Source organism: Panicum virgatum, chromosome 1N, assembly GCF_016808335.1.
Source record: "Panicum virgatum strain AP13 chromosome 1N, P.virgatum_v5, whole genome shotgun sequence".
Taxonomy (NCBI): domain Eukaryota; kingdom Viridiplantae; phylum Streptophyta; class Magnoliopsida; order Poales; family Poaceae; genus Panicum; species Panicum virgatum.
This window is the reverse complement of record NC_053145.1, coordinates 19,452,100-19,505,075: the sequence shown is the minus strand read 5'-3', so window position 1 is coordinate 19,505,075 and position 52,976 is coordinate 19,452,100. Positions and strand designations below refer to the sequence as shown.

The window sequence follows — 52,976 nt, the reverse complement described above, 5'->3', positions numbered from 1 at the left end:
TAGAAAATAAAAAATGCAAGATAATATTAAAAAATTGTAGAAAATGTTAGAAAATTGTAGAGAATGTTAGAAATTTTTTTAGAAAATGTTAGAAAATTGTAGAGAATGTTAGAAAATTATAAAAAATTATAGAAACTATTTTGTTGAAACAGTAGATTAGCAATCATTTTAATTATTATTAGGACTGATTAGTGATACATTTAGGTGTAGTTAATTGTAGTGATTAGTGTTGATATAGTACATTAGCAATCTAATTAATTAATCTTAAAAATTGCAAGACAATATTAGAAAATTTCTAAAATGTTACAAAATATTAGAAATTATTATTAATGGTTAGAAAATCTTATAGATATTTTAGGAAATATTAGAAATATTTAGATGTGTGTGATTGTATTGTATTGTTTTGATCTTACGTGGTAGGTATGGCCGGGTTACTCCTGCGTTGCTGGACCCAACAATAGACTCGGGTCACCGGTCCTTCCTTGCGAAGGTTCAGCACCAAGAACTAAACGTGCTGCGTCCCCGTCCACCTGCAGAGTTGGTTGCTGTAGACCCACGATAGGTGCCCAAGTGATATGTCGTATATTTTCTGTTTTTATCCGTTATACATTTCATTATATAATGTATTAAAATTTGAGCACTGTATGATGTAGGCTGAGCGAGGCAGGTCTTCTCACTGTGGCTCGTCTTGCTGAGAGTGCTTTGGTGAAGCTAGACATGTCTCTACTTTCAGCTCTCGTTGACAGATGGAGACCTGAGACACACACGTTCCACCTCCCTTGTGGGGAGATGGCAACGACCCTGCAGGACGTTGCGATGCTGCTTGGTCTTCCTATCACCGGAGACGCTGTCGGGCCCCGCGTGGTACCTTCTACGTGGCTGGAGGATCTTTAGGAACGTTTTGCAGGTGTTGCCACCCCGATTGATCCTGAAGATTTCAATGAGCACCCACAGTCGAAAGGCCCTTCCAAGTCATGGCTCCTACAGTTTCAGGTACAATTTCGTACAAAACGATGTGTTGATGTATTTTATGGCTTTGAAATAACTCATGTGTTTCTTATTCTCAATGTTCGTACTTCATTGCAGCCGGATCTGTTGGCAGCCCATGCTGATGACTAGAGCGTGACTAGATCACTCAAGGCATATCTGCTGTGGTTATTTGGGTACATCCTGTTCCACAACTCACACGGGCACTGTGTGGATAGGGTGCTTCTGCCCTACGCACAGGAGATCGCCGATGCAGATGAGGATGCCATTCCCTTATATAGTTGGGGTTCAGCGGCTCTTGCATGCACATATCGTGGACTCTGCAAGGCATCACGACAGAATGATAGGAATGCTATTCTAACGGAGTGCCCAATTCTGCTACAGCTTTGGTCTTACGAGAGGATTGCTATCGGTCGTCCCATGATTGACCAGTCACCGTACACGCCGGATATGTACGGTGACATAGAGGACGACAGACCCACCATGGGGACTCTCTGGTACTCTCGACAGGTATGGACCCGATAAAAATTTATATTCTATGCGTACTATGGTTATACATTGTTCCCTCAATACCTTTCTTATGGACACATAATTTTTATTTTTGCAGAAAACATGGGCACATGTACAGACCCGGCGGTCTTATCCTGAGTTTGTTGCCGAATTTGATCGATTGACCCCAGAAGACATTGTGTGGGAGTCATACAATCCTTCGGCTATAGCCGCACGTGCACCGCTTGGGATATCTTCAGTGTGCACACAACACAGGACCAGGTCATATGGATGACTACTGTAGCTTTGGTGTACGACGTTGCAGTTGAGGCCCACTGCCCAGATAGAGTCATGAGGCAGTTCGGTCGACGCCAGTCTTTCCCTGTGTCTTCAGCGTTGGATCGTGTTCAGCGCCACGATCATAGATAACAAAAATGTATGAGAACACATGTACTAATAACGTGAAACTAATTTCTATTTAACGTGCAGTTTATCAAGGACTGGGCATCCTTTCTCGACAATGTGGGTCACTAGATTACAACCATGGGTGGCTGCGTGGGATGATGCAGACGAGCAGTTGGCTGAGAATACTGGTCCACACACTGAGCCTTCGTTTCGGGCGTACCTGACCTCGTACGAACCGAAGACTCATTGTCGTTTGACGTATGTTGACATGCAGCCACAGCTGCATGTTGCGACTTTGCAGGATCGCTATGCACGACACAGGGGTGAGGCATTAGTTGGGGCGGTGAGTAAATGTTGACGACATTTTTGATCTTTTAATATTTGTATACTAAGTTTTTTTGTTGCAGTTCGAGGCATGTAGGCTGCTTGAATTATATTGCTCACTGAATGTAATGAGGATTCATGGCGGGTCTACGATGAGCGTGCCGGCACAACTCGAGGCCTGGACCACTCAACGTGATAGAGCCCGAGGTATGCTTCAGGCCTTTGGTACGCGGACGGAGTACGAGGATTTCTATGGTTCGTCGCAAGCGTCGACGTCGGTTCCTTGTGGTCCCACATGGCAGCAGCCTCCCTTATACCACCGACAGGCAGAAGGTATGGTGTGATATTTACCGATCCGTATGTTTATATGCATTATTTAAATACGACTCCACACTGGGTACGGGTACCCCGGTTCTCAGCCCTATGGAGGCCCAGGTGCCTCGCAAGGGGCTCCATTTCATGGAACCCAGTTTACCTCTATGCCACATGCTGGAGGGACTTTAGATAAATATGTGGTGTATAATTTTATTTGCTTAAGTTTTATGGTCGAAGGCTCATACATTATTATTTATACTCAGGATCACAACAGTTCACCGGAGCGGGACCGTCTTCGTATCACCCTATATCGTCACCAGGAGGATATGAAAGAGCTTCTTCCTATCCATCACCACCTCCTCCAACACAGGGTACGTACAATAATTTGTACGGAATTGCATTCACCTTTTGAATGTTGCTTAAATTTTTTTTGTGATCTGTAGTGTGGTCTGAAGACAATGCCGCGGCCTCCTTGGACGAGTTTACACGGTTGTTTGCTACGCCTGCCCAGGACGATGATCCCAGCTTGCATACACCTCTGGCTCAGTTACGCCGTCCTGCCAGAAACGTGGGGCCACCGGAACGTCATAGCTACCCTACAGATCACGTACACGCACAACGTAAGAGAGGTCGGAATGGTAGGTGTGGTTAGTTGTTTGCACTTGTTTCTTCGGCGTCATTATGGACTGTTTCGACTGTTCGGATTATGGTTGTTTATTATTGTGGTAGTTTGCTTGTCATTTGTTTCTATAGATATTATTGATGTGAACTTGTTATGTTTGTGGGTTCCATAATGCTCGTGAAATAAGGGAAGCTCTTGCGAATTTTTTCTGTGATTTAATGAAGGACAAGTTAGTTGCGGGAGGAGTTAGCGGCCGAGATCCCGCCGCTGATGATGACAACTACCACATACAGAGTAAACTTCGTGACACGCTCGTATAGCTCAAAATAGGGACCATAGTGTATCTAGCTGCGAGTACGAGATCACAGGTTGCCACTGCACAACACGACGATCACGGGTTTCGCATATGTCGCATTGTTTGCCAGACAAACGTGACAAAAGACGACATCCCAATAGTAGTGCCCTTTCACCATTTCAAAAAGATGTGATAACACGGCAACCACACCAGCTCACATTCAAAGCAGTCTCTCGGGCGAGGACGACGGAACTGTCATTCTACAGCGAAGGTCTGTGGCGTGTAGTGGGGAAGGCGGCATCTAGGCACGATTGACCGAGCGGCAGCGATGCAGTGCTGTGAGTCTGCATGCACTTAGATGCTCTGCATGCACAGAGATGCATCGAGTAGTCAGTTCGATAATTGAATCTATCATTTTCAGTGTTCAGTCAGCTAGCCTCTTCACTGTGTTGTCATGTAGGCTTTTCAGGTCCATTTACACTCCACACTCCGGGTATCAGACCTTTGTGCGCCTATAAATACTCCGAAGTTTGTGAACTCCCAGCAGTACTCAAACAACAAATCTCATTGTATACCCAATGTCTGGAGGTGGGTCTAGCGGGAAGAATTACTACGGTTTTGGGAAAGGAAAAGGGGCAAGAAAGGGAGACCCCATAATATGGGAGGGGCCTCTTGGACCTGATTCCTTTCCAGAACCAGTGTTTGAGTTTCCGACACAGCACAAGAGTGAATTTACCAATGACGACAATACGATAACCGTAGAGAACCGTGGCCAAAATGCAGACATGGTGATGACTGCTTAGTGCACATGTGCACCGACGGGATGGATGGCGGTCGGCGTTTCTTCAAATGCCCACACGCATGGGTAATACTCGGTTGTTTTATTTCTTTATCTTCGTTGAGATAGCTTACATGAAATTTATTTTGCAGTCTTCAGATGCTCCAGAAAACTGTGGCTTTACCAGATGGGTCGATCCTGCACCAATTGATTCAGTTCAGGAGTTTATCGAGTACCTCCAGATAAAGATATTTGATCTGGAATGCAAGGTAAACCTTTACGAGGAAGTGAGCGAGTGTAACAAAAACGAAGAAGATGATGATACTAGCAATGCTGCCGCTTCACAGGATGAACCATGCCTTCTTTACTGCAACTGTCCTTGTCACAAGAAGAAGGGCCCTGCCCCTCCGGCACCACCGCCTGCACCACCTGCAATGGGTGGATACTGCGGAAAAGGCTCAACGCAGTTTGCTACGTGGGGGTACGGCTACTAGGACTACCTAGTGCTAGTCACATGCTACATCGTTGTGTTTGTTGTGTTTTTTCTAAATTACCTAAGGCATGTTAGCTTAGTTCAGAATCTGTTTACCGTAGTTGCAACGGTTTCTGCCATGCCACTGCATGTCTGATGTGTGTTTCATTAATGTTGTATTATGATGTAATGCCTATGGTTTATATTGTGTAATGCAGTTTTTAGTTCTAAATTCTTACCGTTATATTTGATGTGTGGTTCACAGTATTCTAGTCTCCTGAAAATGTCCGAAAATATTAAAGGCATGTTCGAAGATTCACTAGATTACTTGTGCGTGCGTGTCACCTCGGCGCCGTGATCTGTGGCGCCAAGACGTGTTATCTCGGCGCCACATATTACAACGCCGACCCCAGGGTCTATTTCTGCAAAAAGTTACAAAAAAGACATATATGTGAAATTATTTCGCGAAAAGGGCTAAACTGCAAACAAAAAAAGGCCGGCCGCCCCGCAGCCGGGCGGCCTGTCCCAGGGACCGGTCTGCAAATTTTTTTTCGTCTTTTGTTTGCAGGTAAGCCCCTGTCGGTCGGCCAGGTCCCGGCCGCCCGGCAACGGGGCGGCCGGGATATATTTCTGTAAATTTCTAAATCGAAAATATATTTTTTGTAAAAAACGGAAATAAAAAATAAAAAAATAAAAAAACCGCGGAGAGACGAGGGAGGGAGGAGCAGCCGCGCGATGGTAACAATTTCGGGCCGATGGGCCGTCTCTCTTTGCTTTGGACTCTATGGGCCCAAATACAACTGCCTGCCCGCAATCGAGTGAAATTTAATTTATTAGGGAAATTGCTAAAACACCCCCGGCATTTATATAGCACTCCCCTGCAAGTGAAGGGATTTTCAATTTTCCCTTTCATTTAGTTAGAATTAACATGCATGTACGGTGATATGTATGCATTTGTAAATACAAAATTTCCCTGGATAGCAATAAATATTGTCATTCTCTGCGGCTCACCGTAGCAAAAAACCATTGAGTGCAAGAGATAAAAAGGCTGAAAATAGTACTCCTTTCGTTCAAAAATATAAGAGTTTTTAGTTTTGTCCCAAACAGACGTATCTCATTTGACAACGTTTATAGTAAAAATTCTCCAAAATCTACAACGTCAAATTTAGTTTACTTAAATCCACCATGTAATATGTTTGATAATGTATTTATTTGTTATTATAGATGTTAATATATTTTTCTATAAACTTTGGTTAAAGTTGTAGAAGTTTTATTTAGGACAAACTGAAAACGTATAGCAATACTAGTTTGTCATAATACTGAAAAGCATCGGAATTTGTTGATTGACCATATTAGTACCATTTTTCTTGTCAGAGTTGTGATTTGGGAGACAAATGTATCAATATACATTTGTATATCCCAGTACTGAATGAATCATAGGCTGGTCAGTTCATATGCTGGTCAGTCAATGTCGTCAAACTGCTGTGAGAAAATCTAATTGCATCAATGGATCAGGAAATCTGTTCTACCAAGTCTTGCTCCATGACAAAATTGTAAAGATCTTAACATCAGAGTTGTTTGCTTCCTTACTCTTGAGAACTGTATTGCGCAATACGAAGTTCTCAAACATAGTGATTTCTTATTGTCTTTCCGCTAGAGCCTGGCAGCTTCCTATTCTAAGCAGCTGCATGGAGGCACAAATTTTGGTCTTTGCACGCCCTAATCCTTACATTACACATAGAAAGTATCTATAACAGAATAATAGCATATCTTGGAAATATAGCAATTAAGTCCTTAAGGTTCTATATCTCCATTTTATGGGTTTGATCATTTTTATAGGTTTGATCCATTTTGCTAAATTTTCACGATATGCTACTGTTTTATTATAGCAATTTAGATTTTTATAGGTCGCATTTTTATGGATGCGACCTTCAGCAAATGATCAAACTCATAAAAATTCTAGCCACAACTGTTATGGATAAACTGGATAAGACCTTCCCTTCCGATTATGCATCTCTGCTTGGACCGTAAAGCATAATAAAAATATAGGAACCATGTCACTTGGTGCTATATAACTAGGATATGCAAAGAACTTGTTACTCAGATCTCGTTCTAAATATTGGAAAGGAAAACAAGAACTCGAATACTCGTAATAGCGATCTCGATCCACCTACTTTTTTCTATTCTTTTATTCGAAACGTGCACAAGGAATTACCTAGTTTAATTATAGACATTTACAATGTTATCACCATCATCATCTCTACACCACCTTTGTCAGTTAAAAGCTTCCCAACAGTTTTTTTGCTCGAAGATGGGGCAAGATCTAGTACATATATAAATATATATGTTTAAGTTTTTATTTCTAATACACAGTGAACCTAACTTTTCCTCGTAACACTTTTCTTTGATTTATTCGTAGAATCATCAAATGCATCTACATTGATAGAAACATCAGTGCCTTATGGCAAAACACGCCAAAAAAGAAGCAATTAAGGTGACCACAACTCAGCTACTCAGACTGCATCAAAGCATAAATTAGTTGTAGGTTTTTATTTTTTCCATGTTGACTAAATACATCAAGGACAGGTCTAATCACATATGTTTTACTTTGTGTGCATATAAGAAAAAAAATTCATTGTACAATGCTCAAATGATGTGTTGGTGTTTCCTTTCATTAGTGCATTATCTAACCTTCTGGATAGGGTATAAGTATGTACAATTTTCTTTTAAGTATGACAAATGCTACATTATAAATATCAAGTTAATAGGAATGTGCAGTAGCTAACTTGAACTAGATACGCATGGTGACAGGCGCACATGGTCCGCATCCGAGTAGTAGCAGGGCCGAGCGAGGGGGAGTGCACTCATTTCACGGACTGAACACAGTTCAGTTGATAAGGTTCCTTGTGGTGGAACCCGCCGACCCGGGTTTAAAACGTAAATTTAACACATATGCTTATATTTTTCTAGATTGTTCCAGAATTTAGCCAATGCTATTATTTCAGTAGTAGACGACGTCCGTTAACAGTGAGATGCATATGATGACTTCATCAATTTCGAGGATTTGCTGACTCGGTTTTTTGGATGTGTTCAGAGAGATAGGATTGTGTATGTATATTTTTAGGAGTGAGTGTACGTTCGTGTATATAAAAATTTGTATCATTTTGAAAAAAATACACCGGTTCCATGTAGTAGACCTAGGGGTGGTAATGGGCCATGGCCCTAGTGGCCTCTTCACAGTCCAATAAAGCCCTTAAAATTTTTAGTTCAAAAATACATATGTTTAGAGCCCGGCCCTTTTAGGACCCGATCCTTAGATTTTCTAGTTCAAAATGTTGGGCCCTTTACCACCCCTAAGTAGACCATCTCGGTGAGTGGGACAGCATTGTGTACAGCTAGTCCACTGTACCTAACGCCATGCGGTTCTTGCATATAAGCATGCGGTTCCTATTTTTAAGGGATCGTGCAGTTCCTATGGGCTATTGGTTGCAGTGTTTCAGATGGCAGCGCTGGAAGCCGCCACGCGTTCAGTGAATCACGGAGGGAGCTCCAAAAGGCCGTATCTTTTAAGAAACCCATTAAGAACCTATACCCCGACACCAGTGATTTTTTATTCTTTCTCACCACCTCCATACATCCAAATTAAAATTCAATCAAACAATTATGTTCATTTTCACCAGAGCTTCAAAATAAGATCCCACATGATTATGTTTTGCTCAAAGTGGTGAAGTTACTTTTTCAAAAACAAACCTTACTTTCTCTGCCATATAAATTAGTCACAAGCTACTTCGTATTGTGTACACTAATGTTAGGCCTTGTTTGTTTCCTTCCATTCCATTCCATTCTACAAAAGAATCTCGCATGCATGGTGTACTAAATAAAGTCTATTTGCAAAACTTTTTCAAGGATGGGTGTAACTTTTTGCGACGAATCTAATGACGGTAATTAATTGATGATTTGCTACAGTGATGCTACAATAACCATTCTCTAATAGCGCGGTCAAAGGCCTCATTAGATTCTTCAGGGTCACTAACGCGGGGTTCTGAAGTTGGTTTTGTAAACTGGCTTTATTTGATACCGTAATTAGCGGTCAAAATGTCACTATTCACTAGCACAGCACAAACTAAATGGGCTTTCCTATCACAAACCAGAAAGTTACTTTTTCTGAAATTCATATACTACAATGTTATTTTTTCTTAACTTTTACGAATTATAAAAGTTACTTTTTCTAATAAATGCATGGATAAGAAAAAGTTACTTTTCTTACATTAATGTACTATGAAGTTACTTTTTCGTATTTTTCACGGAATACAAAACTACTTGCTTAGCGCTGGAGCCCTCAAATTATTTTTAAGTAAAATATGATGATTTTCCTTTTTTGAAAATCTAGTGGGTTAGACTTTCCATTTTAAGAAAGTTGGAGGGCTATCCTTTTAAAATCAAATGGAGAGGCCTCTACATTTAGATTTTGAAGATACGTTAGCTGAAAAATACATTCGCTTCTGCCAAAGGGATGTATTGCTGAACTGTAGAAGATACATTTTGCTTCAGTGAATGCTACTTCCATCCATTTTAGGGCCTGTTTATTTGAGCTGCAATTTTTGGAGCTCTTTTGAAAAGTTGTAGCCGGCTTTTTACTTCTGAAAAAGTTTTTAGATGATATTTTTAATTTTTTGGGCTAAAAAAGCTTAAAAAAAAGCTAAGAAAATTGAACTTCTTAGCTTTCTATAAAAAATTAGCTTTTAGAAGTTTGTTGTTTTTTAGCTACACAGAAGATCAAATAAACAGACCCTTGGCATCTACCACTTCAGAAAGCAATGTCAGCCTTGGCTAAATTAATATGTAACTGTCATGCACTAGAAAAAGCAAGGATATATATTAGTCAAGCACTTGAAAAACCTGTTGAAGCATGAGAAATTAATAAGTACTTCTCCAGTCCTAAATTATTAGTCGTTTTAACTTTTATGGGTGCATAGTTTTTGTTATACAATATTATGTATAGGTGCATAGCCGAATCTACGTATCTCGAAAAGCAGAAAATGACTAATAATTTGTGACGGGGGAGTGCACAACAGTTAGTTGACTGCAGTGGTGGAGTTTGTCAAGAATTTTAGGTGAGGCAGACCAATTGCTCTTTTGCACTCGCAAATGCTGAGAACATGGTACAAGGCTTATATCAATGTCTCTCCTAGGCAAAACCGCTAACACCTTGCGCGCATAGGAGATAAGAGTTAAATTCAACTAATTGCATGCCAATTCACATAAGAAACAAATCGTCCCTAGCCATTGGTATGCAACATCAAATCATGAATACTGTCAGATGCACACAACACACAGTGTCAGAGAGACCGAGAGAGATGAGAAAAGCATTTGGATCGGACCTTTAGGCTTCTTGCTTCAATTAGATCACGGTTGACGCACTCTGTTCATCTTCTTCCTCTTGGCCGCTCGACGCCACACGAACAGATCGCATTGGACCACAAAGGGGGAAAGGGTTCTTTGACATGGATCTGCTCGCAGCCGGCATCGTTGCGTTGCGTGCTAAGGGTTTTAGGACCGGCGCCGGGAGCCGTTGCGCTTTTTCTGGGGGAGCAGTTTCGGTGCAGGCAATCGGAATTGTTCCAGCGACGGTCTCGGAATCGGAATTCGGAAACGGGCCGGGGGACGACTCTTATACACGAACCGCATGGCAGTGGCAGGGCATCCGGCATCGTCAGCATTATAAAAGAGAACTCACACCAAGTAATCAATGCTTTCCCTTTCCATAGTTGGAGATCAAGCGCAGAAACTCTCCATCGCTACAACAGATTCCTAGCTCTCTCCCCTCCGACGATCTCTCCCGCTCCGTTCCAATTCAAGAACAACTTTCCCTTTCCATCGCTCCCGATCAAGCGCAGCCACTCTCCAATCCATCGCTCAACAGATTGATCCTCTCTTCCCTCCGACGATCCAAGAACAACTAACCAGACTATGTCGACCAAGGCCGCCAAGGCCATCGGGCTCCCGCCCGGCCTCAACTTCCACCCCGACGACGACGAGCTCGTCGAGTTCTTCCTCCTGCCGACCGTCCGCGGCGAGCCAGCCTGGTTCCCGGGCGTCATCGTCGTCGATGACGACACCGCCGCTAACACGGTGCCCTGGAAGCTCCTGGAGCGCCACGGCCTGGCCGGCGACGACGAGGCCTACTTCTTCGTGCGCACCAAGCAGGACGCCAAGGAAGCCGCCCGTCAGGATCGCTACTGCGCCGGCGGCGCGAGGTGGGTCTCGCAGAGGCCCGTGTTCGGCGCTCGTGCATCGGCGGCGAGAGGATCGAGTGGAAAAGGATCAACCTGAACCTGCAGATGGGCCGCGGCAAGAGCAGCGGCGGCGGCGGCAGCACGGGGTGGGTGATGCACGAGTACACGCTCACCGAGCCGGCGTGCCCGTTCATCAAGATCTGCCACGTCTCCTTCTCCGGCCACGGCAAGGGTCGCAAGCGTGTTCCCGACGAGGAGTACTCCGACTGCTGCCGGACGGCCGAGCCCGCATCTAAGCGCGCTCGCGTCGACGCCGCCGCCGCCAACAGTGGTTCATCGCCTTGTGTCTACGGATCCACAGCGCCCACGATCGGTGACCCCAGCCTGGCGCATGCTTCTGCAGGACTGCAAGAACACTCGCTGTCACCTTTTCCGATCGACTAAGGCATCTCAGTGATTTGTGGTTATGATTATGAACCGGCGCAAGTTACTGACGAGCAAATCCTGGAGTGGGCTAGTACTTTGCTAGTCGACGATGCAGAGCCAGCACCAGAGCAGCACAAGACCGACGAGCAGTTGATGATCCAGGAAACCGTCGCCGCCGTAGCAGCAGAAAGCTCCGATGGCATCTCACCGTGCAATAATCAGCAGCAGCAGCAGCAGCTTGACTCAGCGCTCTGCATGGAGGTCGAGGAACGACAAGAGATTCAAGAGGATCAGCTTCAGCTGGTGCAGAGCTCTGCCACCGGGAGCTTCTTCCCTTACACAGAATCAGCCGCTGACAGCAGCAGTTCAGGGATTTGTGGATATGATTGTGAACAGGCGCAAGTTACTGACGAGCAAATCCTCGAGTGGGGTAGTAGTTTGCTAGGGCGTGGATTCTCTAACGTTGTGAAGCAACTGCTAGCCGACGATGCAAAGCCAGCACGAGAGCAGCACCTGGAGCAAGGAGTGCCAACGACAGAGCAGCATCTGCCGGCTGAGTACCAGAATGGAGGAGACGACCAGCAGGAGAACCTGGAGTTTTGGTGATCCATAGGGTTTGATATCGAGAGCATGGTCTTCTGAGCCGTTTTGTTGGTTTATGTTTATCACATCTGGTCCGGGATGTACATACATCTCTAATATGAAGTTTTGAACTCTGTCATTCTTTCCACGAGTAGTTTAAGCTAAAGTGCTAATGTTGTAAAGTATATGCTCACTACTCCACAGTTATCAGTGAAAGCACTTGTGCGTGAACCAAGGTGATACTCTTGTATTGTCAGTAAAAGAAAACGATTGATTGTCCATCTTGTACTTGTGAACAATATGCATGCATGCCTGATATGCAAAATTATATTCTTTTCATCGATTCTTTCGTGTGTAGCAGCTGATGCATTTTTCTGTTGATTCTTTGTTTACTGGAGGCAATTTGTATCAAGCTCCTATTTAACTAATTTTGTCCTTAACGATGGCCAAAGAAAACGACTAAACCGTTGCTCTGCCTCTGTTGTTAGGATGGTACGTTTGGTTTAAAAAATATCAATTAAATTTCTAAAATACAGGTACAGAATATCACTTTGTTAGAGGCCAAGCATTGTCAGAACGTGTGTGCATTGACCATTGAGTAACTTGTGCATAACTTAACAGACCACAATACACTGTTCCAGTGTTAACTGAAAGAACCTCTAGCTCCTGTGTCGAGCAAAGCTCAGGCACAGATTAAATAGAACATGTTCAAGCAGGAGCTGCATCATAACTACAATTCTTGTGCATATAACCCTTCCAAACCACTCAACAGAGGAATGTCAACACACACTAGCTGGACTACTGGAAACCTTGCAACATCGTATGACCTGGATTTGGTAACCCGGGCCTATACATTAAAGCAGAGCTATATGAATATCAACACAGTACATTAGCTGGACTGGAAACACTAAAATCATAAACCAACTAGCGCATCATGAGCAGACCATGATGCAGAAGAGGCCATGAAGCACATTCGGACATACAAGATCAATCCTCTCCAGACGGGGCAGCATGGAGCCCGCACCAACAACAGCAGTTGGCGGACGCCATAATACACTCAAAGAGTCAAGATATAATATAAGCCATAATACTGTATACCCCCAAAAGGAAGCACAGTCCTAATCAAACCTTCCAATCCATAGTTCCAGAAGCACAAGCACAAGCTCTCCGCATCAGCTGATACTCCTCGATATGACCTTACATTAGCAAGAAAACTTAACCGACATTCAAAATGGTACAAGTTATATTCCCGTACACCTCAACTTCCTACATTGCCTTCAAATAAAGCTCACGTGCTCTAGATAGATAAAACATGAATAAGACAGCACATCATAATGTGATTTGTACAGCTGAACTAGTTAACGCCAGTAAGCACATCAGAGTACAGTACAGAATGCAGTTAATCTGATTACTGTACATAATCAATAGATTTCGCAGGTCAAGGTTGCAGTCTAGTGTCTGAAATAGTTTATCATATAAATGGAATGGACCACATGAATAAACTGAAAGAATAGAAGACCATAGCTAAGTTTCTGAGAACATCTTCCTTTTCCAGCAGTGTATACTATTCGTACCGATATTTACTGCACTGCAAGTTCAGCTCTGGCTGCCACCATTGGCTGATGCCATGAGCATATTTGAAATCAGGTGAAGGGCTCACATTGACGATCAAGTCAGCAGATGGGAGAAGGTGCAGTGGTTCGGATTCCCACCCTAATGCCTTGAACAACAGATCTCCGATGGAATTCTGGGTTGCAAGCTTCTCAATAAAACCAGCACCGAGATCCTCCATGTTCTTCCGGTGTTGGAAGTACCCGATGTACTCTGAACAGATGTGGTCTCCTGGGTTAACGTATAGATACGGCGTCCATGATGACAGAATGCTGAAAGATTCTTCAGCAACAGATCTCTGACTGTTCCCCTCAGTTTTACCTTTCATTGCAATAGTTAATCCAGCAGTAATTACACTTCTAGCAATGCGGAAACCGTGCTTTACCCTTTCATCCCTGATCCTTTCGATTGGAGCAGCGACAAAGGGTGGATTGAAGAGAAAGCTCTCCAAAAACACACCCTTCTTAACCATGTTTCTTCCAGTAAGGATAGCCATACCAGCACCCAATGAGTGCCCTGCTAGCCAAATTGTGGATCCAGGAAAAACCGAGGCAACATTTTGAACAGCTTGCATTGCAATGGTAAATCTTGAGGTCCTATGGAGACCATTTTGTACAAGGTGGAGGTCAAGGGAAAGATCCCTAGAGATGGTATCCCTTTCTGTTATGGTGCCTCTGAAAGCAACGACAAATCTTGGAGCATTCACAGCAGAAGCTTCTTCACTTGAAGGAGGTTTGAATTCAAATATTGCACCAAATATGGACATATCGGCATCATCAACGAGCTTGCGAATCAGCTCAAAATGGAAGAATTCCCACCAAGAAGGAGCAAGGGCTTCAACAGATTGGCGATTTAATTGTCTGTCTCTCTCCAACACATATACAGCCTGAACTAAGCTTGCAGCCACAGATCTCCGATTATGCTTGCAGTTCCTTTGGACAATTGAATGATTGATAATGAGAGAAAGTTAATTCCCCATGTCAATAAATTGTGAAAACTGTACTAGCAAAAGAATCACATGACCGCACTTATACGAATGATCAAATCAATCAAACTTCTGATAACTAAGGATTTAGCCTATGGTGATAAAGAGTTCAAACTGAGGATGCAGAAATATAGCCAAGAACAATCCATGACACAGATTAGAATCTTTGCGCTTTGCAGATAATAACCCTTAAGGTCATCCAAATAAATTGGTTCCAAGTATATTTCAATTGACGTGCTGTGCCTTCCTGAAAATGTGAACAAGATGGAAACTGCTAAATGCCATCTAAGATAGCAATGATTTTTTAACAATGTTGATAATACGACAAATGAGCTCGTTGCTGGGGAATTTAGAAGTATTTCTATTCAGAGTTTAGCAATACATAGTTACATACTGATGCATTCAGATCGCTTCTTCTCTCTATTTAAATCATTTCTGTTATACAATACTATTTCCTTATTTACAAATGAGTTTTTCTCAAATACACAGCAGCATATACAAATGATGCTACTTGGAATCGTATGAATTTTTTTTAAGAAAAAACATTAACTCCAAAGGGAAGTCTGTATTGCAGATTATAATGGGTTATTGTTAATGCATAAACATTCAAAGAGACACAACTCAACTCGTAGCGGTCACACTATGAAGAGTAGCTAGAGGATTGTGTGGTTAACCAGGAACATATATTGATCGAAAGGTATGCTCTATAGCCCATCAGTTTTGCAGTAGAAGTTGCAATAAGTATTCCTTTCCTGTATTCAGATAACCAGAAGAACCTAATTTTGGAAGCTGCTAAAGCACGAACCATGTAAGTTTCTTCATTACAAAATTAGTTCCCACTAAGAACATCAATGAGGATCAGGACTGAACTTGGATGGAGAGGACAATCCAAAGGTAATACATACTATTGACCCCAATTGTGTTTTTCTCCAACCATGGCAACTCCCCTGTGCCAATTTTATTTAAGGATCAACAAACAGTTTTGAGGTCTGAAACATTACAAGTTCATTCTGGCAATTGCAAGTAGCAATGCACATGTCCAAATGTAGTACCTGAGACACATGGAAAAAAAAATAAACATGGCAATGCAGCTTGCAGGGTTGCAGAATAAAAAAGGCAAGTGATGTGAAAACCAAATAAAGACAAACAATTTGAGCTCCCCTTAAAACTGAAACTCAGCTAGATAACTGAAACATAAGAATCAAGCACTAAGATCATCTCACATATCATTGTTGCCAGTGGTGAATGTTTCTGGTAAAGATTTAAAAAAAAAAGTAATGTCACTAGACAGATTTAACCTCGGTAGACAATGAGAGGTTCGGTATGCCTTAAACCAATTACAGTTAGACAATAATGCTCATAATGGGAGCGAGGTGGAGTAGGTGGGAATGGTTAGCAAGAGTTAAGGGTCATAATTATTTTCCAAGTCCGAAATGACAGTGACCAATAAGGGCAGACAGTGGGTCTAGCAGCTACATGACAGTGATGCCATGCCATGAACTAATTGGTGACTTAGCTTTAAAAGCAAACCACAAGCCCCATGCCTGCTATACAAAATTAACAACACACCTATTTCTTTTTAGTGCTTCTCTTTCTTCATCAGCCATGACATTGTACACATGGCTCATTAGAATGGATTAACTCTGTAATTCCCAGAAGGACTGGAATGCAACTAAAATCAACAGAAGAGAACTATATTATAATGAAGAATACTAGGATGCTTAGTGCGATATGATTGCATTGCCAAAGAACATGAGAACACCTTTTCATTTAAATGTAGCATTTCCTGCAAATCTAACCCTTTGATAACCTAAAAAAATTCTGCGAAATATCATGTAAAATCGATGTAGATGAGAGGAGGAGAAGCTATTAACTACGTACCAATCAACAGATTTCAGGTATGTCGGCCCGGAGATGCCAAAGACATCTCTTTCCACAGCCATTGCTCTACAAAAATCTGCTCTTCAGTTGAACAGCTGTGCCACTGGGGAGAAAGACATAACACTGGAACAAGTAGGGGGGAATCAGCATATAAAATATGATAATGGTGGCAGTAATAGATAGGAGCAGGACTCGAAAAAATAAAGAAAAGTCAAACTTAAGTCCCCCTATCTAGCATTCGATGAGCATAATGTCAATGACAAACGAAAGCAATGGTATGCTTAATTTGTGTCCCAGCGTTAAAGTGCCAACCAATAGGGTAAGAGGACGATAAAGTAGAGGGAAAAAAGAAAAGAGAAGGCATTTATCTCAAGTGAAAGACCGTCCATTAGCAGGGCCGGAGGAGGGTTCAAATTTGGGGGAAACAAACCGCTGAAATTAGTCAATTACCAGTTACCACCCCCACCACGCTTGCAGCGAGTAAATCCGCGAGAAGCTAAACGTCCAGGAGCAATCCCCACTCGAAAAAGAATGATTTTGATTCGACGGCTCACGGAGGGCGAAACAACCAACGATGCGACTCTGCGGCGAAACGAACAGCCCGTGCAAGAGAAGCCAAGGCAGCCTTACCGGAAGACGAAGAAACCGCCTCCACGCCGATCCCCGCTCGGGGGAAGAGGACGCCCGCCGGCCCGCCGATGCGGGAAGGAATGGAGAGAGGTGCCGCTGCAGCGGGAGCAGGCGAGGATGGCTGGATCTGGAGTTCTGGACGGAGGTGCTCGGCGCGGAGGCGGCGGGACGGGGCACAGATTTGGTGGAAATGGAGCGACGGCGAGCGGCCTTTGGGGATCCGACTATACGAGTCGGTGGCAGGGTTTTTTTTTTTCCGGACCGGTGGGCTCAAACCACCGCCACGGTTTACTGGACCGATTTGACCGGTTACCAGATAAAACCATCAAATACAAATAAATTCAAAATCAAATTTAAAATCGCATGTTCAACCGGTTTCGATCGGCTTACTGACCGGTTTGACTCGTTTACCGGTCCAGTTTGACTGGTAACCGGCCAAATTCAAATTTTTTTCTTTTTTAGTTTAAATTTAAATGTCCGTAAAATATACTAAATGAATGTTTGTATAACATGTTTTAGCCTAAATGAACTCTTCAACACTCTTTTGTACTATTTTTACATTGTATTTGTACATTTTTGTATGCACGCTTTTTTGTTTAACTTTAAATGCCCGCAAACTATACTAAATGAACGAATATTTGAGAAAATTTGACATCATTAGATTCGTCGCACTTTGAAGTATTTGTAGGAATTTTTTGAGAATTTTTCATTTTTTGGAATTCAAATTTAAATTTTGAATTGGGGCCGGTTTCAAAACGGCCGGAACCGGTCCGGACCAGTTCCGGTCGGGAAATTTAACCCTGGTCGGTGGTGGTTGCCAGCATGGTTTTAAATAGCGGTGGAGCTATAGCTTTTTCAGAGAGTCCCGCTACGCTATTTGTATTTATGCCGCTATGACAGCTATGAACGCTAAATTGCGCTATAACTACGCTAAACGGCGTAGCGTGAACGCTGCTATAGCCTTATACTTAGCTGAGTGCTACTGTTTTGGTCTTTTGGACAACTGAATATTTAATTGTATGAATTTTATTGTATTGTCAACTTAAGTAATGTTTCCGTAGCCCTAGAAATATATTTATGTTTATGAAATTCACTAATTACTATATTTTGTGCATCTATTATTTGTATTTTTCATGGTTTAATAGTAAACCGCTATTTGTTATAGCCCGCTATAGCTTTTTAGTCTTGGGAAAAAAATACGCCGCTATTTATCATAGCTCGCTATTTAAAACTTTGATTGCCAGGCTCGTAACTTCTATGGGACCCACCGACCGCACTGATCAGTTAACAGCAAGTATTATGTCGGGTTATAAGCATGCTCAATGTTGAGGTGAAGTAGAGAGAAGAGAAGTGAAGTAGCTCATTAGAGCATCTACAACAGATTACTCATCCCACTCTCTAATATCAAAAAATTGAGGTTTTGGTGATAGAGGTGCTCCAGCAGATTACCAATATGATCCCTATTATATATAAGTTTTTGGTAATTACCAAAACACACATCTCTCTCACCTAAATAAAGGGAATTTTTCCTTTACCATATTCTTGGTGATTGGATTTTGGTAATTTGCTGCAGCAACCATTACCTAAACAATAAAAATAGCTATTAGTAATGGAGAGAGAATATATAGGGTATGAGGTATGAGTAATCTGTTGGATAGCTTACAGGCAGTTTCGACACACTAAGAAATTTTGTAAGATAGACAAGTGAGTCATATATTAATAGTGGAGAGATCATTAACCTTGCTCTAATCATTTCGTTCCACCAAACATAAAATAAACTTTGAAACGTTAGCACGTTATTATACATAATATTTGATGCTTTAATTAATTTATTAATCTAAAAAACACCTATTTTATCCTTATGTGACCCTTTTGTCTTCTGCCAAAACCCTATCATCGATCATCATATCGTTTTATCTTCATTCAAAACCGACGTTTCTTCCACCGCTCTCCCATAAGCACCGATGGCTGACGCCGCCAATCCATCTTCCCCTCCTCCCGACGCCGCCCATGGATACCTCGCCGTCTGAAGAAAATGATGGTTGCCCGTACTCTATGGAGGGCCAAGTACCCGCAGCAATGGGCGGATCTTAGCAGGGCAAAATACAAGTATTTTAGGTTAACAAATTGATTAAAAACGTCAAATATTATGTATAACAATTGTTAAAGTTTTAAAGATCATTTTAACGAAGTCTACATTTGGTATCCATTAATTGTGAAGCGTATTTTTCGCGACTGTGTCTGAGTACGTTTTTCATTAAGAAGAAAGCAGTTACAGACACAACCTTAATACGGCCAAACAGAGCTTGGTCAGTACAAGAGCACAAAGAACTACAAACAGAGAAACACTGAAGAAATACACACACAAGCGAGAAAACACAACAACATAGAACAGCAGCAAGCAACACCCGGACCCACGAACCTAGCCAAAACCACACAACTGAACCTGCTACAAGAAACTACACCGCCAAAGGTGCGAAGATCTGCTACACAAACAAGGTGGCAAAGCATCCACCCGACCAACCAACAGCGGCGGCAAAAGCATCCGCCCGAAGAGAACTCCAACTAACAACGACAGCGGCAAAGCATCCGCCAGAGCAGAACAGCGGCAAAGTATCCGCTAACGAAGAGAGTGGCGGCAAAGCATCCGCCAACCGACGACCAATGCGACCTAGACGATGTAGAGTAAACTATGCAAAGGCAGGCACAGAAGTGTATCCTCTCCGAGAAGAGCAGCCGACCACCACCGGCCAGAGCTTCCAAGACAAAGCCTCCAGGGAGGAAGCGACGCAAAAAGCGTCGTCGTCGTCCGACCAATATGATCTAGGTTTTCACCAGGAAAGCTCACCGAAGAGGAGGGCATGGGAGAAAAGAGTGACGCCTTCAACAAGATAAGCGACGCCCTCGGGCATCACCGTCACCGGCCCGCAAGCGAACCAAGGCTTTCGCCTTCACCCCAATCCCAACCTAGAGCCGATGACAACAGACACCGCCGCGCAGGGAAGCCCGACGGCACCGCAACCAGGGCGGCAAGCGGGGACAGAAACCACCCAGCCGAACGGTTGACCGGAGGCCACCATCCCAAGCCGGAGGCCGGCGGCCGGCAACCAGCCCCCACAAGGGTGGCGCGAGAAGAGGCCCACCCAGGGTGAGCGGCGGCGCGGCCACAGCCCCCGAGCCACACGAGACGGCTGCGGCGTGGCCAGGAGCCCCCACCCACCCGAGGCAGCGGTCGGAGAGAAGGCTCGCCCAGGGCGAGCGGCACCGCGAACAGACGATGCGGCGGCGGCGGCGGCGCAGCCAGGGGCCCCCGGCCACCCAAGGTGGCGGCGCGGCCACGGGCCCCCGGCCACCCGAGGCGGCGGCGGCAGCGGCGCGGCCAAAGGCCCCATGCCACCAAAGGGTAAGGGCCCAAGGGCGGCAGAGGCAGCCGTAGCGCGCCCCCATCCGACCAGCGGTGGTGGCGCATCCGCACCGGAGCCGGCGGCGGAGGCGTGCCCAGACCCGAGCCCGATGGCAGATCCGGCTGCGGGGGGCCCGGATTCGGCGAGGAGGAGGCCGGATCCGGCCCCGACGGCTGGCGACGGCGAAGAATGACGGGGTTGGGGTAGTGCAAGGGGAGGAGGGAGGAAGGGAGGTGGACAAGGGAGAGGGGAGCGCGAACGCCGGCTTCGGCGTCGCCGCGGGCCGCCGCCGCCGGCCGGCCGGCCACGGGCAGCGGCGGCCGCCACAGAAGGGCCTGGGGCGGACCTTGGCGGCACAAGCGAAGAGCCCCAGAGTCGCCCCTAGGAGAGAGCGACGCGGGGGTGGGGAGGCACGGTTGGTTGCTTTTTCAATTGTGAAGCATATTGTTCCATGCTAATTGTAATTTTCTCAATACAAATTACATATTATCTGTTTTAAAAATTCAAAATCCACAATCTTGCTCCCGAAATCCTCGTTGGTCGTTGTGCTGCTCTCCTTTGGAATGCCAACCAATCTGTGCTCCTCCGGTACAGCGCACGTCTGGCTCCGGCACGCCTCCGATCCAGATTTCCTCGCGCGCTGGCTCATCCATTCCGCGCGAGTCATGGACTGCAAGAAACGGCAGAGGCTTCATCAGCTTGAAGCGGGGTGCACGCCGGCTTCACCCTGCGAGAGGCATGCTCATCTTTTCGCCCCTCACTGATGAAGCGAGAACACACTGTGTAGACATAGAATTCGTTCAAGGTCAACGCATTCGAATGCGTTAGAACACGTGAAAGATTATCAAAATGATCAACATCGACAAAATTTTGAGCTGAACCGGTCTGACTGGTCTAATCGGTGCAAGCAGGACGCCGCGTAAACCTACCACCTCAAACTCAGGAGGAACCCGTCAGAGCTCAAGGAATTAGGGTTGCTCTGAGATCAATCAAACCACTCAAAACATCTTCAAATGACGTCAAGACATAGGAAGAACAGCAAATTAGGGTTGAAAAAGGGCTTAGGGTTTGAGAGACAAAAAGTAGATGTAAATTGTGTTGAATCGATTGGGATTACCATCAATCGACCTTAGCCTTATATATACAGGACGGGAAAGACGTATCCCTTCCAAGTCGGTTTACATGAGGATTCCTAAAATAAATCTAAACCTACTCGGATTACAACTGGTCAGATCGATCTGACCGATCATCCCGATCGGTCGGACTGGTCGGTCAAGGCACTGTTGACACTCAGTAATGACCAATTTTAAGTGTTAATAATATCAAAATAAATGGATGAGCTTGCATTTCTTGCACTCATTTTGCTAATAAATTACCGAATTCCACATGTTCTTATAGAATTTCATGAGTGCTATTTTTTGGCCAAAAATAAAGGTCAATCATACCCTTTGACCCAAGGAGCAAAAGTGTCATCCAATTACGCGTCGCCACGCAGTCATCACATGGATTGAAGAGCCCGCCAATGAAGCAAACCAATGTATCAAACGCTTAGGAACATGAAAATACAAAAGGAAACTTCTTGGAAGCTTACTGGTCAAGGTCGTTGACCAGGGGTTGGGCCCACTGGTCGGCCAAACCTACTGACCAGCCCACCAGGGCACCCCTCCATCGACCTTCTTTCTTGGTGGGCAACTTTCTAGAGATTTCCTTATGACTGTTCAAGGTGCAACACGCGCAAAAATTAACCAGAATTGCTGGTGAACCCCTCTATAATATGAGGTGGGAACTTCTAATAGAGATGAGCCAAGTTGTATCCATTCCTCACTTGTAAAAATTTAGGGAGTAGAATTCAGGTGTGGAGTTGTAGTTTAAGGAGTTAGAGTATTCGTGGAGAGTTGATATATCTTGTATCTTCTCTTTATGTATGTCTTAACTTTGTGCTAGATGTTTGTTTTATTCAACTTGGCATATTTGGTTCATATACTTGGTTATGTTTATGATCCTATGTAACACCCTAAATTAAATTTCAGCATTTAATAATAAATTTAATTGGCTTTATTTAATTTTCTAAGGTTTAGATGCTTAGCCTTGCATTTAATTTAATTTTTCTTTCACAAGTAATTAAAATTTTTCTAGGTTTAAAGCTATTGCTGCATTCATGCTGGTGCATTATTTTATTTGTTTGAGTGCTAGGGTTGAATTCAAATTCAAGTTTGAATTCAAATAGTTTTAGTTTGAATTAGTTTGAAATAGAAAAAGAAAGGAAATAGGAAAACCAACCCAACCTGGAAACCAGCCCAACCCAGCTCGGCCCAGGTCTTCCTCTCGCGCCCCGGCCCAACTAACCCCGCGGTGGCCCACCTCCTTCGCTCGGCCCGCTCCAGCGACCTCAGCCCAAGTTCCTACCTCAGCCCAGCAGCCCGCGCTCTTTCTCTAGCCATTGATAGGGCGGGCCCACTTGTCAGCGCCTTCTTCTCCCCTTTCCTTTCTTCTTCCCCGCGCCGAACGCTCTCTGCTCCGCTCAGCTCGCCCGCCACTACACAGTGGACCTTCCCTGCACTGTGGACCGACCCCGACCCCCGCGACCCACCGGTCAGCCACGCCCGACCTTCTAGAAGCTCCACCTGAGCCTGGATCACGCCAGGCCATTGCGCGATCCGCTCCTCACACACACGGATCGCGGCCACAATCACCGCAACGCCCCTGCCCGGCACGGCCGCCCAAGATCCCTGGACCCCTCCTTAAGTGGCCCGTGATCCCCTCCTGCGAGCCACGACGCCACACCGCAGCCACCGCCCCGAATCCCACAGCCCCTGCCTAGCTCCGTCGTGCAGAAACTCCACGCCGCCGCGGCCATGCCGCCCTGCCGTGCCTTCACCACCACAGGCCAGCGCAGACGCCCCGCCATAGGACCAGGATCCTCGCCAGGCCCTTTTTCCCCGACCTCGGCTCGTGTGTGCGTGGAATTTCAACCGAAGTGCTGCAGCAGGTGAGCTCGGTCTCCACCGGATTTCCTCATCGCTGGTGATCCTCCAGCCCTCCTAACCCCCGTGCACCTTCGTGGCAAGGTCACGCATCGATCCAGAGGACCAGGACGACCGGAGCTGCACGCCTGCGACTGCGCCACGAGCTCCGATCCGCCGCCTCCACTCAAGCTCGCTGCCGGACCTCGACGCCGGCCTCCCTACGTCACGCATCCGCTGTCCTGAGCCCTCGGTGAGCACCGCGTTACCTCCCTTTTTCTGTTGCGCTAGATCCGGTAGGCCGTAGCTCACCCTTGTGGCCGGGGCACGCACGCTGGCGTTCCGCCGCCGCCGCTCCGCCGTGGCCACACCTCTGCAGCGCAGCACAACCCTGCCCGAGCCCCGTGTCACCTTGCCTGTGCACTGCACATGCGCACCCAACCATTTACCACTGTTCCTATGTCCAGAGCAGCGTGAACGCGTGATCGCCGTCGAGTTCGACGCCGCAGATCCGCCACCGCCCGTGCCCGCGCCGCCCTTAACCCCGCCGGTCCCTGCTGTAGCCCCGGTGAGTTACGCACACCGCGTAGATCATCCCTAACCCAAAACCCTGGCCAATTTGACCCCGGAGCATCGAATTCGATGAAGTCCGGCGAAGTTCGGCACCCCGCCGCCGCGGAGAATGGGCTCCGGCGACCAGCGCGGCCGCCCCCGCGAGCAAATGAACCTGGACCGCCCGATCCACAGCCAACGCGCAGGATTAGATCGCGTCCAGATCTAATCTGTGCTGCGGGATCGTGATCCAACGGATCAGATCCGCGCGTACCCCTTCGGCCTGGCAGTTTTGCTAAAGAACCCCTCTGTTTCCTTGAATTTAACCCGCAGTCCTGGTTAGTTCAAAAGAAATTCCAGTTTGGCCCTGTTTTTAGCATTTAGACCCCTGCGCTTTTCCCTTTTTGAACCCACAGTCTAGCCTAGTAGTTTTTGCGTGTTAGCCCCTAGATCTACCTATTAATTACATATAGGTCCCTGGTTTTTGCAGAAAACCCCTGGAAAGTTAGTTTTTCTTGCAGAAAAGCCCCTAGATCTTGTTTTAGCCCTAGATTTTGCGTTTTAACTCCGTTTTAGGTGGTTTTTGCGCTCATGTGATCGTTGTAACACGTAGAATAGTTCTAGCTTAGTTTTGTTCGCTGTTTTTATGTATTGTTGTACTGTTTCTTAGTGTTAGCCTTGGTTTGCATGTATGTTTATGTTGTTGCCTTGTTTTTTTGGCCATGTGTTCGTGAGTAGACGTTGAGCTACCGGAGGAGCCCCAGTACCAGTACCTAGAGCAGCCACCGTCTTCAGAGCAGTTTGAGAAGCAGGAGAACTTTGAGGAAGGCAAGTATAACATGAACAGCACCTATCACTTTTAAATACAATTTCATACTGCATTTTAATATTGTATGCCTGTAAGGATTTTCCTAGCCACTTTATATCTTTTATATATCCCTTGGGTTGCATTTTGGTTAGTTGTGCTAGGTTGCTGCGCTATAACACACTTGGTCCTTTTTAATTAATTTGATTAATGGTATATGCAACTTAATTCTGGGAGTGGCCCGCTTGAGTGGCTCACGTCTCGTTTAAAATTGGTTTTTCTAGAAACTTGGTTTAGCGGGCTCGCACTGTGTTTTGTGCCAGCTACTCTACATAAGGATCGTACGTCATTAGAGCGACAACCTGGGACAACCGCGCAACCACAAGACTAGAATGGGACGGTCTTGGCTTACTAATTAGGTCTTTTTGGTTTGGAGTAACTTACCTGCGGGGCAAGGGTGGTAAGCTTCAATGGTCCCTGCTCCTCCGGCTTGGTCTGTGCTCCGTGTCTTGTACCCCTGTGAGGTGGGCCCCATCGTCGCCGATCCAACCCTCGCGGTTACTCCTTACCAACGAGATTCTTTGTAACGGCCTTGTAGTGTGCTTGCTAGCCATCTCACCTAAGGAAGTGTGATGAACAACTAGCGTAGCCCACGACTTATGGGTAAAGATGTGCAACCTCTACAGAGTGTAAAACTGGTATACTAGCCGTGCTCACGGTCATGAGCGGCCCGGATCCTCCTTTTGATTAGTGGGGTTACCTTGGTGGTTTTGATTTGGTTCTCAGTAGTATCATAATTAATTCTGATTAATTACTATGTAACTGGGGTATGGTAACTCATCAACTTGTAGTAATAGCTTTAATAAAATTTTGCCAAGATTAAAAGCTAATGCAGTTAAGTCAGCCAACCTTAGAGCCTCATAGTTTGTGTTATACTTGTTGAGTACAAGTTGTGTACTCACTCTTGCCTACTCTACTATTTTTCCTCTTGGGGATACTCTACTGCTGCTCAGTTCCTGCCGACGCGAGGGAGTTCACTCAGAGCTACCAGGAGTACGAGGACTTCTAGGCGTTCGTCTCCCAGTCGACGTCCCTGTGGTGCCCAGCTTCGTCGAGAGTTTACGTATATGTTTTACGCTTCCGCATACTCTGTATCAGACATTTTTTCATTTATGTAATAAATAACATTCGTACTCGCTTTATTATATCTTTTTATGTGATATGTGCTGTGATATACTGTTCATTCTGTTGTATATACGTGTGACTTGATCCTGGCATGTATATGATTGCTCAGTTTATGTCCTTTTGTAAACCGGGTGTTACATCCTATCATGATGAATGTTTGAGTTAGTTTGTCTTGCATGTCTACTTGAGTAGTAAGATCTTGATGCAATATCGGTTTCATCTCCTTTAATTGGGTGCTCTAGAACTAAGGCTCCTAATAGAGTTGGATGTCCTTGCGCAAGGCTATAGTAGTAATCGTTAACACAGACGTGGTGTCTGGGTTAAGGTTTATGTTTGAATGTGGCCCTGTTCTAACAGTTTGTAGAGGTAGCCTGCAGGTAGTGACAATCCTGTTTTGTGCCATCGTAATCCTTCACGTTAGGTTAGAGGGTAGGAGATGCATAAATGTCAATGATGGCCAGTCAATCATATCTGTCTGATATGCGTGGTCCTGCCCGTAGTGTCATGAATCTTTAGTCCAACTTGACCATGTAATTGGATAGACAGCTCTAATATGTTTTATGCTTGCTAAGTTGAGTAATGCTTCTAGTACCCTTGTTCGCTCTTCATTCCTCTACTGCCCATGTTGTTATCTTTGTATAAGCTCATCTTGTGTCCCACTATCTTTGCCATACATTATCATTTACCCCCTGTTTAGATTTGGATATTAATTGGTAGTAATTAACGCTATCTTCATAAATTCTTTACACCGCTATCTTCCCTGCGGAAATATAAATGACACCCCGGCATACTTTCGGGTAAAATGCTACACCTGTATATTCTGTGCTCTTGCGAAATGATTTATGATTCAGGAATACTCACGTTCCTCAATAATTGTGCTAAGAGTTGTTAAGCATTTCTTGGTTCCGTTGCTAGAACAAGTATCCTAATTATGTATCTAGAGATGATGTTAAGAAATACCAATAGACTAATTTTGGCAACATATGCCCCCTGCTTTTTGGTGAGCTTTGCAAGCCAAAAAGTAAGTACCAAAGCCTAGCCTAATTTACACATAATCCATTGGCCTAAAAACAATGCTAAGAGTGATAATATATATATCGGCCATCTCCATCTTCTTGCATCTTGCCACATGCTGGGGTAGTATTTCCTAAAGTATCTTTCAATGATAGCCCTTAGTAGAGGTTCTCCTTGCAGCATCTCCACCATTTATGAATTCCCGAAGTTAACCTTGATAGTCTTTTATGTACCCTCCCAACTTGACGACCATTTGCCAAACTTATTATTTTTCATCCCAAAGGCAAAATTGTCTTCCAAACCAGATCTCCAACTAGAAAAAATTTAGCTTTTACCTTCTTGTTGTAGGCTCTGGCCACCCGAAGCTTATCATTCTCAATCTCTTTTAAGCTTTCAAATGTTTCTCGGTCACCTCATCGGTATTGTTCATCATTAAATCATGTTAATCAACAACAGAGAGGTCATTTTGCTTAGTCAATCTATAAGCGTCCAGATTTACCTCAGATTTACCTCAATAGGTAAAATGGTCTCTTGACCATATACAAGCTCAAAAGGAGTGACTTTGGTAGCACTATGTCGTGATATACGATGAGCTCATACTTCGGATAATAATTCGTGCCACCTCTTAGAATTTTCTTCTATCTTTTTCTTGATAAGCTTGATCAAAATCTTATTACTTGACTCGGCCTGTCCATTGGTCTGAGCGTAATATAGAGATGAATTGAATAACTTAATCTTGTAAGATTCGGAAAATGCATGCATCTCCTTTGATATGAGTGAAGAACCTCCCGAACAATTATGGTAGACACATCAAAATTCACAGGTAAAAGTAAAGTTTAGAATAATCTGTATGCATATGTCATATTATATGGAAGTCAGGTCCACCTTAGTCCTAGCCTTTACTCGGGACGAGCAAAGGACTAAGTGTGGGAATTTTGTTGATGGCCTATTTTGACCCATTTTGACCGTCAAATATCGCGCAAAATATAGGCATTAAAGGGAACAAATGTTAGCATTGGATGATTTATTAACAAATTCCATATGCTGGTCTGAAAATATGTGTAGGTGACTTTGGTCCAAAAATACAGAAAACTAGTAAGGATGATCCAATAAAAGCCCAACCAAGCACAATGATCAAAGGGCCCACTTGACAGCCTCACATGAGAAGGAAACACAGCCATGCGCATGAACAAGTCACCGATCCATGGAAATATCATCTCGACCAATCAGGCGCGAGTATGAGGATCCATGGACCCACCAGAGCAGAAAAGGACATACCTAGAAGCTAAGGCACGTGGAAAAAGAGTTAGGAGACACGTGGCGACCCCTCAGCCAAAGTTGAGGCCGGTTGGTGGCCAACTGGGTTCATTCGACCATGGTGGTCGGTCGACCGGCCATGGGTCCCACTTCTTCAAACTTGTGATGTGGCGACATCTCATTGGATCCCAAGGTCGGTCCCAGGTGCCAGAACTGCTGCAAGTCACCGAGGCAATCCCTGGTTCCCTTCTATAGATATGAGAGGGAGGGCTCCAAAATGAGACACACCAACATACTTCACCTTCACTCTTCACTCACTTCAATAATTAAGCATATAGTTTCCCTCTTTCATTGAGAAAACAAGCTTTTAATTAATTAGAACAAATTCAACTGATGCATGATTTCAACACTAGATAAGATAAATTATCCATTATTACGGACTGACACAGCAATAAAGTGAAGTCGCAACTCCCAACTAAAGTTGTGAAAACTGACTATGGAAGAACCCATAACAAATTGATCAGTTTGTTGGATTTCATCAATTTGGATATGCTCGCAACAATATTTGAGCTTTTCCTTTTTTCCAAACAAAATTGTTCCAAATATACACAACAAATAATGATACTAAGATTATACAATTAAGTTTACTTTTAGTCCCATACTGCATACACTTGCATTGGTGCAGAGTATGAAACTTATGCTTAGACCCTTATTTAGTACTCCATTTTGATTTACAGGGTGTACTTTTCTTTGACTCAGGGACCAACGAGGTAGCTAATGTGACCAAATTGCCCCCATTAATTCTTAAGAAATGCATGCAGATCTGTTCTCTTGTGTCTCAGCATGCAGTCACGCAGGTTGCCAGATATTAATGAGTCCATGGCACGGGCGCAGTAGCGCAACTGGAAAGAAATTTAAAGGGGGCCACACAGACCCCGATAATATTTATAGGTATAAAAATTTGACAATTTACACTAATTTTTTATTAACCACGCTAATGCACTAGCTAGTCACGCTAGGCAGTTCACAAAGAAAAATAGGAGCGGGAATCAATATATCTTGTTCATTTTAATTTTGCCTTGGTTTCTACAAAGATTAGACCTCATCTATTCTATTATGTGATACGAAATCAATAATGTTTTTAGAGGATACCGTATCAACAATAATATATTTATATAGGTTTAAATTGGAGAAGTACATATAGAGGCCATGGTTGTGATGGCTAGTGCGATCGCATTAGTGGAGCAGGTGGGTTTGTTGTTGCCGTCTATCTCGGTTGTGGCTGCCTGGCTGCTTGCCGTCAGCAGCTTATTGTGCATTCGTGCGATACCAATAATAAGTAAACCTATATCGCTGAATCAAAGTGTGCCCTCCGGAGGCCTGTGCTACTGTTTTCGCGTGGGGCCCACGGTGTGTGTCATCAGCCGCCGGAGCCTCTCCTGCTCTCGCCGTTCACGTTGCGACACGTAGCTGTGCACGCGGCAGCCCTCGGCCGGTCTCGTCGGTCGTACGCTGCTCGTGGCAGAAGGGAGGTCAAGACCTGCGCGTCGTGCTTGTCCGCGGACCAAATCATCTCCGCCTGAGTCATCGTGTCCTGCCTCACCTTGCTGCCATCGCCTCCTCCACCTCGCAGTCCCAGCGCCATCGCCGGCCTCCTCCGAGCCAGCCCTTCAGCTCGATCCCAGGACCCTCCTCCCCCGTTGGCCGTGAAGAAGGCTCGATGCTGTGGCCGCGGAGGAGGAGGCGGATTCGTCGCTGGCAGCGGGAAGGGCGGGCACCGGTCCTCGCTCAGCGCCTACCCCTTCGGCGGCTTCGTTGTAGCCCGTCGCTGCCCCTACAGGCAGCGGCGTCCGGGCTCGCAGAGGAGTCGCGCCTCCGGTCCGCGCTTCCCGCATCGTCTCCACGATTCCCGTTTGGGCGGCCCGCATCGAACAAGCTGCCCATCTTCCTGCAGCATGGAGCGACACTTCCCAAGCCAATGCCGTTTGGGCGGCCCGCATCGAACAAGCTGCCCATCTTCCTGCAGCATGGAGCGACACTTCCCAAGCCAATGCCGCTCGAGCAGCAAGCCATGGTGGGCTCTTTGGAAGGACACTCACAGCAAGCCGGAGGACACCCCCAACACCGCAGCCGAGGGCACCCAGCCCGCGCCCACCGAGGGATCCGCCGGCACCGCCCCGCCGGCCTCTGCCGCGAAGGCCACGGAGGCGCTGCTCCCGTCGCTCACCATCTGGCTGCCGTCGCGGCGCACGCACGACGCCGTCATGTGCTTCCTCATGCAGACGCTCGCGGGTCGCGGCGCCTAGCGTCCTCTCCCAGTGCTACGGCACCGTTCCGGAGCCCGAGGCCGAGCATGCCACCGCCGCCGTCCAGGCCGCCGCCTTCGCCGCTGCCTCCGAGTCCGCCGCCGGTGCGTCCCCGGCCTCCGTCGAGGGGGTGATAGAGGTCCTCCAGGCGTAGTACTCCAAGGAGGTCAGCCGCCGCCTCCTCGAGCTCGCCAAGTCCCAGTCCGCCGCCTCGCCCCCGCTCATCTACGGCCATGCGCGACAGTGCCGCCACACTCCCTGTGCCGCTGCCCGAGTTCATCGAGCCCGCAGGTGGATCCCCAACATGCACGCGCACCAGGAAACACGACCAAGAAGCCTCGCCATGTCGCCACTGTCACCGTCCTTGCTGCTGTCGCTGCCGTCAGCGGAGGCGAGCCATTCGGTGTGTTCCTGGGGCAAATCACGAACATGAAACAAGAATGTTGCTGCAAGTATGTGTGCGCTTTGCCACCTCTGCACTTTCTTCTTCTTTTCAATACCATGAACATCCATTTGGAGTTCTTCCGTTCATCTTAACAATTACACCTTTGATTCTGAACTTCACCTTTGATTCTGAACTTCCCAGTTCCCAGGATTGCTTGCCTCATATTGTCAAATTGACCGTTCCCTATACCTTGACATATGGAAGGCCTGATGCAATATTTCATCTTTGGTTTCACTGAATAGTCACCTGCGTCTGAATCTATTCTCTTGGTAAGATTGTTTGACGATTTGAGATTGTAGGTTGTAAGAAGTAGAGTAGCCTTGGCCCTGAGTGACATTTTTAATTTCGAAATATTGTTTCTCACTATTCAATAAACAAAGATCCAGTGCAAAAATTGCCATGATATAAAAAGTAGCTGGGGACTTGCACAACCTTTAGGATTACTCAATATCAATAATTAGCATAGTCCTTCAGTTTTGTTCAGTGATAGAGCAAGTCATTTTGCTAACAGCTGCTGTTCAAATAGTCTTCTTGGTTGTCTTCAAATTTTTCAGTTTTTGTGTTTTGTTTCTAGATTTACTCATAGGTTGGCAAACTGAGGTGAGTTTTTTTCTAGATTTGCTCATAGCTTGGCAAACTGAGGTAGAGGTACATGATCTATATGCTTTCACTCATGCTTTGGATTTCTTTGACAAGCAATGACACTAAATCTGAAAGCCTATTCAGAATTTTCAGACTGCCTATGCATTCTGTGATACCTTCAGTGTCTCCTATCATGTCCAGCAAGCAAGATTTTGTAAAGGTACAAGATCAGTTACAATTTTACTCCCTAACAATCTCAAGTTGTATTTTTTTTTTGTTTCGGCTATGCCTTATGTCCGTGAAGCTGGTTAGGCGGGGCTCAACACAAAATGACATTTGCTGCCACGGTGGAGGTGAGCGAAGGATCTAGTACCAAAATTTAAAATTTCTCTCTTTTAACATACTACCTCCAGTACCAAAATTTAAAATTTCTCTCTTTTAACATACTACCTTCTTTCGTAAGACTTTTTTGGGCCGAATTTTGGATTGTAAGTTGTAAAAAGTAGAGAAGTCTTGGTCCTGAGTGACAGGGGCGGGCCCCATTAAATTCAATGGTATTTAGTTGAATACCCATTATTTTTGAACAAAAATTTTATACATATAGTGTATTCTAGGTATATGATAAAAAAAATGAAAATCATACTTCAAACCAAACTACTAAGAGCTCAGTCTTCATTTAAGCCCCAAAACAACTAAACAACCCACCCCACCGCCGGCCCAATCCCCTCACACGGCCCAAATTTGAGCCGATTCCCCACCTGACCCAATCGTCGCCTGCTCCCTGCCCTAGCCCTTGTCCTGCCTCTACCTGCGCCCTCACCTGCCCTCCCGAGAGCACCCGCGACGCCGCCTCCGCCTCTCAGCCTCGCCGTCGCCGGTCGCCGCCGGCTGCGGGCCGCCGCCCGTCCCGCGCTCATCGGCCTCACCGCCTCGCCGGATCCGCCGTTCCACGAGCCGCCCGTAGGCCGTAGTGCCGCGCCGCCGCGCTGGCGAGCAGCATCCAGGGGCGGGCGCAAGCGGCAAGCCGGAGGATGGTGGCTGGCACGGCCAGTACCACTGCAGTCTGCACGGGACACCGCCGCACGGACCATGGGGTGCCGCCGCACGGGGGGGGGGGCGCCCCTTTCCCCTCCCCCTGCACTGCTACACGGGGGTCTGCAGGACTGCAGCCCGAGCAGGCCTGAGCCCGAGCTAGTGAACCAAGGTGAATAGCAGATTGACAAATTTATTCATAACTTGTGATTATTTATGGTTATGGATTTGTGAAAAAAATTAGCAGCAATAGTCAGATTTTTTATGAATCTTGAATACTTATAATTTGTAGGTTTGAACTATGAAAAGGAAGAGGGGTGGTAGTACCGCTACTGATTTGAATTTTTTCTTGCATAGAGCTGCTGCGAAGAAGAAACCTCCTGAGCCAGAGGATGGGGCAGACATTTTTGAATAATTGTTTGATCACATTCATTGAAAGGGAATTCTTCTTGCAAGCGAAAGATGAGGACATCATCAAATATTTTCAAAACATGAAGGATCGTAAAGTAATCTTGTAATTTGTAAGCATCCTGCACCTGCATCCTTGTCACCCATTTGTTGTTTTAGAATTTTACCCTCTATTCCACTTTGATATGTTGATCATTTAGTATGTATATGCTGTGCAATTTCAAATTATGAACATTGTGTGTTGTCCGTACTCAATTATGCGCTAGTAATATGTATGTCGGGCTGTTAATTTTTTTTTTTGCACTACTTGATATTTTGAATACCAAGGATTCAAATCCTGGGCCCGCCCCTGCTGAGTGACATCTTTTTTGATAGAAGAATCTGTTATTGTTTTTGTATAAATTATCGAATAGTATTAGAAAACTTGAAAGTGCAATATATGTTTTGATCGACCTTAAATATTTTTGTTTGTGGGAACTATTATTCTTGATAGGTGGAGTCATGCAATTGTAGGAACTTGGAGTAGGACACCCTGCCTCTTCAAATTCTTGTGGCCACATCAAGGATTCAAGGACAATAGACATAAGGTCAGGTATCCATTTCCAGCTGCTTTTTAGTTGCCAAATTTATGTGTTCAGATAATTTATAGTTTATCTCTTCCACTAATGTGCACCTCTCTGTCAAAACTAATATGTTGATAGCATATTTTCTTTTGTTTAAAATGTATGTGATTGTGTAGAGGACAAATGTCATCAGTAGGGGTATTACATATCTCATGGCTATGGTAATAGGTTTTGTATGTTGAATCTTTTTTTATGTGCTTCTGTGCTCATGGGACTTTGGTTATGAGTTGAGCTATTTGCAAGCCGAGGTAGGCTCTGAAACAGGGATGTTAGGATCAGCAGCATGCTACATTTGTCAACTATCATTTGCTTCGGACATTCAGGCAGATAAGGTCATTGCAATCAATTGGTATTCTTTGTTAAGATAAACAAGTATATGTGCTGCACTTGCATGATGTTAATCCTCCATGCTTAACCCCATAATTAGCTTACATAACTACAAGTTGTACTTGCAGACATATAACTACATGACAAGTGCAACTAAATGCACACTGGCATGCGCGAACGCTCTACAGGCGCAACGTTAGCGCGCCTACCATCCTAGTAGTCATATAGACTAGCTAGAGTGGTCGGAGCTGATGTACCTTGTAATTTAATTTTATCAATTTATACTTCTTCCATTATTCTAAATTGTAGATTGTTTTGGCATTTTTTATACGTAGTTTCAGCAATATATTCAAATATAGTTTATATGTAAGTGCATGGCAAAACTATGAACTTAGAAAAAATAAATAATATAATTTGGAACAGAGAAAATGAGGAAGTAAGTTTTTTTTACAAAAGTTGCACTTGTACATCAAATGATCAATGATATTTTATTAAATGGAGCCCTACAAGAATTGTACTATGCTGGAAATGCGTACATATTTGGTAAAGCAGACTATGTTGTCTCCAAATAAATCGTCGCCGAGCTTGAAAATAAACTTCACGATATTTGCTTGTTTTGTGTTAAAGAAGCTCATTTCAAAAAGAGACAACATCTCCAAACCAAATTGGACGACTAATGGCAAATGTAGTTTTTTCAGAAATAAAGGAAACCATCCTACACTTATATTTTGGTTATTATGCGGCAAGATTTGTTTGGGGAGTGGTTCATGTTGAATTTGGTTCACAACCACCAAATAAAGAAGCTGATTTCTTGGGGTTAGAAATCCACCATCATCAAATTAGTTTTAGTAAATCCATTAATCAAATAAGTCCAGAAAGTGTACTTGTTTGATATTTAGATACTATACCCATTTAAGTTAGAATGTTCATAAACCTTGTACTTTTGTGATTTAAATTTGTGTTCACGAATAACGTAAGCTTCGTAGTGATGAATACAGTGTAGTAATCGAGAAGTATGTTTTAAGCACCGTCAAGTCCAAGTATTTAGGGAAAATTTCTTGTGTGGTCTCTAACAAATAACTCTCCTTTCTATGTCCCTGAAAAAAAATTTAAACTTCCTTTCTTGGTTCTATTTTTATCTTGTATACCTTCCATAGCCCTACCGTAACATCTGTTAGCGAATTCTGTTAGTGTTTGCAGTGGACACGGTGTTTGGATCAAAATACCCCTTTCCCTGCCCCTGGATTTCCCAACCGGCCACCGAGCATTTCACACTCCCCCCTCCCCGTCCAATCCGCACGCCCCCTCCTAGCGATGAAGGGTTCATCACGTGGCGACCCCAGGCCGCGTTGGCCCCGCATTAGATCCTGCGCCCCTCCCTGGGAAGCGTGCAACACGAAGCAAGTCACGTGCGTGGGGCCGCGCACGGACAACGGTGGAGTAGGTAATATATGCTTCTAATTATGCTTAATTTTGTTTTGCCCTAGTCAACTTTGTTTTGCAATCTAATATTCAAATCTAAACATGCAATCTTGAACCAGCATTGCTTGTTTAAAATCATATTTAGCTATTTTATTATCATGTAAGATTAGTTCATTAATACAAATAAGTCTTATTGTATTTACAATTCTTGATAATTTTTGTTTGTATAATGTATAGGTGCAAGTCAGCAGGTAGGAGAAACCAACCTGAGTCTATTAGCACTAAGTTTCCCATGTTTAGGGGCTCAAATCCACTTGTTGCAACCAAAGCAAAAGGGAAGAAGCTAGCTAAACAGACTAAAGAGAAAAAGGAAAAGTCTTGAAGCCTAAAGCTAAGAAGCAAACTAAAGAGAAGGGAAATAAGAATAACATGTTACACTACTACACAAACATCCTTTTGTTCTGGTTCCAAACCCTCTTTTGTCCCGGTTCCCACAACCAGGACCAAAGGGTACACACAATGCAAAAAAAAATTACTTTGCATCCAGCAGGATTCGAACCCGTGACCTTTTGACTTGTGAAAAGCTTCATTGCCACCCCACCTACACAATACATGTGGCTTTAGATGGGATGCCTTCCTTTTAAACTAACCCGTAAACAACCCTTTAGTCCTGGTTGGAGCCCCCAACCGGGACCGAAGACCCCTTTGATCCGGGTTGGAGCTACCAACCGGGACAAAACAGTCACCCTTTGGTCCCGGTTGGTGGCTCCACCCGGGATTAAATGTCCAGAGCCTTTGGTCTGGGTTGGAGCCACCAACCGGGACAAAAAGGGGGTCCTTTTGTCTCGGTTGGTACCTCCAACCGGGACCAAAGCCCCCCCCCCCCCCCCCCCGCCCGCCCGCTTGACCGCTCAGCTAGCCGTTGGACCCACGACAAAAGCCACCTTTGGTCCCAGGCCCAAAGTCAGCCGGGACAAATGGCCTGAATCAAAGGCCTGTTATGTAGTAGTATTATTTGAAAGCCCTGCAATGGGCACAAGAAGCAAATAAGTTGATCTTTGCAGCCCTGCGGTAAGCACAAGAAGTAAAATAAGGCTCAGTTTGTGATTTACCATGTTCTGCACTAGTCGTAAGATGTGCTAGTGAGCAGCCACACAAGGAGAACAGAGAGAACTTCCGAGCAACTGAATGATAATATGGGCTTTATTATGGGCTAAAGTGAGTTAAGATTAACAGATATGAGCTAAGATTAAAGAGTAGTTAAAAAAATTATATTGTTAGGGGGGGCACGGCCCCTGCCAGCCCCCCTCAGTTCCGCCACTGCAATTGCCTTGCATATGCATGGAGTTAGGACTACCGACACCCATTTGTGCTTTGCAAACTGAAAACGCTAGAACAGCAAACAGAAAAAAAGGACGCCCCGAGCAAGGTTCAAAAAAAATGTTATTAAACTTTGTTTAATTGAGATTAAACGCTAAATAGAGATCTAGCGTCTACTTTTAACCTATAACCTTCCTAGGTGCTAGTCAGTAGGCTAGTGCCTGTCTAACGCCTAGCGTTTTCTTGAACATTGACCCTGAGTACTAGTAGGTACAGAAATACTATGTTAAAAATAACAGAAAATAGGTTATTCGAGGATGAAAGTTTGGGACAGGAGCACTGGACTCAAGGTCGTTCTAGGAACCAGTTGAATTCTGATGAATCATAACAATGATGGCAACAGTTCTTATCGCTTTCTGTTTTCTATATCCAAATATTGTACAGATTATAACCAAGCATTTCACCAAAGATCTGATGAAGTAATGAAAGTATGGCACGAACCTGCTAGCTTCCATGTTAACCATTTGCCCACGCCTTTTCCCCCAAAAGCTCAACAACTGAACCCATGTACTCCTCTGGAACTTCAACAGCAGCTATGTGGAGCTTAGTCACCGCGGAACGGGAACGATGCAGCATTCCATGTTCCGGGAACAGTCGTTCCAGGACGGGAACGCAGGAATGTTTTCATTCCCACAGTGTAAAAATGCATCAAAAACGTCGTTCCTCGTTCCGGGTTCGGCGTTCCTCGATCCATCGTTCCAGGAACTCCGGTGACTATATTCTGGAGCATAGTAACGTGAACATATTAGTTGGATGGAAACTGAGGACAAATGAGTTGCATAAATAATAAAGTTATAAAAGAGGAGGATTATTGCCAATAGATCAGAAAAAATATGCATTACAACTCTATTATATATTTATACAATAAAGTATAGACTTACCTCGTAAGGCTCTAGTAGTTTTCCAGCCACTGTCTTGTTTATGACCTTTGGAGGTCCAATCATAAATTCATAACCTTCTCTCCGCCTACAAAGTTCACATTGTTCTTGAGACAACCAGAACTCACCGAATTACTAATAGTAACAAACTTAAGTTCTTTCATATTTTCTATCAATATTGTGAGATGCAGTGTGCATCTTCCACTAACAAGGAATGTATCAGCAGTCTCCCCATCTTCTACTTTCATAGCCAAATTCCTTTCAAGCTCACGATATAACCTGTCACGGAGGTTTCGGCTAGTAACATATCTTAAGGCCTGCCGGCGACCTCTTAAGATTAAGCAAGGAACAATCAAGGATTAGTCTCAAGTAACCTGTCATGTCTCTTCCCTTGTCTGCCTAGTGTCTCTTCTCCCTGGAAGTCTTCCTCCCTCATGCCATCGTGCCATTATGCCTAGACTTCATCACGCTCCCCACTCTTGGCTGCTAATTTACCCAACGCTAAGCCAGTCCTTAAATTTATACCAGCGCGCATCTAACTTGGATCAATTTATATTGTTGAATTTGAAGATGGAAGAACTACGACTTCCAAGTTCTTGCGCACGTCTTAATGCGCTAGAAATAGGTCTGCTGTTTGTCCAACCTGGACAGGATGTTTCATTACAAAGGTCCAATTGTTGGCGATTAATATGTGTAAGAAAAAGGCTACTTTGTTCCAACAAGGAAACTACATGCAGAACATCATTTATACTCAACACTCAGCAATCTTATGATTTCCATTTCTCATTGCTACCAGACCTACAAACTTTTGTCTGATAGTGTAACTGTGTAAGTAATCACTTCAGACAAAACTTCTGAATTTAGCTGCTGTAACATAAATGATACAAGAAAGATTAGAGATTTTGTACTTACGTTACAGGCAATGTAGGTTGTTCTTCCTGAGAAGTAGCATGTGCTGAATTGCGCAATATGCACATGGGAAAGCTTTTAACACTACAAAAATGTTCAAATCTGTCGTCTCTAAGCTTTTTTGATCAACCTATGCTGAATTCTTCTTTCCTATTTTGCAGTTGTTCTTGACAACCTTTAAGCTACAGTTTGTTTGAGTTCGTATTGTGCACCGTAAAGGACCTCTATAGTTTATCCAAGAAGACACGCTAGTGGATGGTACTCCTACAAGAATGACATTTGCGAACCCAAAAGTTCCAAAGAAAAACTAAAGGTTATCACATCGATTCATTCTCAACGCATCAGGTTTTCATGCAGGAGCTGCCCTTTTCCATTACCAGGGCTGATCTGACACCTACATGGTTTCCCACCAAGTTAGTAACAGACTTGGGTTACTTTTTGTACTCTGCAGATTAAAGGTTGGAAGATTCATATTTGGATTATATGCAATTTGTTGTTGATTGATTAAATCACCACAGTATGCACCAAAAGTTATTGTAAGCTCCAAGAAACAGAAACACTTGCAAACAGGAAATTCCAGTATAAGAGAATTGAACATTTACTCATTTAGATAGGTTCAGTTCATAGATAGGGCGACAAAATGAGTGCTACTCTACATCAGTGGATTACAGTTACTGCAGAAAAACTGCAGGAAAAAAACACGTGGAACAAGTAGACCAAGTCGCTGCAGACTGCATTGCTACTGCTAACATCCCAAGAAACCTACTCCTAGCTGCAAAAATCGCTTCTGTCGGTTCCAGGTAAAGCTCCTCCATCCTTGTGCTGCAAAAATCTCCCAACCTCCTAGCAAGTGATGCAGTAGGCTCCCCAGGGATCGCCGCCGGGCGCTCCGGCGGCCATGTCTGGCACCGTGCAGTTGCTCTCAACATCAGACATGAATGAATTCCAGAACTCCTGCTGGTCTTGGTGGTCTGCTGCCATGTCGCCCATGCCAGGGACCACGCTGTTGCTGTCGACCCCGTTGGAGCTCCAGAACTCCTGCTCAGCACAGTTAGTGCTTTGAACATCGACCCCTATCGAGCTCCAGAACTCCTGTTCCCCTGCAGAAAGCTGCTCCGCCATGCCAGATTGTTGGACCATCAGCTGTGGCATCTGCTGCTGCTCCTCCTCCGCTGTACTCGGCACCTGCTCCTCCTCTGTACTCGGCACCTGCTGCTCCAACTCTTGGTACTGCTCTGCATTGGCTGACGCTGCGGACGGGAAGTCCAGAAAATCGCTGCTTCCGAGAAGAGGACTCTGAGGGAACATGTCGTCGTCGGTCAGGACAAGCTGCGAGCGTTCTTGATCTGCAGAAGCGTGCACCACCTCGCCGGAGTCAGGACCGAGCATCTACATCTCCCCAGAAGAACGGCCACCGGCCGCCGCGGCCTCGACGCGCGCGCGCCGGGACGCGTGTTCACCGGCGCAGTCTTCTTGGCCATCCGGCACGCGCTTCCGCTTCCTGCCGTGGCCGGTGAAGGTGATGTGGCAGATCTTGACGGGCGACGGGCATGGCGGCGCGGCGATGGTGTACTCGTGCATCACCCACCCCACGCTGCCGCCGCTCTTGCCTTTGCCCATGTGCAGGCTGAGGTTGCTCCTGCGGCAGAGGATCCTCTCGCCGCCGACGCGCAGGCCCTTTTCGGCGCTGCTCTGCATCTTCCACGCCCCGACGCCGCCGTCGCAGCCGCGGTCCTGGCGGGCGCCGGGCTTCCTGGCCTCGCCGGTGCGCGCGAGGAAGTAGGCCTCGTCCTCGCTCCCCAGGCCGTGGCGCTCGAAGAGGTCCCAGGGCAGCGAACTCCCCGCCGCGTCGTCCTCGATGATGACGCCGGGGAATGGATCCTGGCCGCGGGCGCGCGGGAGGAGGTAGAACTCGATGAGCTCACGCTGCGTCGGCCGGAACCTGAAGGTGGGCGGGACCTCATCCGGGATCTCGGCCGCCGCCGCCATCGCTCAAGAGGAAGGGGGACGGGGAGAAGAGCGCGTGTCGGAGAGAGACGTGGGGTGGGGGATTTTATTGGGACGGGAAGGGCGCGAGCGGAGCTGACAGCTAACCACAGGGTTCGGTCGGATTCGCTCCATTTAATTTTCGATCGGACGGTCGGATTGATAAAGTGTGATTTTTTTAGGCAACCGAGAGATATACTTCCCTCCGTCCGCGGATGCAGACTAGTGAAAGATTTAAAATTCATACTAAATATAAATGTATTTTTCAAAAACTAGTTAAATTCAACTTTTCGTATTACCGTTTAGCTATCTATTTAGCAGCCGTCTTCCGCCATATCTCTATCCTATCTAGCAGACTCGCCATATAGACTGTTCTTTACCTTCTTTCCTGTCCAGGCCGTCCGCTGTTGGTCCCCCACTCGCCCAGCACCGTCCAGCTCCGCTAGCCCAATAACGCCTGCTCCGCTCAGCGCCGTTCGCCCATTCCGCCTAGCTCCGCTCCGCCGTGTGCGCCGTGGGAGCTCGCGCCGGAGGTCCGCTATGGCTATGTAACAAACATGACCCGACCCCATTAGACCTTTGTTTGTGATTTTGGTGATTGTGTGATAATATAATTAATAGGATTAACAAATTTGCAAGATCTTATTTGTAGGATTATTTAGGTCCTTTGGATAGAGTCCAAGCAATATCCGAGACGTCCAATGCACCGTCGAGACGAGATGTCCAATACAACGTCGAGACGAGGTATCCAACCCACCGTAGAGATGTCAAATCACAGTGAAAAAATAGAGATAGAATATATTTTGAGTGTCCAAATGACCGCAGTGACAAGTTGGACAAAAGGATGCAGAAAACAGTAGCACCGGTCTAACCGGTTGGCTTCGGTTACACCGGTGCCCTATGACCGATGCAAAGGACCGAGCAATGTCCAGCCAAGTAGAGAAGTCCAAGTAGCACCGGTTACACCGGTGGTGCTAATTTGAGACATCGGTGCAATCACCAAGCCATCACTCAGAGAGCATGTTTGGCGTGCAATTGAAGATTGTTAAGCACCGGTTACACCGGTGAACCACCGGAGCAAGGCACCGGTGCAATTTCACGTCAGTTGCAGAAGATCTCTTCAAGACCGGTTGAACCGGTGAGCCACCGGTGCAACACACCGGTCTAACCGGTGACAGCCACGTCAGCTGTCAGAATTAGGTCAACGGATAGTGCAGAGTTGTGAGTGACCGGATACACCGGTGCCCTACCACCGGTCTAACCGGTGCCCTGCGCAGAAAAGGTCCAACGGCTACAAACGGCTCTATGGACTTGGTGGGCTATATATATGCCATCCCCCGGGTATTTCAAGGTTGCTGGAGGTCAGAAACATCACACCCACACCCAAGAACATCTCCAAGCCATCCAAGAGCTTAGTGATCATATCTTTAGTCCTTAGCACACATTTGAGAGTGTTAGTGCTAGGTTAGCTCTTTAGAGAGTAAGAGAGCTTGGTGGTTCTTTAGTGAACCAAGAAGATATCTTGGTGCGCCGGCCCCTTGGAGCTTTGAGTCTCGCCGGCAACGTCAACGACCCTCCGACTTGGTGTGGAGCGGCATGGACGACCTTGTGCGGGTGACGTGGAGACCCCCATCCTTTGTAGAGAAGCTCCTTAATGGAAATTGGGATCAATGTGACCGTGGTGTTGTCCACGGAAGAAACTTGATTGCCGAGAAGCAATACTCTTAGTGAGTGCTTCAACAACGTGGATGTAGGTGTGACTTTGTGGCTAACCGAATCACGGGATAAACACCCGCGTCAAGAGTTTGCTTCCTCATATCCCGCTCTTTACGTTTCCGTATTTCATATTAGCAATTCTTGTGTTCTTTTACTTTCGTAGAGTAGTTTCTTGATAGGAAAGGCTATAGGTTGCTAAACTCTTTTGGGATAGGGGTTTCACACTAGAAGAACCGTAGTTGCACATATAGATAGCATGTTTTAGTTTAATATTGTGCAATTTAGTTGCAGCCATAGGAGACCAATTCTTTAGGTGTGAAGAAAATTGAATGAGATTAATTCTTTAGGCTAGAGCACGATTCGATCACTTTCAGTCGAGGAGGAGGTCCGCCATGGCCGCGGTGGGGAGCTCCTACTCATGCGGGAAGAGGAGGTCCGCCATGGCCGCGCCAGGGAGGTCCTCCATGTCCGCATGCTGGGGAGGAGGTTTTCCATGGCTGTGTCGGGGAGGTCTGCCATGTTCACTTTGGGGAGGAGGTCCGTCATGGCCACGCCGGAGAGGTCCTGCTCGCGCCGGAAGAGGAGGGGGAGGACGCAGGTGGGGTGGGCGGGGGAGTTTGGTGAGCGGAGCCCGCTCGACATCTTTGCCGAGCGAGGAACGGGATATTGCGAGGCGGATAGCGAGGCGGCCAAGGTACCGAGTCCGTTGGATGGTAGTTTGGGGCGTTTTTTCAAAATTTTAGCTAGCCATATCTTTTTAGCAGATGCTTTATGGCATTCTAGAGTTTTTTTGGACAAAAAACATGCTATTCTTCTTGGTTTTTGTGCTTGTTTTGTAAAAAAATCAATTGTTGATATGCTAATCTCCTTGGTTTTGGTGCTAGTCCTGAAAATTAAGCAATTGATTAACTGAACAATACACTAATGAGGGATGCATGCATCTTTACTCTATCTCCATAATCTGTCTGCAAAAACTCAGGGTCCTCTGCATTTCAGGACCGGCTCTTAGGTAGAGAAATAGGCATTTCGTCCTCAACTTTGATCTGGCGATTAAATTCATCCCTCAAATTTCAGATAGACCAATATAGCCCCTCATTTTTCATTCTGAGTCAAACTTATCCTTGTTAATATGAGATTTATGTAAAAAAATTCTCTTTATCCTTATCTTCTAATTCCCCTTCTAAATGCCAAAACAGTTTATTATTACCAATAAAAATACTTAGCCAATGCAAGCAAATCAGTGTAGTGGCATGAGCATCAATGCATTTAGGAGCTGAACATCACACATGTTAAATTTGAAACATAGAATTGTATTTATTAATGCATCGCATTGTATTATAGACGAATGAAGAGTGGAAATTAAGCAGGGGGAGAAGAAGCCCAGGGTAAAAAGGATTTTTTTTGTATTTACCTTCGTATTATTATGGAATAACATCAGCATATGGACGGGTATGATCCTAAAATGAAAGTTGAGGGACTATGTTAGCCAATAAAAAAGTCGAGGGATGAATTTGACCCTTACAATACAGTTGAGAGACTAAAATAGCTACTTTGCCTGCATTTACCTAGAAAAAAAGTGTGAATCTAGGCTTCCTCCAACCAAGCCTTATTTAAAAAAATAGTAAAGATTCGACCTTTTGCATCATCCAATACATACGACTATTATTGATTGTTACATCATCACATTGACATATTTTAAAATTACAAAGATAGCACATAGAAGTCCAACTCATTCTTTTAGGTAGTGTTTGGTCGAGGAGTGAGATAGAATGAAATGATTCCATCTTTGCTTCTAGGAATAGAATGGCTCCATGCTTGGAAAGAGGAAAAGAGACGCTTCATTTCTTTGGTTGGAGGTACGAGGATGGGAAGCGTCATTCCTCTGTTAGCCACCGTTATACAGGACTCGCATGTTGGTCACCCAATTCTCTCCCCTCCCTCTTCCACTTCGGTCGAGCTCCACCTACTCTCAGCCATGGCTCCTTCCACACATGCAGCTAGGCTCCCCCACCCTCCCCCGGCCTTCCTATCTCACCCCGAGCTCGGCTGTCGCTGGAGCTCCGCATTCGCCCGGAGCTGCGCCCATTCCACCTTCACGCCGAGCTCAGCCGCCGCCGGGGCACCGCCCCTCACGTCGAGCTCGCCGCCGCTGAGCAGCTCCTCCACGCCGAGCGTTGTCCTTGCGCCGAGCTCGCCGCCGCCAGTGCCCTGCCCCTCGCACCACATTCCTCCACTGTTCCATCGCCAATCTCCATCTGTGGAGAGCAACGCCGTCAAAGTGGGATGGCTCGGTTCGATTGATTTTGTGGAACCGAGCCATCCCGCATCTGGAGCGAATATTCGCTCTATGGAACGGCTCCATCCCCACGTTCGCGAACCAAACATAGAATAGAGCGGCTACATCCTATTCCGCTCCACAACCAAACACACCCTTACTTACATGGAAGAAAGAGAAGCTGAGGAGAAAGAGTGTACTGTCTCTTGAAGAGCTAACTCATACAAAAAAGTGAGCAGCCCTCTATTAATCAGAGAGAGGTTAGAGTAAGTATAATATCATGTTATAAGCAGACTGAATGTTGAGGTTGAGTAGAAAGAGGAGGGGATGAGAGAGGGAAGGAGAAGCGGGGCTTTAACACATAAACATCATTTTGTTTTAGAGCAACTCCACCACATGACACCCCAAATCTAATGGATCCGGATCCTCTAAGGTGTATTAAGGGTCATTTGCACTATTAGATCCATCTTAAATGATCTGGAACCTACAATAAAGAAGAAAAGTCGGTTTACATCATTGAACTATCATAAAAATCCGATTTTCGACCTTCAACTACAAAACCAGATGATAGAGACCATCCAATTGTCGATACTGAGCAACTTTTGCCCTTTGGGTTGTTTCAGCGATGGTTTTTCATTTTGTGAAAATTAGAAACATTCAAACTTAAACAAAAAATTATAAGTAATTTATTTTAAGTAAAAAATATATCAAAATAGGCATCAAAAGTTTTCTAAAAATGTAACCTATCTATCGGCACTCTACTAGTTAGTTATTCGGATCCAATATCTTCAGATTCATAATATTCAGTTACTTGTAGTTATGCTTATCATTTGTGAATAAAAAATATTTAAATAGAACAATAATAGATAGGTTACATTTTTAGAAAAAAATTTGTACTAGTTTCATATTTTTCTTATTTGAAATAAATTAGTTTTGATTTTTAGCTCTAATTAGAATTTTTATTTCTTTAAAAATACAAAACCACATTCAAAACCATCTAAAGGGTCAGTGGCGAATCTAGGATTTTAGTTTAGGGTGGTCCAATAGATCAATATATTAAATATTCTAGTGAATAAGTCAATCTAATCTGATAAAAATGTTATTTTCTCATATTTCACCTTCTCAATTCAATTATCAATTGCTATATACAAGAAAATAATTAATAGCTATTTTTCTAAGACCAAATATGAAAAAATGAAGAAGGTGAAGCTCTTTAGGCCAAATCTTGCCGCACCCCCTAGATCCGAATATGCAAAGGGCTAAAGTTGTCCGGTTTCGATATTTGGATGGCGTTTGTTATTTGATTTTATAGTTTAAGGTTGAAAATCAAACATTTACATAGTTTGAGGATGTAAATCGAGTTTTTCCCTATTTTTCTAAAAGACAAAGTCCATTTTTGGTTAATTGAGCTATCAAGTCAACATGATGGGATCCATTTGTTAGCAATCTTATTCCTAGTCTTTATCCCTCTTCTCGTCCAAACTGACATCTTCCCTCAGAGCACCAGCGATTTTCCGGGACATATGGCTGGAGACCACAGGATTTCTAGAACTTGTTTAGGGGCCGTTCGTTTAGTTAGTAACAATTGCCTCTTACATTACAGCTGGAACATCAGGTTTATTTCCACGCTCTGAATCACCTAGATTAATTAACGGCACTGCTAGCACCCGGACATCCGATGAGAAAACTCCCATCAGATGCTCCGTTGGTACATCACAACATCAAAAACTAACATTGGTAACAAAGAAAAGTAGACGTCTGCAACTTAAATAATCACCATTTGCAACATCAAAAATATATTAAAAAAAGTTATTATCCATCTGTTGATGATGAGGGAAAAAACCGCAACACTGTTTCATGTTGCATGAAAAAACCGCAACACTGTTTCATGTTGCATGAAATATTCACATCTCTCATTGAAGATGCAACATTCAAATAAAACACTTACAACACTTAAAATATATGCAACATCGTAATATCTAGATCTACTTTTACAACATGTATGTTAGACACTTACAACATTCGTGTGAAACGTCTGGAAAACTATAGGCTTCCAACATGGACACCGTTAAGTTTCACCTTGTCTTCTACCTCTGCACTCCTCCATGGCCACAACTGCGCCATGGCCACCGCCAGCTGCGGGAACGCGGAGCTCACCGCCGTCGGCCTCACGCGTCGCCGCTCCTCCACGGCGTCGCCACCCCCGCCGCCACACGACGCCGCCCCTGTGCGAGCTCGCCCTCCGCCTCCAGCCGCACCCTGCCGTGCCCCTCACGCCTCGCTATGCTCGTTGCTGCCTCCTCTTCCAACATGCATGTCTGCAGCACACCGGATCTTAGGAAGGAGTCACCACGATGCACAGACGTGAAAGCTGGGCACGCGGCAGCAAGACGAACGGCGGCGCAACATCTCTCGTAATGGAGCTATGCGATGGGGGCATAGGCGCACAGGTAAAATCGGATGCAAGTACGTCTATCGGACGGGCTCAATCAGGCGGCGCAAGAGAGGATCCATGGTGGTTTGCTGCACACCTGTATGGAGACACCAGAGAGGGGGGTGGAGATGGGTGGAGTCAGTTGGGGAATCTGTCAGTTGGGGGAAACACAGAGGAGCTGAGGAAATAATTACTTGGATGAGATTGCGTCATGTAACCGTCCGAAGGAGAGACGCCCGTCGGACACACGGATCTTAGCATTGCCGATTAATTAAAGCCCTCATTTCGCACATGGAACGGGCTAACCGAACGGGTCCTTAGGGGACTGATATGTCTACAGCAACTGCGCAGTGCCAGACGTGGCTGCCCGAGCGCCCTGGTGGTGCTCACCGGGGAGGATAGTTTCTGCTAAAGGCAAGTATAACGCCGAGAGAGACAGTCAGTCCTGGACCATGCAAGTCCACCCCAAAAGTACCATAAGTAAGATGATCCGGTACTAATTCTAGAATTAGTATCGAGTTATCTCCCTCCTGATACTTTTGAAGTGGATGGAAAAGATCTTGGACTAACACCACCCTGTACCTAAGGCCAGACATAGGTACTGATTGGTGTTACCAACCGGTACCTAAAGTTTTAGATCTGTAGATACTGGTTGGTTAATGATCCTTCACGGGTTACTTTCTTCCCATCACAAGTGTTGTATATGTGAGATAGAAATGGATGTATACGCAAGGCAAGAGGTCACAGGTTCGAATCTCATCTACCGCACACACGCCTAAATCCTAGGTTTAATATTTTTTTTGACGAGAGCCTAAGGCACCGGCTGTTTTACTCGGCGCCGAAGGTTCAGACCTTTAGTCCCAGCTACGAAGTACTTGTTTGAAAAACCGGTACCTAAGGACCTCACCACCCGGTACTATAAGGCTATTTTCTAGTAGTGGTTGTTGCTTGTGTCACAAAGCTTCAAGAACTTAACAATGTTGTTGCTATATCTGCTTTAACAGAATAATTGACCACTGCAAATAGTATCTCTCCGAAAGGCCATATATATCAATGTGCACTACATTCTTTTGCACCTTTTGCTCCATATTTTGCATCTCTCATGTATGCAACACAATAGCTATAAGATCAAATTATGTACTAGATCACCATGATTTATGTATCAAAAGATAAATTATATATCTTGCAGAAAGCTAAACAGACAACCTGTTGTACAAATTGTTTATTTAGCTATCTGTGTATATTAAATAGACATCAGCTATCTAGACTGTTGTATATGCCCTAAGAGTTTGGCAGTTGTTCGGAGACTTTTGCAGCACAGGGATGGAGCAGCTGTGCGTCTGAACCAGCGGCGAGCCAGCAACGATTTCGGAGACTTTTGCAGCACAGGGATGGAGCAGCTGTGCTGCTGAACCGGCGGCGAGCCAGCAACGATTTTTGCAGGAGTTGGTTCCTCGGGATGTCAGCAGATATAGCAGGCTGCAGCAACTGCTTAATCCGCATGGTTTTCTGTGAAGTAACCGTAAACCACAGATGTACAGTAACACTCATTTTGTTGACCTACCTATGAATCGAACCTATCCAAATGTTCAATTCTTTTATGCTGGAATCTCCAGTTTTCAATTGGTTGTGCTGTTTCTTGGAACTTCCAATAAACGTGTTGCATTGTAAAAGAACAGGTGTCCGAAGCAGGGTTCACCTTTTCGTTTTTTTTACGAATCCCGCCGATCACCGGAAACGAAATTCCGGACGAAATTCCGCCGAAAACCGCATTTTCCGAACGGAATGTGAATTCAAATTTAAAAAACGGAATTCCGGAAATTCCGGGCGAAATTCCGCTACTTTCCGGCGGAATTCCGCTACTTTCCGGCGGAATTCCGGACTTTTTGATGGAAAATGTCATTTTTTGACTACAAATGCTCCAAACATATGAAGAATTAAATAATTTAATAGAATATTTTTTTGTATCTATTGTATATTGCAATGTACAATGCATATTAAATATATTACACACAAATTATTCATAACAAAAGTATATTGTTACATGAAATCACAAATAACTTAAATTGCATAGACCATAATATAAGTTTATAATACATAAATTGCATAGTCTATATAAAAACCCAAGTTCAATCCAATAAACAATGTTTATGTATATCACGTAGTACTTAATAATTAATGAAGATATGATGAAAGTGTAAGGATAAATAAAGGAGACCTCTCATTCCATTCAAAAGGTATATTCTTTTAACCCATTGATAGTACGGATATTAAAAAGCTATAAATCCTACCTCATTAGACTACAAATAATCTTGTTTTTCAACTAAAATGCAATTTTAGCCTAGCAAATGATCTTAGATTTGAGTGTGTTCTAGTCCTATTTGCTCAGAAGAACACCTAGTTTTTTATCATATTTTTTCCTAATTTTTTACAAATATTTTTGAATTTTTAAATTTGAAAACGAAAAATGGCGAAAAATACCGGAATTCCATTTCCCGGCTACTAGCGGAAACGGAAAATTTTCCGGTTTTCCGGCGGTTTTCCGCCGGAAAGTTGAACCCTGGTCCGAAGCAGCACAGCGTGCTCCATTAGCTAAAGCTTTGTCCAAGTCCTTACTAGGACTAAGAATCATGTACAGTACCTATACGACCTAAAGAGATATATGTAACCACATAGGTTGCTGTAGAAACCATGTACGGCTTATCTACATGCTCAATACTACACTTCAGCCTCTCTAGTGATGAATAATGTGACTAACCAGCTGCTTTAATCATCACAAAATTGTGTATAACCCTATATCTCAATCTGACAACCTTTAGTCTTAAGTCTGTAGACCACTAAAATAGCCTAGTTGCTGATTTGTGTGGGCCGCCACGCAAACGTCTTATCAGCAGCCCTGGCAGTGGAAAAGGCAGCTTCTATCTGAAAGTGATGCCTTGAGAATGAATCGATGCGACATTACTACTTTTTCTTCGAAATTTTTGGGTTCTTGCACATGCGGATACTTGAAGGAGTAACCTCCACTAGCTCATCTTCTTGGATAAACTCTATGCAGTCATCTAAACTGTAGCTTAAAGGTTCATCAAGTACCACTGCAAAACAGAAAACACAGAAAATCAAGCGTACTTTGATCAAAAGTTAAGAGTCAATAACTATGAATATTAGTGGAGTAATATTATCATTTCCAAGTAATTTTGGGCATTTTAGCACTTGCTTCTTCTCAGGAAGAACCACCTACACTGTCTTCAATACATGAGTACATGACTATATTCTAGTATCTCTGCTCTTTTTTTTCCCCAAGATTTTATCATTTATGTCACAGCAGCTATCAGACCGTTTTATAAGAAGAGACAACTCACAGTACATAAATTTGTTACATAAAAGTGGCAGGTCTGGTAGAAATAAAAAATGGAAATCACTCAACTGCTGAGTACTAAGTAAAAAGAAAGTTTTACCTGTAGTTTCCTTGTTGGAACGAACATTTGTAGCAGCTTTTTTCTTGCACACATTAATTGCTAAATCACCAGGTCGCTGATGGATACCGACAATTTGACCTTTGTAAACATCCTGCCCAGGTTGGACAAACAAGAGACCTCTTTCTTGTGCATTAAGAAGTGCGTAAGAAGTAGTGCTTCCATCTTCAAATGCAACCTAAATCATTTTATCCAAGTTAGATGCTAGGAAAAATTTAAGGATAAGCTTCATTGCTTTGAAACTTATTCATACCAAGGATCCCTGATCACGTGAGCTAAGATCTCCAGCCCATGAGCCATAGCTGTCAAAAATTGTGTTAAGTATAGCTCTGCCGCGAGAAGCTGTAAGAATTGCATTCCGAAGTCCAATGAGGCCTCTGGTAGGAATCTTGTATTTCAGCAATGTTGTTCCCTCCGGCCTACCATTCAAAACAATTAAATCAGTAAGGCAGTAAGTCAATATGATGAAGGACCAGTACGCAATAGCCTGGGGCATCCGGCGCATACTATAATTAATACAAGACAAGTCAATAATTAAGCATATAGTTTCCCTCTTTCATTGAGAAACCAGGCTTTTAATTAATTAGGACAATTCACCTGATGCATGATTTCTACACTAGATAAGATAAATTATCCATTATTAAGGACTGATACAGCAATAAGTGAAGTCAAAACTCCCAGCTAAAGTTGTGAAAACCGACCATGGAAGAACCCACAGCAAATTGATCAGTTTGTTGGATTTCATCAGTATGGATAGGTTCGCAACAATGTTTGAGCTTTTCTTCTTTTTTTTTCCCAAACAAAATTGTTCCAAATATACACAACAGATAATGATACTAAGAGTATACAATTAAGTTTACTTTTAGTCCCATACTGCATACACTAACATTGGTGCACAGAGTATGAAACTTATGCTTAGACCCTTATTTAGTACTCCATTTTGATTTACAGGGTGTACTTTTATTTGACTCAGGGACCAACGAGGCAACGAGGTAGCTAATGTGACCAAATTGCCACCATTAATTCTTAAGAAATGCATGCAAATCTGTTCTCTTGTGTCTCAGCATGCAGTCAGCAGGTTGCCAGATATTAATGAGTCCATGGCACGGGCGCCTTTCAGTTACCCATTGGACACTGCTAGTGCACGCATCCAGATTATCAATTTCTGCAATTGCCTTGCATATGCATGGAGTTAGGACAACCGACACCATTTGTGCTTTGCAAACTGAAAATGCCTAGTAAAAATGAACAGCAAACAGAAAAAAAGGACACCCTGAGTACTAGTAGTTACAGAAATACTATGTTAAAAATAACAGAAAATAGGTTATTCGAGGATGAAAGTTTAGGACAGGAGCACTGGACTCCAAGGTCGTTCTAAGAACCAGTTGAATCCTGATGAATCATAACAATGATGGCAACAGTTCTTATCGCTTTCTGTTTTCTATATCCAAATATTGTACAGATTATAACCAAGCATTTCACCAAAGATCTGGTGAAGTAATGAAAGTATGGCACGAACCCGCTAGCTTCCATGTTAACCATTTGCCCACGCCTTTTCCCCAAAAGCTCAACAACTGAACCCATGTACTCCTCTGGAACTTCAACAGCAGCTATCTGGAGCACAGTAACGTGAACATATTAGTTGGATGGAAACTGAGGACAAATGAGTTACATAAATAATAAAAGAGGAGGTTTATTGCCAATAGATCAGAAAAAATATGTATTACAACCCTGTTATATATTTATACAATAAAGTATAGACTTACCTCGTAAGGCTCTACTAGTTTTCCATCCACTGTCTTGTTTATGACCTTTGGAGGTCCAATCATAAATTCATATCCTTCTCTCCGCCTACAAAGTTCACATTGTTCTTGAGACAAGCAGCACTCACTGAATTACTAATAGTAACAAACTTAAGTTCTTACATATTTTCTATCAATATTGTGAGATGTAGTGTGCCTCTTCCACTAACAAGGAATGTATCAGCAGTCTCCCCATCTTCTACTTTCATAGCCAAATTCCTTTCAAGCTCACGATATAACCTGTCACGGAGGTTTCGGCTAGTAACGTATTTCCCCTGTGATAAAGAGAATGAGAAGCAAATATGTCAGTATTCCAGAAAGAGAACAAATCCAACAATTGTATTATATTAAACATGGCATGGTATATTGCACAAATGATGTGATGACACTATCATGGAGAGCAATCATTTACACAATTCATTAGATATAGATGACATTTAATTGAACAGCGCACACCTTGCTATTATTTTCTTAATTACATGCTAACAAAAAATATTAAATCATAACAATGTCAAAGTACTTTGGCTTTTTATAATATACCAATAACATTTTCATGTAAAAGCAGAAAAAATCTTTTATATATAGTAGTGGTTTTTAGAAAGTTGACAGCATACATTTAGAACAACAAATGCAGATCAGATTGAGTAGTCAAGATCAATTTTATGATTTTCTTTTACACAGAATAGCATGTTAGAAGTTGAGACAAATATTTTATGCCAGCGTGGAGGATAGCTATACCTCCCGTCCAACAAAAGGTGAT

General features: G+C 44.4%; 4 protein-coding genes and 1 pseudogene across 7 annotated transcripts in view; 2 read left to right on the top strand and 3 right to left on the bottom strand.

The window, feature by feature from the left end:
- Nucleotides 1-10,657: 10,657 nt before the first annotated feature.
- Nucleotides 10,658-11,020, top strand: LOC120653394 (NAC domain-containing protein 71-like). Its single transcript, XM_039931150.1, has one exon. The coding sequence runs from the start codon at nucleotides 10,658-10,660 to the stop codon at nucleotides 11,018-11,020; it is 363 nt and encodes a 120-aa protein (XP_039787084.1).
- Nucleotides 11,021-13,202: 2,182 nt separating this feature from the next.
- Nucleotides 13,203-17,258, bottom strand: LOC120655452 (GDSL esterase/lipase At4g10955-like). Of its 2 annotated transcripts, XM_039933282.1 has the most exons (4): nucleotides 17,039-17,258; nucleotides 16,409-16,531; nucleotides 15,529-15,579; nucleotides 13,203-14,474 (listed from the first exon to the last, which is right to left on the bottom strand). In XM_039933282.1, exons 2-4 carry the CDS (start codon nucleotides 16,468-16,470, stop codon nucleotides 13,496-13,498), a joined length of 1,092 nt encoding a protein of 363 aa, XP_039789216.1. In that variant the 5' UTR covers nucleotides 16,471-16,531; nucleotides 17,039-17,258; the 3' UTR covers nucleotides 13,203-13,495. The 2 variants fall into 2 exon arrangements, with proteins under 2 accessions (XP_039789216.1, XP_039789217.1); XM_039933283.1 differs by lacking the exon at nucleotides 15,529-15,579.
- A 12,959-nt stretch (nucleotides 17,259-30,217) lies between these two features.
- Nucleotides 30,218-33,807, top strand: LOC120654007 (annotated as a pseudogene).
- Nucleotides 33,808-39,919: 6,112 nt separating this feature from the next.
- Nucleotides 39,920-40,519, bottom strand: LOC120653393 (NAC domain-containing protein 71-like). Its single transcript, XM_039931149.1, has one exon. The coding sequence runs from the start codon at nucleotides 40,517-40,519 to the stop codon at nucleotides 39,920-39,922; it is 600 nt and encodes a 199-aa protein (XP_039787083.1).
- An 8,015-nt stretch (nucleotides 40,520-48,534) lies between these two features.
- Nucleotides 48,535-52,976, bottom strand: part of LOC120655451 (putative elongation factor TypA-like SVR3, chloroplastic) — a 9,096-nt gene continuing 4,654 nt past the window's right edge. For 2 of the 3 annotated variants that reach the window (XM_039933280.1, XM_039933281.1), the window contains exons 8-14: nucleotides 52,955-52,976; nucleotides 52,340-52,491; nucleotides 52,181-52,265; nucleotides 51,934-52,028; nucleotides 50,668-50,833; nucleotides 50,397-50,592; nucleotides 49,505-50,033 (exon numbers count right to left, since the gene is read on the bottom strand). The exon at nucleotides 52,955-52,976 is cut by the window's right edge and continues 95 nt beyond it. In XM_039933280.1, the coding sequence (XP_039789214.1) occupies nucleotides 49,903-50,033; nucleotides 50,397-50,592; nucleotides 50,668-50,833; nucleotides 51,934-52,028; nucleotides 52,181-52,265; nucleotides 52,340-52,491; nucleotides 52,955-52,976 (847 nt within the window). In that variant the 3' untranslated portion in view covers nucleotides 49,505-49,902. Of the gene's footprint in view, nucleotides 48,635-49,504; nucleotides 50,034-50,396; nucleotides 50,593-50,667; nucleotides 50,834-51,933; nucleotides 52,029-52,180; nucleotides 52,266-52,339; nucleotides 52,492-52,954 lie in introns of those variants that run through there. The other variant, XR_005667517.1, reaches the window with a different exon arrangement.

Coding starts and splice junctions, on each gene's coding strand:
- LOC120655452 (XM_039933282.1), bottom strand. CDS start 16,470: ATGGCTGTGGAAAGAGATGTCTTTGGCATCTCCGGGCCGACATACCTG. Junction 15,580..16,408: donor TACCTGAAATCTGTTGATTG/GTACGTAGTTAA, acceptor CATGTGTCTCAG/GTACTACATTTGGACATGTG. Junction 14,475..15,528: donor GCAATTGCCAGAATGAACTT/GTAATGTTTCAG, acceptor AATTGTCCAAAG/GAACTGCAAGCATAATCGGA.
- LOC120653394 (XM_039931150.1), top strand. CDS start 10,658: ATGTCGACCAAGGCCGCCAAGGCCATCGGGCTCCCGCCCGGCCTCAAC.
- LOC120653393 (XM_039931149.1), bottom strand. CDS start 40,519: ATGGCGGCGGCGGCCGAGATCCCGGATGAGGTCCCGCCCACCTTCAGG.